We start from the raw sequence: 60,948 nt of genomic DNA on the forward strand, positions 1-60,948 counted from the left end.
TACTTTTTAAACATGATAATGGAAAATGATGCATCAACACTCTGCTCTATTTTGTATGGAGAAGGTTAGATACAAAGATAATGGCCCAAGAAAAGTTATCATGTTCCTCTCTGTATCCATCTGTTGTTGGTCATGAATAAAGATGCGAGTCTTCAGAAACTGAGGAAAGGAAGAAGAAAATGTTAGTTTTGAGAAAAAACAAAACAATAGTTCCATGCACCCCTTATAGTACCATATCTAGACATGGATTCATGGCGAATTTTTGCATTACACCTTTGGCAGAATTTAGAGCGAAACAGGAGAAAAATCTTTTGGACACGCAAAATTATTTTGATGTGCATAATTTTTTTTTGTCATGCAACAAATTTTTGCATCCATTTCACAAAAAAATCCGCCAATGTTAAAATGCACAAGGATTTTGCTCATCACTAGAGCAGTCTAATGATTAGAAAATGTAAGAATTTTTTTTTTATAATAAGAATAATGTATTTAAAGTGGCATGAAAACACAGGGCATTGGGCCATATTAAGGTTCTTTTTTTAGGTATTTATATTTTTATTTATATAGTGCTACTTTATGTCGGCAGTGCCGTACAGCAGAACAATAACTTAATAGAACAAACACGGGGGTCAATACAATAAGTACAAATATATCTATAAAGTGCAGTTACAGACCCCCAAGTAGTTCAATATTGTATTAAGCATCCAAAAGGAAAAGTCCCTGTGGGGATATCATATATTTATGGTTATATCCATCATGCTTCCGGTTTAAGCAAGGCAAGGTCCCTGTGCCTCCTCTTCAGAGGGGAGGCGGGATGTCTGCTGCCATGCAGTGAAATGCAGGCAAGCCACAACCCATTTGTTCCACTCTAGTAGAGGAGAGGCTGGAAGCCTATTTCCATTCAGAGGGTCATGGCCTGCCCACATATCACTGTATGCAATGGACTTACAGCCCCCCTCTCCTCACACACATTTTATTCATGGTTTTCTTTACTGAAGAAAGACTTTCATCTAATCTTAAATTAAAGAGATGCTATCATCCAATCAAAATAGATGTATATTTACACTAGAATAAAATTAAATCAAACTAGTTACTCAAAATATTGTATAAAGTATACTTATGTGAATAAGGAAACGATCCAATTTTTCCCAAGCGTTGACCATCTACCAACCACCACCTCTTGTCTCTTGCTGTTTAATTCACTTGATTAGAACTCAACAAAAAAGACTTAATAAATATGATTTAACAAAAACACATTCTATTTATAGTGTTATTTACAGTTTGAACTTACAAAGGGATGCTATTGTCTAATAAAAAAATCAAAGAAAATATATCCAACCAGTTAATCGAATTATTGAGGAAACAATTTATTATATAAAATAATATATATATATATATTCTAGTTTAATATGATAAATTAAAATCAGTCAGTTCTCTGATGGCAATCATTTTTTGTTCCATTTTAACAGGAACTTCAGTGTCAAGCTCTCTGGGATGTCACAGTAAGGTGGTAAGCATAACGTTGACAACCACCTCTTCACTTTTTGTTTGCAAATGGAATTATTATTTTTTTTGTCGTGCAACAAATTTTTGCACCCATTTTGCAAAAAATTCTGCCAATGGCGATATGCGTAAGAATTTTGCTCATCATTAGAGCAGTCTAATGATCAGAAAATTTAAGAATTTTATTTTTATAATAAGAATAATGTATTCAAAGTGGCATGAAAACACAGGGCATTGGGCCGTATTGAGGTTCTTTTTTTAGGTATTTATATTTTTATTATATAGTGCTAATTTATGTCGGCAGCACCATACAGCAGAACAATAACTTAATAGAACAAACAGGGGGTCAATACAATAATAACTACAAATATATATATAAAGTGCAGTTACAAACTAAAAGCTACGTGTCAAAGAGACAAAAGGGGACTCCAGCCCTGTAGAGCTTACAGTTTAAATGCTTTTTATTTTAATGTGTTTGTTTCCTCTTATCTGAACACTCCCTGAAATATTAAAGAATTAAATGCTTTTTGTGCTATATACACTACCATAAGCTACTTAAAATGCAGTCATCTATGTTAAAAAAAGCATTGTCGGTTCTATATAATACAACAATTCTGTTCTGTAAAATATGCTTTACCTGGCATTGTAGTACAGGTATGGGATACCTTATCCGGAAACCCATTATCCAGAAAGTTCCAAATTATGGGAAGGCCATCTCCCATAGACTCCATTATAAGCAAATAATTCTAATTCTTAAAAATTATTCCCTTTTTCTCTGTAATAATGAAACAGTACCTTGTACTTGATTCCAACTACTGACCGCAAAAAGTCTGGCCACCCCTGCTCTAAAATGTACAAATTATCTTCTGAATGCTTCTTAACTGAAATATTTAAATGTGCATGCTAAAATCAGTATTTTAAAAAGTTACACAAAAATATATAAAATACATTGGGGCCGATTCACTAAAGGTCGATAAAGTCATTTCGCATGCGTTAATCCGCATATCACATGCGCAAAAAAAACGCATCATCGCAAAACTTTATTTCTAACGCATTGCGTTAATTAGTGAATACAAATAGTACTAACGCATGATTCACAAACACATATGAAGCGTTTAACGCGCTAAATATCACATTAGTCTGTGCGAATATTAATACCTACTTGGGGCAGGCGGTACATAAAGAAAATTGTGGTTCGTGAGCGTTTGGCAACACAACATGGACTGTGCAGTCGTATTTTTTCAAGTATGTGTTGGCCCTAGAGTGATGCATCCTCCAGTTTTCAGGGAAAATGGTAGTTTTCAGAACAGTAGTTTTCAGAAAGTAATGGTTCTGTGTGTAATATTGTGCGCTAATATGGCACGCGGCGAAATATATCGTACGCTGCAGAAAATAATGCACGCGGTGGGAAATAACGCAAGAAAATTGCTCATCACGAGTTACATAACGCAAAGAACATCACTTCTTAATTATGATATGTGTCCTTTTAGTGAATCACGCGTTAAGTCCGGAAACCCATTATCCAGAAAGTTCCAAATTACGGGAAAGCCATCTCCCATAGACTCCATTATAAGCAAATAATTCTAATTTTTAAAAATGATTCCCTTTTTCTCTTTAATAATAAAACAGTACCTGTACTTGATCCCAACTAAGATATAATTAAAACGTATTGGGGGCAGAACAATCCTATTGGGTTTATTCAATATTTAAATGATTTTTAAGGGTTAAGTTTAGGTAGGCAAACTATATATTGTTTTTTTCAGGAGAACCTGAGCTTTCCAAATCTGCCTGAGTTTTTGTGTATTTCCACTTCTGGAACAAGATTTAGAGCTTGAAATACAAAAAAAAAAGAAAAAATGCTATTTTTCATGATATAGGGATTTATACCAGAAACATATTTTATTTTATGGACAAAAATTCAACTGGATTTGGAAAGCCTCATGTCTCTCGAACGTGCCAATACCTAATATGTATAGTTTTATGGAGATTTCTGACTTCTATAGATCAAAAACTCCCAGCAGTAAATTATTAAAGGATTACAGCTGAATACGGCATACTTTAGATTCCAAGGCCAAAAATCCTGGAACATTAGGTTTACCCCAGGAAACCATATATTTTTGAAACGTACACATTCTGCCGAATCCGAAATGGGTAACTATGTCTTCCAACTCCTAAGTACCAAACGGCAATGCTTTATTGAATTTAGCAGTTTCTATAAAAAATTATGAAAATTCTAAAAAATCGCCTCAAATATTCCACTTTCAAGCATCATATCTCCCACATAACATTAGGTACATTAAGTATGAAAGCCAAGGGTCCACTGAACAGTTTGATGCCCATTGTGCATAGGATCACTAAAGTATCTGAAATTTAGAGACACCAAAAGGAAGTTAGTACATACCAATTACCCCGGAGATCTCTTTAGCTACTGAAAATTCAACACGTTTACTGTGCTATACTCTGCCTGCCCTATGCTGTCTGTGTGTGCCATACTCTGCCTGCCCTATGCTGCCTGTGTGTGCTATACTCTGCCTGCCCTATGCTGTCTGTGTGTGCCATACTCTGCCTGCCCTATGCTGCCTGTGTGTGCTATACTCTGCCTGCCCTATGCTGTCTGTGTGTGCCATACTCTGCCTGCCCTATGCTGCCTGTGTGTGCCATACTCTGCCTGCCCTACCCTGCCTGTGTGTGCTATACTCTGCCTGCCCTATGCTGCCTGTGTGTGCCATACTCTGCCTACCCTATGCTGCCTGTGGGAGGTGAACCTGGTAGGGGTTTGTTCTGGGACTTTGTTAGCAGTTGGAAATACCATTAAATGGTGTGTAATTATGTGCTAGGGGTTGCTGTGCTACCCCCCAGGGGAGGAGGCATATGGATTTAAGGGTGTGTCTTAATATGACATAATATAATTCTTTCACATATGAATGTTGGTTGCTTGGGACCAAGCATTTGGGTTTTTGCTGCGCTACCACCATTGTGATAACATGGGTGTGGTTTGAAGAGGGTGCAGTTTAAAAAAGGGGAGTGGTCAAGACTAGCTTCCATTAGCGGCCCTCAACTATGTCTGCTAGAGAAATTCTGGCCCTCGGCACCACAGAAGTTGGACAGCACTGTATTAGAGCATATAGAAATAGAAAGGGAAATTTGAGAACAAACTTCATGTTGGGTTGAAAAACATGACGTCACTGAATGGGCTCTGCCCACTTTCTCTAACCTTGGGCCACAGTTCTATAGTAAAAACCACTGTGCAAAGTTGGGGACCCTGGTTTTAATAGTGTCTGAATGGCAGCAACTTAAATTTCCCCACTGAAAGTCAACAAGTGACATCTGATTGGCGGTTGGTGGCTCCACCCCCTTTTTCTAACCTGGAATTGCAGTTACCCAGTGACTAACTCTGCAAAGTTTAGGGACCCTAGGATTAATAGTTAATGAACGGCAGCAGTTTAAATTTAAACCAATAAAATTCAATGGATGAAATCTGATTGGCTGTTAGTGGCCCAACCCACTTTTCCTATTTTTGAACTGCAGTCCCCCAGTGACCAAGTTTGCAAATTTTGGGGACTCAGGCATTTTACAGCATTTTACACTTCACCATTGAAAGTAAATAGATGAAATGTTATTGGCTGTTGGTGGCTCCGCCCACTTTTTTTTTTTTTTTAATTTTGAACGGCAATTACCCAGTGACTAACTCTGGAAACTTTAACAACCCTGGAATTAATATTTAAATAATGGAATCAGTTTAAATATAAACCAATGAAATCTAATGGGTGGAAATGGATTGGCTGTTGGTGGCTCCTCCCACTTGTTCTAGCTCTGAATATGTAGTCATCCAGTGACTGACTTTGCAAAGTTTGGGAACTTTGACATAAAAAGTGTGAGAAAGGCAGCATTTTAAATTTAAAAAAAAATAAATCAATAGGTGAAGTCTGATTGGCTGTTGGTGGCTCCACCCACTTTTTAAAACCTAAAAAATGCAGTCCCCTAGTCACCCTGGTGTTACTACTGTAAGAATGGCAGCAGGTTGAATTTCCCCATTTAAAATCAATAGTTAAAATCTAATTGGCTGTTGGTGGCTCCACCCACTTTTTCCTAACTCTGAACCGCAGTTACCAGGTGACTAGCTCTGCAAAGTTTGGAGACCTTAGTATTAATATACAGTCCCCTAGTGACCAACTGTGAAAAGTTTGGGGACCCTGGTGTTAATTCTTTGAGAATGGCAGCAGGTTGGATTTCCCCATTGAAAGTCAATAGGTAAACTCTGATTGGCTGTTGGTGGCTCCACCCACTTTTTTTTACCTTGAACCACAGTTACCTGGTGCCTAACCATGCAAAGTTTGGGGACCCTGATGTTATTACTGTAAGATTTCCACAAGTCCATAGGTAAAATCGGATTGGTTGTTCACAGCTCCGCCCACTTTTGGGCATTCAACAATCATCATATTTTCATTCAGGCTGAGCCCATGACTGTGTGATTCAAGTTTGGGGAGTGTAGCTTCAAAGCTGTAAGATTGGCAGCAGTTTCAATTTTCCCATAAAAGTCAATGGGTAAAATTTGATTGGCTGTTGTTGGCCCCACCCACTGTGCGGTTTTTTAAAAATACTTGAATGCGTAGTCACCCAGTGACTGACTGACTGCAAAGTTTGGGAACTCTGGCATCAAACCAATAAAAATCAATAGGTAAAATTTGATTGGCTGTTGGTGGCTCCGCCCACTTTTCAAATCTAAAACTGCAGTCCCCTAGTGACCAAGTGTAAAAAGTTTGGGGACCCCGGTGTTATTACTGTGAGAATGGCAGCAGGTTGAATTTCTGCCAAATCAATAGGTAAAATCTGATTGGCTGTTCACAGCTCCGCCCACTTTTGGGCATCCAACAATCATCATATTTTCATTCAGGCTGAGCCCATGACTATGTGATTCAAGTTTGGGGAATGTAGCCTCAAAGCTGTAAGATTCCCCATTAAAGTCAATGGGTGAAATTTGATTGGCTGTTGCTGGCCCCTCCCACTTTGGGGTCATCCAATAAATGTTGCTGTTTCATTCGGGGTGACTCCATGATTATGTTATTCAAGTTTGGGGGCTGTAACTTCAAAGCTGTAAGTGTGGCAGCAGTTTGAAAATCTTCCCTGTGAAAGTCAATGGGAAAATTGGGGGGGTTCGGAGCGGCGCCACAAAAAGACAGGGGGCGGGATCGCTTAGAAAAGCACAAGCAACCTGCTCCGATATTGGGCGAAGAAGTGTGGGGAGTTTGGGTGTTGTACCCCTAAAACTGTAGGAGGAGTAGCGTTTAGAAAATGGGGGGCGCTAAGAATAAGACGAAGCGGAAGAATAAGCCAAAGTCGAAGAACAGTATGTTGGGGTTTTCAACTCAACATAAAAATACCAAAAAGTCACCACTGCTTATAAGTGGCCAGACAATAATATAGGAACATCTATTCATAAATTGTTTATGAAGAAAAATATAACGTCTTCAAGTAGCTGAATATTGTATTAAGCATCAAAAAGGCAAAGTCCCTGTGGGGATACCATATATTTATGGTTATATCCAACATGCTTCCGGTTTAAGCAAGGCAAGGTCTATCACCATGCAGTGAAATGCAGGCAAGACACAACCCATTTGTTCCATTCTAGTAGAGGAGAGGCTGGAAGCCTATTTCCATTCAGAGGGTCATGGCCTGCCCACATATCACTGTATGCAATGGACTTACAGCCCCCCTCTCCTCACACACATTTTATTCATGGTTTTCTTTACTGAAGAAAGACTTTCATCTAATCTTAAATTAAAGAGATGTTATCATCCGATCAAAATATATGTATATTTACACTAGAAATCAAACTAGTTACTGAAAACATTGTATATAGTATGCTTATATGAATAAGGAAAAGATCCATTGTTTCCCATGTGTTGACCATCTACCAACCACCACATCTTTGTCTCTTGCTGTTTAATCCACTTGATTAGAACTCAACAAAAAAGACTAAATAAATATGATTTAACAAAAACACATCCTATTTATAGTGTTATTTACTTTAAAAAAAACTTTGAACTTACAAAGGGATGCTATTCTCTAATAAAAATACAAAGAAAATATATCCAAGCAGTTAATCAAATTATTCACGAAACAATTTATTATATAAAATAATATATATATTCTAGTTTAATATGATAAATTAAATTCAGTCAGTTTTCAATGGTTGTGGTGACACAACAGGCTTCCAAATATCTAGTATAAATAAATCTTAACAACTGAACTTGTTAAGTAATCATTGAAGACGTTTCACTACTCATCTGAGCAGCTTCTTCAGTTCAACTGACTGGTATGGGAGTCCTCAGCATATATACTTTTCTTTTAATAGACAGATGATTGTGACCATCAGCCATAATTCAGTATCTTTTGCCCCATGCTGTATTATTTTCATGGTGTCAGATTCTTTGTAGCACTGTTGTATTTATTACTCTTTCATTGACCCAGTTATATCTCTGCTTGTTCCCTCAGGTCATGCTTTATCTTTGCTGCTGTTTTCTTTTTGTTTTTTCCCTTTGCTTTCATTGATTTTTTCTTGACCTTTTTTAATTTGTCCTCATTTTCTGATTCTTTGCTGTTAATTTCTCTCTTCTTCCTATATTTCTTCTTTCCAGAACTTTTCTTTTTTTGTTCACATTCTTCCTCTTCTACTTGATTTTCTGTTTCAATACATAACATTGCAATATTGTAATGAATTCTTACACGAACATATACCTTGTAACACTTCTAATTATCCATTCATGCAAATTATCTTATTTTCATTACAAATTCTACAGTTAGCATGAAGGCGTTTCTGCTGTGTAAACTCCCCCCCCCCCCCCCCCCCCCCCCCATGATGAGTACTTTTCTAAAAATTGCCTTGTTTTGGAAACTATTTCAAACATTTTTAACCTGTCTGATGAAGGAGAGCTTTAAGAAGCCAGTTCTCTGTACTATGCATACCAACTGTCTAGAAGTTGGAATGAAGCACTAAAAGAGGATATTCCCAAGATATTGGGTCCTGGTGATAGCTTATGTTATGTTATATACTTAACATAAATATAGGCTAAGGGTTTGGTTTCCTACTTTCTCTAGTCATGACTATTCTACCATAATCTGAAATCTGCTTCTTCTAAATAGTCTCCAACAGTCTCCAACTGTATTTTCCCCAAACCCAAATTGTCCATATTGAATGCATCATTTCCTAACCCCCAACAGCAACATGCTGCAACCCTTTATTCTACACTAGTTCCCCAAACAGTTTTAATACTTTTACCTTTTATGACCTGGACACTCTGTAGCTGATTCACAGATGTTTGTAGATTGTTATCATCCTTATCACTGCAGAATAAATTGAAATAGTTTTAAAAATGATTAGGTTCACAAAACCCATTAAAATCAATTTAATGTAGGATCTCTAAGTGCAATGAAGACAAATACATAAATAATATTGTGAAGAAGCTTGTATATTATCCAAACCTAGCTGCACATAGGAAGACACTGAAGGACACTTTTTTTGTTTACCTCCAAATCAATCGTAGTTAATCAAAGAGCCCGCCAATATGACTGACTGATCTCTAGTTTAACAGATACCAAAAGCAATAATGTTTTTTCCCAATTATGTACAGTGTTCTGAGCTACTGGTATTGAAGTATCTCCTACAACACCAAATCATGTGTCTAAAGCACTTAAAGTGTACCTGATATATGTTCAAAGAACTTACCACAATTTAATGAGGATTACAAGGAATGCCAATATAATTACACCTCCAAAGCCAACAAACACCCGAATAATTATTTTGTAAAGGATATCTGCAGAACAAGAAAACATAGTGCTAATTATAATATAAACATACATACATACATTTGTACAGTGTATATATATATATATATATATATATATATATGAACAAACTGATATAACATGATACCACAACTGCTACTTATTTGAAATACAAAATATCAATAATGTGGCTGTATTCTGTTTTCAAAGACAGCAGGAAGGTTTATTGCAAAAATCTTATGCCTTAATTCTAAAATTTTAACATTTAGCATAAGGCATTAACAGTGTTTCTTAATCTTTTTTTTCTCATGGGACTCAAATAAAGCCAGAGAAATGAAGCAATGAATTTTGTGATGCAAAAAATATTTTTTAACTAATTATGCAGGTAATTTCATATTATTACTTTTTAAACATGATAATGGAAAATGAAAATGATGCATCAACACTCTGCTCTATTTTGTATGGAGAAGGTTAGATACAAAGATAAAGGCCACAGAAAAGTTACCATGTTCCTCTATGTATCCATCTGTTGTTGGTCTTGGATAAAGATGCAAGTCTTCAGAAAGGAAGAAGAAAATGTTAGTTTTGAGAAAAAACAAAACAATGGTTCCATGCACCCCTTATAGTACCATATCTAGACATGGATTCACGGCAAATTTCTGCATTACACCTTTGGCAGAATTTAGCGCAAAACAGGCGAAAAAAATCTTTTGGACACGCGCCCATTTCGCAAAAAATTCCGCCAATGGCAAAATGCAGAAGGATTTTGCTCATCACTAGAGCAGTCTACTGATCAGAAAATTTAAGAATTTTTTTTTTATAATAAGAATAATGTATTTAAAGTGGCATGAAAATACAGGGCATCGGGCCATATTAAGGTTCTTTTTTAGGTATTTATATATATATATATTTATTTATATAGTGCTAATTTATATCGGCAGTGCCGTACAGCAAAATAATAACTTAATAGAACAAACAGGGGGTCAATACAATAATAACTACAAATATATATATAAAGTGCAGTTACAGACTAAAAGGTAAGTGTCAAAGAGACAAAAGGGGACTCCAGCCCTGTAGAGCTTACAGTCTAAATGCTTTTTATTTTAATGTGTTTGTTTCCTCTTATCTAAACACTCCCTGAAATATTAAAGAATTAAATGCTTTTTGTGCTATATACACTACCATAAGCTATTTAAAATGCAGCCATCTATGTTAAAACAAGCATTGTCAGTTCTATATAATACAACAATTCTGTTCTGTAAAATATGCTTTACCCTTGCGATAATGGAACTTCTCTGTAAAGAAGAATTAGAAAACTAATGATCAGACAATATACAATAATAGTGTGTTTGTTAAGAAATAATGTATTTAGGTTAGCAAGTAAAAAGGGGGTATTGTGCATTATTAAGCATTTTTTATTTCAGTGTGTTTGTCTCTCTATAATAAACTCTCTAAAATGTACAAATTATCAACTTCTGAATGCTTCCTTACTGAAATATTTAAATGTGCATGCTAGTATAAATATTTTAAAAAGTTACAGATAAATACATAAAATACATTATGTATTGCACAGTGGTCAGTATTAGGAAATACATTTGTATTGCTTAGGGACCTATAAAACTTTAAGGGCAAGTTTAAAGCATCAATCATTTCTAAACATGTAGATGCAAAGTAATTGCACTCTTACTTTGATTTAAAAAGTGTGCTGAAATAGGAGCCAACAAGGGGGGCCTACCTAGCCAACCAAGCATTAAAGGAATGTTAGGCTAGACTGAAAATAAAAGCTGAGACAGTAAGAACTGACAGAACTTATGGTAAATAAACCAAGCTGATAATATTTGAAGTAGGCAAAAATATGAAATTATAATTATAACATGGGAAGGCTTATCAAAGTTCAAATTTGTGAATATTAGCATTTTTTTTTCAATCTGAATATACTCAAAACGTTACCAAACTTGAATGTTAGCCTATTTATAAGAAAACTATAATCTAAGAAACTCGATCCAATAAAACTGTGAAAAAAACTTGAATGGATCAAATTTGTATTCTACTCATCATTTCAATGGGTCTAAAAATGCTAACAAAAAATAGAAATAAAAAATAATTACATTTTGTATTGGGCCAATCCCATCTGAATGAATTTGCAAGCTTTTAGATGCCAAAGTTTTACATTCAAGTTTTGTTCATTTTTTTTTGTGTTTAATGAATATCAAAAATTTGAGTTTTGAAAACCCTCATTTTAATTACTAATTTGTCAAAAATTCAAATTTGAACATTGATGAATCAGATTCTTAGACTATAGCAGAACTGTTTAATGTATAAACACTTCTGCTGTACAGAGCTGTGGAATATTTTGGCACTGTAAATACATGGTAATAATAAAGGATACATTACCATTCAGCCTTTTAATTGGAAAACATACAGTAGATGTAATAAAAAGAATGATGAATAGAAATTTAAGATTGTTGCTGACTAGCCAACAAGTCATGTCTGACAAGTTTGCTCTCCAGCTTCAAATGACCAGTGTCCTGTTACTTCTCAGCAGATAAGAGAGTGTCACAGCACTGGCCATTGTGATGTCATAAACTCTCCAGTTTCAAATAACTCATATGTTGTTGCTGCTCAGCAGATATGCTAATGTGATATTACTGGGCATTATATGTCATCACTAATACTGTGTAACTGTTGTTTAGTGCTTTGTACAGTGCTATAGTATTAATATTCTTTTTAAAAAGTTATACATACAATATAGTATGTGCTATATAGTGGTCAGTATTAGGAAATAAATATATATTCCTTAGGGTTCTAAAAAACCTATGGTAAGGGCAAGTTCAGAGTATCAATTGTTTGTAAATCAAAAATAGACACATTCATTAAACCACAATTTTTTTGTGGTTAAAATTACGATTGGAAAAATTTAGGAGTAACCACAATAATTTCTGATGTGCGAAAATGTCACGAAAATTCTTTTATCGGTCGTACGAAAATATTGTGGTTGCGTTCCAAAAGTAAAAAATGTTTCCGATCCAAACGTTCATAAACGGCGCGAAAACGCACGGGGGGGGGGGGCGTAGAATAGTGGCGGCCTCGGGGATAAGGATATTTTTACGGGTGGCATGTAAATACATGTTATTAATAATAGTAAAGGATATATTACCATCCAGTCTTTTAATCGGAAAACATATAGTGGATCTAATTAAAAGAATTACATCCACAAGCCGTCTGACAAGTTTGCTCTCCAGCTTCAAACTACCAGTTTCCTGTTACTTCTCAGCAGATAAGAGAGTGTCACAGCACTGGGCGTTGTTATGTCATCAGTATGATCAGTGCTGCATATTATTGGCAAATACTATTCCATGTCAGGCTTAGGGGCACATTTACTAATCCACGAACGTCCGAAAAGCGTCCGAATGCGTTTTTTGTAATGATCGGTATTTTGCGACTTTTTTGTCGCCGTCACGACTTTTCCCGCGAATTGTTGTGAATTTTTCAAGCGCTCAATACGAAAACGTTGCGACAATTCGCAAAAGTCGTAATGGCTATAAAAAGTCGTGACAATTCACGAGTCGTAATGGCTATGAAAAAATCGCAACAATTCACGAAAGTCGGAATGGCTATGAAAAATTCGCGACAATTTACGAAAGTCGTAATGGCTACGAAAAAGTCGCGACAGTTCACGAAAAAGTCGCGATGGTGACGAAAAAATCGCAAAAAATACGAAAAAGTCACAAAATGTTAATTTCCTATCTGATTTTTACCCATTCGGGATTCGGATTCGTGGATTAATAAATCAGCCCCTTAGGGTATGTAATATGTATGGGTATGTGTACTGTATAAAAAATGTGCGCTATGTACATAACACATACATCGTTCACTGATGACCCATAGGTTTATAATATATTAATATACATAACATTTCACATCATAATCATTCATGTATGTACAGTAAGTCAGAAAATTAAAATGATGAAAAGACACCCTCATGCTAAATAACTGCTCTGTTCTGTTAGTTTTTCTTTCCAGTTGGAATGTTAAAGACACAGAAATCATGTAATTTTCCTCTCCTTTCATTTTAGTTGCTGATGGGTGTCAGATACCAGACTTTCATGCTTTCCTCACAATACCATCTATACCAGCCCTGGTGGGACACTGATTGCACTGCTGCAAATAGTCATTTGCTCTATGTGGCAGTGTCGTAGTATGTCATACAAACTACTCAGAGAACATACAAGAAGAATGTGGATATCTGGATAGAAATTATTTGGGTCAGCATGAAAAGGCAGGGCATTGGGCCATATTATGGTTCTATTCATTTCAGTGTTTGTTTTCCTATAATAAACTCTCTGAAATCTTATAATTCTCTCATCTTCAAAGCGTTCCCTTATTGAAATATTAAAGAATCTAATGTTATTTTGTGCTATATATGTACCATAAGCACCCAGGATGCTGGAATCACTAATGGTGATTTTTTCACTTTTCGTTGTCCTTTAAAGGTAAACTATACCCAGAGAATGAATACTTAACCAACAGATAGTTAATATTATGTTAAGTGACCTACTGAAGAATCTCGCAAAACTGCAATATATATATATATCAGTAAATATTGTCCTTTTACATCTTTTCCCTTGGTCCACCATTTTTTGATGGGCTGTGTGCTCCCTCAGAGATCACATGACCAGAAATAATGCAGCTCTAACTGTAACAGGAAGTAGTGTGGGAGTAAAAGGCAGAACTCTGGCCATTAATTGGCTGATGGGGCCTAGCATGTATGTGTGCCTTGGCTTGTTTGTGTGCACTGTGAATCCAATGATCCCAGGAGGTGGCCCTATTTAGGATTACCCAGTAGCACATACTACTAAAAAAGTATATTTTTATGAAAATGGTTTATTTAGATGAAGCAGAGTTTTACAAATGAGCTTGTTTATACAATATATTTTTTACCTACATTGTTTGGGGGTATAGTATTTCTTTAAGGTTTTTTAGATTGTAATATGTTTGTTTCACTATAATAAATTCTCTGAAATCTAATAATCATCTCAATAATCATCTCATGTAGAATTTTTCTAAAGTCTAAAGAATGTAACTGATTCTATTTATATATTGTCCATAAATATAACAACTACAGCAAATGCTTTAAACTGCATTACCATCTAAGACAGAAAAATGTGGCTTAAATGGCTGTACCATAGTATGTGATGCTATGACAGTTCCTTTGTGCTCTTATAAAGAATCAAAAATATACTGTATCAGTACACAGTACAGAATGTACAAATGTGATAAAAACAGTAAGTAATAAAGATTTAACATTTTTGCTGCTGAGACAGCAAGCCATTTCTGACTAGCTCTCACTCCAGCTGACTTATATGGTATTGCTGCTCAGCAGATATGGTAGTGTGACATCACTGGGCACTGTGACCTCATCTCTATCATCTCTAATACATAGGGGCACATTTACTAAAATTCGTTTTTTTCTGGCCTTGAAAGTCGAAAAAACTCCAAATGGTATAAATTGGAATTAAACTCAATTATTGCTGTATTTATAAAATGTCAGGATGATGCTTGAATCGTTCATACGAAATTTTTGAGTTTACATTAAAAAATCCCGAATTTTAAAGTACTGTTAAAACTCAAAAAATTTAAGTTTAAACGGACGTTTGTTTTCATGAATCCTCTTTATTATCCAGCAGCCATTTTAGGAGCATTGGCAAAACAATAATGTGTTTAAGTTTCACTTGAAACTGGGTGAAACTGAAAACAATGATGAGATTAACTTCCACTTGGAAACATGTGAAATAGAAAACTATAAAGGGATTAAATTCCCCTTGAAGCTAACTGAAAACAGTGAGGGGATTAAATTCCCCTTGAAGATGGGTGAAACTGAAAACAATTAGGGGATTAACTTCTCATTCAAGGACAGGATGTCACTGACTATAATATTCCTCTACTATTCTAAGCCTCCATAGGAGGTACTCAACAATCAAACCTCCCATTTTTTTCTTTACAAAACTAAAAACTAAACATTAACAAATTACGAATTATGGGAGTTATTTTTAGTTATTTTCAGGGAACAATAACAACAAAAATTAAGTTCTGGCAAAAACCCATTAGTAGATCTCAAAATTATCTAGAAGTAAGAAACACTCCGACTTAATCTCAAAATTGTTTAGTAAATGTGCCCCTTAGAGGCCCATTTATCAATATTCAAATTTTTTTTCTACCACAACTAAACTCACTTTTTAAAAAAGCAGGGATGTTTTTTCATATACAGGTATGGGATCCCTTATCCGGTAACCTGTTATCCAGAAAGTTCCGAATTACAGAAAGGCCTTCTCCTATAGACTCCATTATAAGCAAATAATTCTGATTTTTAAAATTTATTTTCTTTTTCTCTGTAGTAATAAAACAGTACCTTGTACTTGATCCTAATTAAGATATAATTAATCCTTATTTGAGGCAAAACAATACTATGGGGTTTATTCAATATTTAAATGATTTTTAGCAGACTTAAGCTATGGAGATCCAAATTACGGAAAGATCCCTTATCCGGAAAACCCCAGGTCCCGAGCATTCTGGATAACAGGTACCTGTATTAAAAACCACTACAAAAAAAATGCAAATGCAGAAATGCATAAAAAAAGTGAAAACCTTGAATCGTGAATTTTACAGGACCTAAATAGCACAAATAGCTCCCCCCAAAATATACAAAAACTTGAATACCAAAAGGACCACAAAAATATTGCCTTGGACAGCTCCATTGACTTCAACATGGTTTTGACAGCTTTTTGATGGTGTATTTTTACTATGACGCATAGTAGATGGCAAAAAATACACATTTTCAATGAAAAAATTGTTTTAGCACATAAAAAGACAAATTATGGAAAAGAAAAATATTAATGTTAATTGGCCCCCTTAGTGCTGTATGGTGTCCAGTAATAGTACTGGACTAGTAAAATAATTTGTTTTTTTATAAATATCTGTAATTTGATAATAAAACACAGACCAATGCTGCACTCTTGTTTTGATTAAAAATGTGTTTATAAAGGAGATGATAAGCAAGTGACTAGGCAGCATAGGATTAATGGCATTTGAGGCATGGCTGGAAATAGAAGCTGTGACAGTAGGACTTTACAAAAGCTATGAAAAATAAACCAGGCTGCTAATACTTGTATTAGGCAAACATATGAAAGTATAAAGGGCTTGTCAATATTGTCCATACAACTGAGAATCCCAAGTTAAAGGACTGTTTGATGGATACACACTTATGTTGTATAACACTATGAACCATAAGGAAACTTTATAAATATATCTAGAAAAAATAATAAAGTGTATATGTTTGGAAATATACAGTGGATGCAGTGATCACAATTGCTAAATGCTAACAAACATTTGACAATCTTCTGGAAGAACTAACAGGCCATTAATGACTAGCTTTCTCTCCAGCTCAAAATGGCTATTGGATTGATGCTGCTCAGCAAATACGGTGGTGTGACCCCTTGGGCAACATTTTGACATTTGTAATACACTCAGTGCTCCATAGCGGCCAAGGAAATGATATTGTTGCTTTAGGGTTAGATAATTCAAGGGCAAAAACAGAGTATCATTGTCTTTGGATTCAAAGTGTTTTTTTTTAAGATAGAGTTGACCGCGGGCAACAACATTTGTTCCCAACCACTTTAATATATTTCACTAACTTAAGAGCAAGCGCTGCCATCCTAAATATGGCGGGTAAATGTTGAAGGTAGAGGTCACATGACAGTCGGCGCTCTCTGATTGGCTCCCTGGTACAACTGCATTACCCAGTGGCTGGCGGGCTCACACAACTCTCGCGAGATTGGAATCTCTCCCCGCTTCCTTCTTGGGAAAAGATGTCTGCCGGCGGAGAGCTGGTTGAGCGGATGGTGGTTTCGTCGGGGACAGGCGGCAGTACCGCCCCTACTATCTCCTCACCCGTCTCCTCCGCAGTCACAGCCCCTGTCAGCGCCTCGACCGGGGCAGCGGGAGGAGGAGGGGGAGGAGGCGGTGGTGACGAGGAAGAGGAATGGCTGTACGGGGGTATGGGACTTTCACTTGTCTTCTATATGCCGAGTTCTGTAGGCCCACGTGGGGTGCTTACAGGGAAAGCAGAGCCTTTCGAGCTGTCGCTTCAGGGGCGGACATTTTGCCATTTGGCTGTGTTACAGGGGCCCCTGTGTCACTCTGTATAGCCAGGGTTCGCTATTTCTCAGCTGTTGGTCAAGTTCCCGGGATTCCGAGATGTGTAGTTGGGCTCCCAATCCCTCTGCATTGCCCTCTGTACTTACAGATGCAGTGTGTGGCCCAGATACCGGCACTTACTGCTGACATTTGGCTGTGCTGGGGTGCAGGGGGGCTGACACTTGTTCTCCAGGCACAGTCCTATGTTATATAACCCACTAGTGAAAGCATTGAGGTTCCACCGTGTTAAAGGAACAGTAACACCAAAAAATGAAAGTGTATAAAAGTAATTACAATATAATGTACTGTTGCCCTGCATTGCTACAACTGGTGTGTTTGCCCCAGAAAAACTACTATAGTTTATATAAGTAAGCTGCTGTGTAGCCATGGGGGCAGCCATTCAAAGGAGAAAAGGCACAGGTTACTTAGCAGATAACAGACAAACCCCCATTATATGGGGCTTATCTCCTAGTTATCTACTATGTAACCTGGGCCTTTTCTCCTTTTTTTCCCAGCTTGAATGGCTGCCCCCATGGCTGCACAGCAGCTTATTTATATAGTAGCTTTTCTGTAGCAAAAACACCAGTTTTTTGCAGAGCAACAGCACATTATATTATAATTACTTTAAAACACTTTAATTTTTTGATGTTACTGTTCCTTTAATGAGTAGACACGGTTAGCAAAGGCTTTTGCAGCTCTATGTTTACGATCACCAACAAGTTTTGTGGCACTTAAGCGAATGGCCCTATGAGAATTAGGTATAGGCAGTTTTTTAACATGGCTCATTACACAGATCTCTGCTGGTGAAGTGGCTGATCCAGTGGGGGGGGGGGGGGTCTAGCCTGTCAGTATTAATGGTAACTGGTCAGAAAAGCACAAAACAGCTGGAAGAACTACAGACCGGCTCCTTGTCAGAATGTGGGCTCTGATATACGCCAGTGCAGGGTACTCGCCTTTTGCTGGGATATGAAATGATCACCTTTCAGTAAAGGTGTAATGCTGATGACATTAAATATTTTATCACTGTTGGGGAATTATTCAGCATATTTATTTCTGTTTTTAAAAATTGACATTGTGTGGTTGTGGGGGGAGAGGGAGGGAGGAATTGCTTTTGTCCTAAAATTGACATTGCAACTGATAATTAAGTGTAACTTTTTAATAACTTTTGTCATAATTTTCCCACTTATCTCCCAAAATTGAGATAATGTACCTTTTAATGATGCCCTTGTCAATAGCAATATGTTTTAATAAAATGAATGATAAATATTTTTAAATGCTACATGACCTTTCAGGGTAAACCAGTGGTTTAGCGAGGTAGCAGACAGTGCGGGATTGAAGGAGGGCACAGGAGTGTAGAGGGCCCAAAAAGGTCCAAAATAATGACAAATTTCAATACATCCTGGTAGAATGGGTCAACATACCAATGTTGGGGGGGCTCCAAATTGAATTGGCTGTAAGGCAATGGAAGGATTGTGGTTTCTCCTTGCTTGGCTTATCTCCAGTCCTAGACTGACTACCTGCTCAGGGCAGGCATTAACTGTAACAGTAACTCCAAAAAAATTAGTGTCTTATATGCATTTTAAAATAGTGAATTTTTGCCTTGCACTGGTAAGAATGTTACTCTTTCAGAAACACTACTGTAGCTGCTGTGTAGCCATGGGATCTCCCATACATTTAAATAGGACAGAAGCCTCAGGTTAGATAACAAAAGCTCTGTAGAATACACATTTTATTTATAGATCTCTACAGCACTGTAAAATGAAATCCTATATAATAGGATGCTTGTTACTATGAAATACTTTGTAGATGCTCGATCAACAGATACAAACAAACTTCATATGTAAAATAACATTTTTACTTTTTGGATGCTACTGCTAAAGTGGTTCCTTGTGCCCCAGCACTCTTGAACTATTCAAAGTACAACATAAACAAGGATGCCAAGCATATATTTGCAGGAAGGCAGGTAGGAGTCACCACTATGGAGTTTTATGTATGTGTCTGTAAATTGAAAACAGACTCTACTCAGACTGGCTGTTCACAAACTAAATAATTCCTAGAGTCAGTCAGCAGTGGTATTTACTGGTCACATGTTTGAAGGTAAAGATCTATTAAGTACAGGTATGGGACCCATTATCCAAAATGCTCGGGACCTGGGGTTTTCTGGATAAGGGGTCTTTCCCTAATTCAGATCTCCTACCTTAAGTCTACTAAGGAAATTATTTAAACCCAATGGTATTGTTTTGGCCCTGATAAGGATTAATTATATCGTAGCAGTACAGTTCCATTATTACAGAGATAACGGTAACCATTTTTAATTATTTGATTAAAATTGTGTCTATGGGAGATAGGCTTTCTGTAATTCGGAACTTTCTGGATAATGGGTTTCCGAGTAAGGGGTCCAATACCTGTACTGTGGTTTCCTAGACCAGGTAGCCCATTTAATGGAAATGTCATTTTTTAAGTTATGAAACCAGTAAGGGACACTGCCTGTTTCTTAACCTTCGGTCTCCTGATGTTGCTAGACTACAATTCGTAGCATCCTCCAATTTATAATTCATGTTTAAAGCTTAACTGCAGTAAAAAACTCCACATGTACCTCCTCTACAACCCCATGCCCTTAACGGCCCTGCTCCTTCCCTGCACCACCTGTTCCTCTGACAAGTGTTACTATCTTTTTATTTGTTTTCAAAATTCAGAGTTGTGCAGTGGTGTTAACAGGCACCTACCTGGACCTGGTTTCAACTGCGCATGCTCTGTCAGCAGTTGCACAAGTGGTGTGAGATGGTGCCTGTTAGACCTGCTGCACAGCTTGTCATGGGAACAGGTAGTGTGGGGAAGGGGGCCTTGAGACCTTTGTTTTAGCACTACATGACATGAGCATAAAAAGAAAGAATAAACTCTTCAAAGCAAGGAAACCAATTGCCAGAGTTTTGACCTTTAAGTGGTTGTAAAGTAAAAAAATAGAAGTCTTGTTTGCAGGTTCCATTAAAAAAATAAAACTATACTTTGTAAACATTCATTAATAAAAATTTGTACCGTTATAGAAAAAAAAAAAAAAGTTCTACCTACAGCCCCTCCCCACAATATCCTTTGCTCCACTTGTCTACCCAATGCATAAATGTTTAGATGGCAACTGGCTGCACATCTCTGAAAACCATCAGATGTTTTGTATTCTGGATGTCAGGAAAGTAGTGCAGGGTTGTTTTATGTGTTTGCTTCTCACTCACACTGCTTTCCTGTCATCAAAAACAATCCTGCACACTGCTTTCCTGCCATCCTGAACATGGAGTAGTTTTATAGCATTCCAGCAGCTCTTTAAAGATTTATAGGTTGAGTAATCAGAGGTAGTGAGAGCTTTATTTGTTAAAGAGGAAACTGTAAACAGACTATTCATTTTTGTCTTACAACCCTTTTAATTGTATCCCTTTATGCTGTAAAAAATAAGGCATTTGTAAGTATAACTACCAGTGTTTACCCCCTTTAATTGATGGCTGTATTTTGAAGGGATACTGTCATGGTTTTTATGGTATACCTTTTTATTTCTATCAAATAATTTACTGTACCATTTTCAAATTTCTTGAATTTCTTGAACCAACAAATGTATTTTTTTAGTTGAAATATTGATGTGTAGGTACCATCTCAGTGCATTGTGCCTGAGACTGAGCTTTCAGAAGGAGCCAGCGCTACACATTAGAACTGCTTTCAGGTAACCTATTGTTTCTCCTACTCCCATGTAACTGGAGGAGTCCCAAGCTGGACTTGGATTTCTTAGTATTGAGTGAATGAAGTTTATAAAAGCCCAGGTCACATGCCTGTGGCACCCTGGGAAATGAAAAATATGGCTAGCCCCATGTGAAATTTCAAAATAAAATGTAAAAAAAAAATCTGTATTTTTGAAAAACTGATTTCAATGCAGGATTCTGCTGGAGAATCTTTCCCGTGACAGTATTCCTTTAATTCACACAGAAATTCCACAGTAAGTGGAGGGCACACTAGTAAACAGCACAAAAATATAGAAATTTCTTGATGTTTTCTGTAAAGAGATTTCCTTTTGGCAATAACTCAGATTGGAGATCTTTTTGAGTGCAGACCCATTTCATGAAAATTGTATTTTGGTTCACTGCCTGGTGTTCCCCTGTGCAATCACTTGCTTAGCTGAATATTGCTGTTTTGGTTGAAAACTTAAAGGGGATATTAACGCTAGCAACTAGGCAGTGGGGTTACTAGGTATGCTGAACAATAAGAGAAGAAAACAATGCTAATGAACAACAAATTGCACATTCTAGGGATGGGTGTCTTAGGTGATATACCTTGAGCATTCTTACATGAGCAAATACCAAAGGCTTTGTGTTTCTTTTTGTGCAGAAGAAAATGAAGCTGCTGCACCAGATGATGATGAAGAAGACATAACAAGGTTTGTAGAGTTTGTATTGCTTCTGTGGAGAGGTTTTTAGATATCTAGGTTTCAGGTGTCCCTCTTTGTACTGCAAGAATATAGATATGCACAGCTACCATCATAAGTTAGCCTGCTTTAGTTTAGTGTTAAGGATGGGATAAAACATTTAATTTAAAAGTTTGCCCTATTCATTTACTTGAAGTTTAAGTATTTTATTTAATCCACAGCTCTCACCCTGTACCTGGAATCGAAGCAGAGGCTACTGAGAATGGTGTTGTGAAAACGGTAACATTCCAGTTATTGTTACTATAGAGAAGGGATATTGAACTTGTGTGAAGTATGTCTCCCAGGATTCTTGAATTGTACTTTTTTTACAGCTGTTCTACAATAGAGAATATGACATTAAAATGATGTATTAAAATGCACATTTAACTTTGTTTGTTTTACATGGTACAATAAAAACATTTATTTAATGGGTTAAAATTTTGTGCATAATTTGTTGAATTTCTGTTTTTGTAAATGGTTCTTTGTTTAGTAGCTGGTGGGTTTACTGGAGCTTTGTTATCCTTTTGTAATATTGTCATATAACCTAATAGCAGACTATCTCTTGTTAACTTTCATGGGAATTGCCTTATGCCTTTTTATGCCAGGCTTCAGGGGGCTCTCCAACTGAAAGGTGCTGCTATGACTATCAGTCTTAAATTAGCAAGTTGTTGGCACTTGGAGTAACTGACATACAAGGGTTTTAAACCCCCAAAATTTAATTGATGTACAGTTACTCAGGGTAATGCAATTTGCATTGATTTTCTATTTTGAGATTTTAATTTTAAGACTTCTAATACCAGGCTTTTGTCTTAACAGAGGCTCCACAGCCCCAAGGGTTAACGGAATATAGAAAGTGCATAGACAGGGTTGCTTACACTCAGGGCTTCAAAATATATATATAACCGGTAAAATCTTAAAACCTCTAAAAATAGAAAATTAATATAAATCGCAGAAGTGCTCAGAGGGCTACTTTTAGTATGTTCACAAATATTCATTTTTAGTTTAGTTCCCATTTCACAGCTTCCAAACCACACGGGCATCAGAAGCATTTGCTCTCCTATGTATGTGTATATAATGCAATCTAATCCCAAAAGTAGTTTGCAGATTTGCCTGCTTTCTTTGCTCACTATTCCAGCAACTGTTTTGTCTGTCTTCCCCATTCTAAGAGCACCCCCGGAGGAAATATCATTCACACTTGTGCTGGCTGAGGTAACCCCCATTGAGCCCCAGTTTAATAACTTATTAATAAAGATGAAACTGCCCTGACCCAGACTGTAGCTACCATATGCCAGCACAAAACAGCATGTACTTGTCGGACTCCAGGACAGTGGATAAAATTTTTTATTTAAGATAAAAACCTTTAGCTACCATATGGTTATAAATTTGCATAATGTTCAGTAACTTCTAGCAACCAATTGGCAGGTAGCAGTTTAAAAAAAAAACAAAAAAACATCTAATTGCTTTCTATTATTACTATACTCCCAAACAGGCTCCCCCCACCTACATGACCTCATTCTAATTTAAATGTATCACATGGTATAACTGAAACAGTGATAGTGGAAGAGCCCTGGAAATGAGAAGTGTTGCATATGACAAATATTTTTGTCTTTTTCACTTTTCCCCTTCTAGGGTAAGAGCTGGTACATTTTCTGTGCTTGACCTATCATTCTTGCATTACTTATAGTAGGAATATCAAAATACAAAGTATTTAAATTTGTCTGAAAACTATGTATGATGTTGTGTAAAGTACTGTAGCTTTGTAAAAAATATTTTTCTTGGTAGCATAGAGGCATCACCTATTATCCATGTAACTTAATTTTGTTTAATTTCTGGCAAAATAGAAAATGCCTTACCTTGTGATTTTCTTTTTGACAACATTTCTGAATATTATGTTAGTATTAGATCCAGGAAAAATCAAGAAAAAATATTGTTCACTCTGATATTCATTACATTTTTTGTCTTGCACAAACACTAAGGGGCATATTTATTAAGCTGTGTAAAAAACGGCGAGAAAATTCGCCACACATCGCCAGGCTTCGCTGTCTAAAAATGGCGTAAAATCGGCATAATTTTTTTACGCGTTTTTTCTTCCACCGGAACTTATGGAAAATAACGGCGTTCAGACGGCGATCTTTTCCATTTATTTTACACAGCTTTTTACTCCGTTTTTTTGGCGAATTAGTTTAACACAGCATAATAAATACGCCCCTAAGAGTTTCTATGTGAAAATCCATGTCACCTCCATGTGTGTTTTAGGCCAGTGCATTTTTCAGTTATCTATGGAAAGCGGTGACAGAAGGATTGCAGTGTTTTGACTGCTGCTGTTTTCAGCCTGAGTAGAGTGGCAGTAGTCAGTCCCATGTGTTTGTTAGCCCAAGACTGAAAAAGATAAGAAGGGTTAACTGAGACAAATTACATTATATGTTTTGAATTTAAAAATAATATTGATGTTTGAAATCTGGAAATAATAGAATATCCTTGGTAAAGCCGTAATACCGGGGGTATGTATGTGATGACAGTGTCACTTACTTACAATCTTATATAGGTGACTGAGACAGAAGATGACAGTGAAAGTGACAGTGATGATGACGACGATGATGTCCATGTTACCATTGGAGATATTAAAACTGGAGCGCCTCAGTATGTGTACGTTTTCATAACCTCTGTTCTACACGGTAAAATTTTAGGACAGGGGTCGGGAACCTTTTTGGCTGAGAGAGCCATAAAGACCACATATTTTAAAATGTAATTCCGTGAGAGCCATACAATATGTTTGGTCGCGGATGCTGCGGGGCAAGGTAGGGTGGGTCCCAAGGATGCCAGATGCGGATGCGATGCAGAGGAGGGGGTGGCCTGCGCTCGGCAGATAGAAGACGTGTTCTAAGACTTAGAACACGTCTTCTATCCGCCGAGCACAGGCCACGCTCCCTGTTATTTTTTTGTTTCTATTAAAGATTTGCCAGAAAGCCAGATGCAGCCATCAGAAGAGCCACATCTGGCTCGCAAGCCATAGGTTCCCTACCCCTGCCTTAGGAGGTCCATACAGCAACATACAATACAATACATACAACAGGCAATCCTAGGTTCTATAGCTGTTGTGAAACTACAAAACTCTATATCTGTAGTTCTTACAGGAGATATGGAGGCTTGAGTGCCTGGGGAATGCTTATACCAAGATATAGTGTCCGGTAATGTTCACCAAAGACTAATATGCTTTTTTTTTTTTTTTTTTTTTTTTTAGGCCATATGGAACAACCCCTGTTAATCTAAATATTAAAACTGGGGGAAGAATATATGGACCAACAGGTAAATTGCATGTTAAGATTGTATCGGCTTTTATTGCTCTTTAAATGCTTTTAAAAGTATTGTTTTCTGGGACGTTTGTCCTCAGGAGTTATCTTCATGTTTTTTTGAATTTAGTCCATTTTACTGGTATTTCTATTAAACTCTTTGTTATTACCTAATAATGTGACCTTGATGAGCTGCTTGGGCCCTGACCTATTGTTGGACATCTAATGGGTTTTGATCTGAAAAAATCCAAATCCCACTGCCCAATAGTTAAGTAAAGGTGCAGTCATAATAAAGGTCCAGATAAGTCTGCATTATAAATATAATCTTCAGTGGCTTTGGCCATGAATCATTAATTCTTATAGGAATTGATGCAGTTAGCTTCGATTAACAGCAGTAGGAAAAGCCACGAGTACCTTTTGACCCAAAATAGAACTATTAAGGGCAAGAATTGCAAACTGAGGAGTGTACCACTCTTTTTTTGGCTGTTAATGAAAATATTTTGATTATTTTTTTAAAAAAATATGCTATAAAACAGAGCATAACATAAGTTATACTATATAAAAAGTTTGAATGCATATTGTTTGTTTTTTCTTGGTCAGGAGGAAAAGGTAAAGGGGTAGATTTGGATGCCCCAGGAAGTATTAATGGCGTGCCTCTGCTGGAAGTAGACTTGGACTCTTTTGAGGACAAACCTTGGAGAAAACCAGGTAAAAAATGCATGCCTGACCTATTGTGGTTAGTGTATCTGACATACTTATTGTACAGCGCTGCGGAATATGTTGGCGCTTTATAAATAAATGTTAATAATAATAATAATACTGGCATAAAGGCAATGGTGTAAAGTAAAAATAATAGACCATTGCGCACACAATATGATCGATTTTCATTTTGGAGATTTAGCTCTACTGTATTAAATTCAAGAGTGAACAAAATGTTACAGGGAGCTTTGGTTATTTTGTAATGCCCAGTATATACAGTGTACTGTTATCCTGCAAAAGTAAATATCATGGAATACAGGTACATGTAATCTCTGTGTTATTGTATATTGAGCAGTTGCAAAATTCATATAAAAAAAGGTAACAAAAGTTAGGCAACCCTTAATGAATATATAATCACTTACCTTAGAGCTCAGGCACTGTAGCACTTCTACAGTAGTTTTCAGTAAACAGGATTACTGACCCAGGTCTCGGTTAATCAATTATAATCACTGGGGGTGCTTAACATTTTGGCTTCCCCCACCCTCCCAGTTATTAAACCTTTAATTCTCCTTCAACTATTTTACCTACCTCTTATTTGCTCTAAAATTGAAGAATGTAAAATCCATTATTACCAACATTTGTCATGTATTTGAAGGTTTAATTTCTAACTTTACTTTTTGTTTTGCTTTTTCAGGTGCTGATCTGTCAGACTATTTTAATTATGGTTTTAATGAAGATACATGGAAAGCTTACTGTGAAAAACAAAAGAGGCTAAGGATGGGCTTGGATGCCCTTCCAGTTTCTTCTACAACAAATAAAATTACGGTATGGTATATTTCACCTCTTGGTAAATACAACTGCTGTCTTTCTACAAGTGATAATTGTAATATAGTTTAGAGGGTTCCCTGGCTTAAAGTCAGTGCACACCACTTACAGCAGGTAAGACTGAACATGTTAAAGCTGGTCTCAAACAAACCTACATTTCTACATAAATTATCAGTTATTCTTTTATTAAAGAAAACTAATTAATTATTTTTAGTATGTAATTGTTTAAGCATTTTAAAGATTTTTTTTCTAAAAATAGGGAATTTCTTTCAAATTTATTATTTGAGAAAGACCACTGTGATCTGGCTGAAATCTAACTTCTTCCATGGTGAAACATAATTTTCTGTCAGATCATTAACAGCAAGCAGAGTACTTCTCTACAAAAACTTAAGTAGTGGGCCCCTGCTTTTCGTTAAGCAATAAATCAAACCGCATTTAAGAACCTACGGATGAGGCTGCTGGTGACTTTGGGTGGAAGTTAACCTTTGATAAGGGCTCAGAATTTTTAACAGAATGAGAAAAGAAATCTTAAAAATGCCAATATAGCAACATAGTAAAAATAATTTTTTATTGCGGTTTGCTGGCAGCGTATGCTGAGAGAAAGGAAAAAGGAAATGTGCTTAGACTAAGCCAAAGGTTTAGAAAGGGAAGACATGTTTTGGTTGCTCGCCACATTCCCTGCTGCTGAATAATAAAGTTGCTGGTTGTGCCCTTGCTTAGAGCTGCTGAAGTTATTCTTTTCTAGCTGACACAGAGTTCATCATTGGGTGATGGAAAGACCACTCTGGGAAAGTTTTGAACTGAAAGCTGTAAAAGAAGCATATATTTTTTTTTAAACTAGCTAAAATCCAAAACATGACTGCTGATTTCATCTTTTTCCAGTAAGACTGAGAAAATATATTTTCATTTAAAAAAAGTGCCATAGTTAACAACGATTTTCCTGCTCCACCCTGTCTAGTCTGTGGAGGGGATAGTCTTATAAGATTCAAGATAACTGTCCATATCTTGCATCCGCTGCTATGACAAACAAAAGTCTGAAGTGAGTTGTTCTGTTTTCATGTGTGTATACAGAATGTCAGGCTGCAGTAAGAAATAGCATGGTGTGAATTAATTATTGGTTATGTAAAGATTCTTTAAGTTTGGAAAATCACATTATTAATAGAAAATATTTATAAATAGAAACCCTAGTGATTTTATCAGTAACAGTAGTAGAACTTTAAAAATTTTTGACCACTAATCAGTGTTTTAGGAGGAATGGTTTAGCCTAGGCATCCAACAGAGTAGCATCTACTAGTATGCATAAATAAATAACATTTCCTTACAAGTTACAAATTAATTCTTCTGATTAATTCTGTCAGACAGAGATCAAAGCTGCATTGTTTGCATTGGTCTAGTCACCCATTGCAGCCAGTAGCAAACTTTGCACATTTTATTACATTACTACATGGGTTGTAGAAAAGGATTGTATTGGCACTCCTTAATAACGGTGTGGAACAGAAATCTGCCTAAATTCCGACTCAACTGCCACTTTTCCGTTTTTGGTGAAAGAAAGACAGCATAGAGACATTTTTGTGAATTTGTCTTTAAAACGTCATTGGGGGCTCATTAGCACAGCGTTTTTCAACCACTGTTCCGCGGCACACTAGTGTGCCGCGAGATGTTGCCTGGTGTGCCGTAGGCAGGGCACCAATGTACTAGGGGGGCACTGCTCTTGGCACCAATGTACTAGGGGGGCTCTGCTGCTGGGCACCAATGTACTAGGGGGGCACTGCTCTTGGCACCAATGTACTAGGGGGGCACTGCTGCTGGGCACCAATGTACTAGGGGGGCACTGCTGCTGGGCACAGAGTTAAATTTTTTAACATTTTCTAATGGTGGTGTGCCTCGTGATTTTTTTCATGAAACAAGTGTGCCTTTGCCCAAAAAAGGTTGAAAAACACTGCATTAGTATATTAATGGGGATAGCAAGGGTCAAGTTTCTGTCTAACCCTAAAACAAAAGGTGCAAAAAAGCTTTATTAACTTTTTATAAACAAGTAAAACATTGATTAAACAAAAAATTGTAATGTATACAATCTTGTATATAAAAAAAGTTTTTACCTTGCCATAACATATCTGTGCATCTATACAGAACTATCAAGATGCTTGACGGCATTGCCCCCCCACCTTTAGCTGTGTCATTTCAGTTTTCAGCAGCCATCTTGGTAATCAGCAAGAACCACATGTGCACTGGAACCCAAACTTGGATATTGGGGTTCTGTAAATTCAAGGTTTACTGGCCCAACAGGGCACTGGGGAAAAACTGTTGGGCCCCTTTTCATCTGACATGTTGGTGGGTGGGCCAGATTTTTGTTGACCAGTAATCAGTGTGTGGGGGGGCAGGGGGAGTAGAGAAGTAGTGCAGGGGGTGGGCCCTTGATTCACTTCTTCCCATGAAGAAGATATTTAGCCCCTTAAATCTTGTAACAAATGGAGTTACACAAACATTTCAAAACAAACACACAGCCCAGCTTGTCCTGAAAAACTTTAAGGAAATGCCTCTCGACTGAAATGTCTGGCAAATGAAATGCAAAATGTAGATGTGGGACTGGGTTTGATAGCACTGACGGATTTATTAAGAGTTAAAGACAAATTCATAATAAATATCACTAAAATATCATCTAAAAAACAAAATCTGAAAACTATCTGTTTAAAAGATAAATTCACAAAGGTAGAGATAGAGGTTTGTGAATAAGGCTGAAAACAAATCAATCTCCACTTTTATTTTGCGTCAATATCACCGCTTTTGTGAACTACCCCCTTTTTGTTTAACAGTTACTGATAAATTATGTTGGGTTCTTCTTGAAAATGCATAATAGGGAAAAGTTGGATTTTGTTAAAGTGCACAGATTAAGCAGAATTGGGAGCACAAATCTAGGGTGAGTTTGCAACTGCTTAGGCCTTGATTTATTCACAGGTACAGCAGGGAAGAACGGGCAATGCAGAAAAGGATACAGTCTTGCAGAGTGTGAAACCAGAGTTTACTTCTCCCACTTCATTATTCAAACCTGGTGTTCCTCCTCCAAGGTGAATATGATTCATTTATAGAGTGCAAATGCATTGTAGCAAAACTTGAAGATTGTGCGGATGAGAACTTTATAGATTTTGTGTGGAAATTATTTATTGACTAAAGGCTCTCTAACTAGCTAATAATCATAACATAGTGGTTTTAATTTTTGATTAGTAAGGGCTTGTTACAAAACTTCAGTTTTATTTTGATAAATTCTAATAGTCATTGGGCAAAAACTAGGAGGACTTGGCCCATAGTCATAAATGCCAACATTGCAAATTTTATGATGTTTTTTTCTGCCCACAGACCAAATGCCCAGATTTATTCAAATGGACTTTTTTCATCAATTGATTAAATTAACACATTGCAACTTTTATGGCCTTGAGTAGCTTGTAGATGACTCTCCCTTAGTGTGGTTGGATTAATTAATGAGAGATACTGTTAAGCAATGACAATTTATCACATCTGACTTCTGGATGTCCTTTATTAATTGTTTTACAGTCGAAAAACCTCAAGCGCAATTGATGTGATTGGTCAGACAACCACTATCACTCGTGTAGAGGGACGGCGGCGAGGTGCAAATGAAAGCAATATCCAGGTACAGTAAATTCCTAATTAACCAGTGACAGACCTGTTTTGTCTTTTCAAAACTGCCTTCATTGGGGGGAAAAGTACTTGCTAACAACTTGATACATATAAAGTATTAATATAAATAAAGACTACTTAGCCTGCGACAAATCTCCCTGTTAGCGGGCGACTAATCTCCCTGAAATGCCATCCCACCGCCGCGCATGCCATCCCACCGATGATTTACATTTTCGCTGGTGGGATGGCATTTTGGGGAGATTTGTCGCGGGCGACTAATCTCCCCGTGTGCCAAAACCCTTAAATGCTACAAATTTTCTGTTGCTGGAGACTGTAGACCATTGATCACGTGATGGTAGTAATAGTTTTCCCAACCAAAAAGGAAAGCGTTAACTTTATTCATGGGCTGGAGGAACCTCCATTATGGTGAAGGTCTGTGGGAGTAGAATAGAAATGATTCGTCATAAAATGCTATGATACATTCTGCTTTGAGTAAGCAGCCCAGCAGTATTTGCAGATTTTGATAAGAGTTGAACTGAAGAAGCTGCTCGGATGAGTAGTGAAACGTCTTCAATGATTACCAAACAAGTCCAGTTGCTTTAAATTTATTTGTACTAGATATACCATGACCTGGATGAATGAAAATCTTCATAAACATAAGAGTACCCAGTTAGTGACCTGATTGGAAGAAGGGTTGAATAGTTGGGGGGACATGGAAACAGAATATGCATCCATATATTGCATATATATGTTTGTAGAAGATGGTATAATGACTATAACTCTTCCATAAGTCTATGACTGAAATAGGTCTTATGTGTTTTTAGGACATCTAAAGGTTCAGTTTGGTTGATATGAGGGTCAGAAAACAGAGATATGGGAGGCTTGACTGTGGGTGCTACATAATTGCTTACTTGATACCCTGGAACTGTGCTCCTGCTAGTTGAAAACACTGGCCTGAGGTACCTTTTGGGCAATGGGTGCAGCTTCAAACTTCTTTGCATGGGGTTTGCATGTGTAGTAGAGTGAAAAGCTTGAAGTATTTGCAAAAATCCAGCTTTTTCACTTACTGCACATGCGCAGACCCAGGTCCACTGCGGAAAGTAGGAAATAGAATATTTGCAATATGGTGCACAAATAAAAGTACCACAGGTCAGTGCAGTTTTCAGCAAACAGGAGCACCAGTACAGGGTAAGTGGTTATATTCACAGTGACTTTAGCTTCTCTTTTGCTTTGATAAACATAAGATAGTACATTTTAAGTTTGCTGGATGTCTCAAATATCCTCAAGTTATTTCTGCCTTTTATGGTTTCAGGTAGTTTCAGAACAGTCTCCTTCTGAAGTGGATAATAATTTTATCAAGCCACCCCCACCATTTTTCCCTCCTGGAGCACCCCCCACACACCTACCACCACCTCCACTTTTTCCTCCACCACCAAATGTCAGTACTGCTCCACCTCTCATCCCACCTCCTGGTAAGTATCAGCAAAATTCTTGTTTCACCTTCAGTTTTCAATGCTTTTTATTTTATGTTGGAACAAATTGCCAGAATCAAGGAGTTTAACGTGCACTTTCTAGAATATCTGGTGCTTAGTGTGTTTCAAGTAAGAGTGCAGTGTGTTTTACCTTTTATGCAGGAAGCACTAGGTACTGAATATACTGGCCCAAATTGAGTGGGACAGTATGCACCCAGAGAAAAGAATTGCTAGAACAAGAGGTCATACCCTAAACTTTACACTTGGGAAACTGAGGAGTAGTGTAAAATAGTATGGAGCTATAAAAAAAAGTGCAGCAGTTTCCTGTGCCAAACCTGCATTACACGTACTCACAGCTGAACAAGTTGTAAAACTGAACAAGCATTACAGGAACAGAAAAAACATGAAACTAAAGTGTATATGTTTGCATTAAAAAATAATGTGCTGTTACCCCTGCACTGGTTAACAAAATACTTCATTGCTTCAGAAACTCTACTACAGTTTATATTAATAAGATGCTTTGTAACCATGGGGCAGGCATTCAAGCTGAACAGGGCAAAAAGGGTCATGTTTAAATAGCAGGTGACATAAGCTGTATAGAATAAAATGGGTTTAGTTCATACACAGGAAGATAACCTCTTTTAAGTAGCATTCATGACTGTAGACTGAAAACCATTCCATAAAATAGAGTATTTGTTGCCAAGAAATAATTCATATATATGCTGGATATAATATATATGCTGAAAGAAGAGTTAAAAACCTTAAATACAGAGAAGCTTTAAGATGCAGATACAGTAAACAGTGGCTATCTTGTCAAAACAGAAGTCATTAGTCTCACTCTGTTCTATGTTTTATCTGTAATATTTCTTCCTGTACTTATCATACAGCAATGTAAAACTGCTGTTTATTGTATTGATACAACCAGACACACAGCTAATCCCTAGCCAAGGAAAATATACACACATCTGGACCCTTTCTTCCCCCTCCCTTTTTTGTTTCTTGTTCCATTCATATCTTTCCTTCAGCACGTGTTTAGGATTTATACACTTGCATGTTCTTTGGCCAGTACCAAACTACGTTTTAGGGCAATGGCGGTAAAATAATATCCCAAAAATGCCTTGCCATTGCATAACATTAGGATTGCCACAAGTAAAACAAATCACTCATGTCACAATCCAGCTTAATTGCTGGAAAATGTGTCAGAAGTCAATTTCCCTTGAGTAAGCTGGACCACTGTGAGTAATATGTTTTACTTGCATAGATTTTAATATTATGCAATGGCAAGGCATTTTTTAGATTTGTTGCCCTTAGTAGCGCAGATTTGCTGCATTGGTTTGAATGAGACAATAAAACATGACTAGGCTCGGGTCTGAATACAAAGGTAATGAATAAAAAGTATCAATAAAATGTTTGTCTCACAGAGCAATAATTGTATGGCTGCTTTGGTCAGTGACCCCCCTTTGAATTATTTTCCTCCCATTGCCTGCTGCTTTCCATTTTATAACATCAGCTAAATAAAAATTCTGACAATAGGGCCTTTTTAGCAGGTTGTGTCAGGTTGGCCCATACAACACTCAGGTGGGTTTAATCTGGCGCAACATGTTTCTATAGGCATTGCTATACCCATAGCCCACCCAAAGCCCTATCTCTTGCTGCAACCTTTCCTCCTACATCCTCCTGTTGGCATTCTTTTATACACTCATGCTCTTTCTGGCCCACCCCCTTCAGCGACATCTGAGATGGGCTGGTCAGACGCTGGTATATAATTGATGATGCAGGTCGTACAAGTTAGGTCTGGGGGGGTTAGGGTGTGCTACACATCACTACCGCTTGCTAAGCTCGGAGGCTTTGCGAGGGGATTAGGAAATGAACAGTGCTGAACCTGACAGTTTCCTTTAAATCTTGTAAGTCCCTATTGTCACAGTACTTATTTTGCAATAGGGACTTGTTGATGACAACATCCACTTTAAGGCAGTACTGTGTGCCTAGCATGAGGCATGTGAATACCTTCTGTTTTCAAAAAGCTGTTATGACAATGTCCAGTGACTGGTGTTAGTTTTTAAACCCAGATGTAGTTCTTTGTGGGTATTGCACTGGGAGTGATATGCATCCTTAGGCTTGTTTGAAACACCAACTGTATTTGATGATGACCAGGGAATGTGAATAATTCACCTTCATTTAAAGATAAATATATCTCAACAGATATCAAAATTGCCTGGATGTTGGAAGAAAATTGTTTTTAATATGCCTTATATTTTGTGTAATTAAGCAGATAAACTGCTTATGCTGCCTCTGTGCATTAACTCTTAATTTATGTCCTAATGGGGATGATATCTGTGATTTAGCTGGAAATGATAAAGCAGTAGTTCTCCTGACTTTTTCTTTGTAAGTTTGGAACTAATGACACAAATATGAAGGATGGAGACCAGTACATTATCTAGAAAGAACTTTGCACCCCTTCTTGTTAGGCTAGCAGGTTTCTGGCGATCTTTCTCCCCATAAATCAGTGCTCGCTGTACATCTGCAGCAAACCATGCAAGGCTGTGGCTTTGGCTCCCAATGGTCCTTGTTTTATTTGCACTCTAGCCAACTCTTTATCTTCAAAGCTGCTACAAAAATAGCATTGTGCCATACCTCCTCATTTAACATAGGGGAGAAAAGGCCCAGTTGTTACCTCACATTAACTAGGAGACATGGCCAAAAATCCAGAATTGCAAATATAAAACATCCTGTGGAAGTTCTTTTGAAAACAGAAGATGCTTTGAAGTTGCCTTTTTAGGCTTCAGTCTTCCTTGTGAAGCTCATTTGCAAGAAAAAACTGAACTTGCATTATATCAGGAAAGTGCCCTGTAGAGTCCGGTTAACACCTTGGCTGCTGAATGGGGAGTGCAACAGAAAGCTGCTCTGTGATTGGCTATCCAATAACTTTGTTTTTATGGAGTTCTGTGTCATTTCAAGAATTCATTTTCGTTTTTGTACAGAGCAATATGTTCAGTTTATTTTCATTGTTTCAAATGGATTAGAGGTAACATATTTTAGATACAGGCCTACAAAGGCCTGTTGAACGAGAACAGCATCTACGTGCCGACTCAGTTCTTGTTCAATGGGATTTCAAGTCAAATCATGCTGATATGATATAGCCAGATATTGGTTGGACGTGCCCATCAGACAGCTATATACAATGGCCAATAAGCAGTTGACTTGCTCCAGAGAAACAGAGTCAGGCCATGTATGGCCACCATAAGTGGTCATACATAAATGATCTATAAATGTAATTTGCTTATGTGACATCATAGGAGTCCACCTTTTCTCATGGAGCCTCTACAACGTAGGGTAATGCAACTCATATTTTCTACATGATTTTTATGGCATATAACCATGTTAAAACACGTGGCATCTATATGGTATTGCTACCACTAAAATTACCTTTTTAATGTTAAGTTACTATGCTTTACTTTCATAGTAGAAAGACAGTTTGCGGCATAGTCAAGAGATTGTCCTTACATAATAGAAACTTAAACTCTTTTCCTACCACTGGTACACACTCACTCTAGAGGCAATTTACTGGAAGCCTGTGAACCACTCTCCCTGTTTTTAGAACATGGCAAAAAATCGGAGGGAAGAGGGAGGACCAGGTGAACACCGAATATACTCCCTACAGTGTGTGGTGGAAACAGAAATAGTTATGGTGGCAATGCTAAATACTTTCACCCAGTGCCTCCCCATTTTTCAGTTTCCATTTATTTGTCTAGTACAGTGATCCCCAAACAGTGACTCTTGAGCAACATGCTGCTCACCTCCCCGTTTGATATGGCCCCCAGTCCCCTCAAAGTAGGTGCCCATTTTTAATTTTCTGGCTTGGAGGCAAGTTTTGGACAAAGTTTTACTCCTAGCAGAGCCTCCTTCAGGCTAGCAGTCCACATTGGGCTACCAAATAGCCAATCACAGCCCTTATTTAGCACCCCCAAAGAACTTTTTTCAGGCTTAGGTGGCTCACCAACACTTTTTAAATATGTGTGGCTCGCAAGTAAAAAAATGTTTTTGGGATTTCTGGTCTAGTAGGATGCTTATGCTCTTCTTGCATTGATTTTCCTGGTTTTGCTAAAGGTGCTTCTGACTGCTGTTAGCCATTGATAAGATTCCATATCTTACCAGCTGGTTGCAAGCAACCTTCTTTATTTCCTTCCATAACCTTCCTTTAGTGTTACATTTTCAAAAGCGACCAGCTGATAAAATATGAGAATATCTTATGTTCTGGCATAACAGCAGCAGAGACAACACCCACGGTTTCAGAATAGGTATCGCAAAACTTTATTTTTTTTTAAAATTTCTATCCATGTAGGAAATTGATGGTAGTCACGGAGCTCTTATGGGGTTATGCAATAAAAGGCACTAAATATGCCCAGGAGCAGTAACCTTTAACAACCTATCAGCAGGTAGTATTTACTGGTCACATGTTTAAAAGCAAATATCTTATTGGTTGCTATGGGCTACTGCTACTGGGCAAATATAGTGCCTTTTATTACATATGGGGGTTAGCTACTAAATTAGTTGTTGGTGCTGTAATTGCTAGCAAGTACCTGTATATTTAAGTTACACTTTAGTTTAAATGAAAGCACATTAAGAAATTTCAGATACCACTGTGTACATTCATTTACACTCATTTACACAAGTAGAACATTCAGATTTTATTGCATTGAAGTGAAGATCAAACTTCATGGAATCTTATATACAAAAAAGCCAATAGTGACCTATACAAATTATAAACCCATGATGCTAGTCACTGTAACCCCATTTGAAACTGAAAATCTGTGTGTGCTTTCCTTTTTCTCCTAGGATCAATATCGTTCTCGATGCAAAAACCATCTCGATACGGTAAATGTTTATTGCACATTTTGTGTGTTTTCAGTATATTTTAAAATAAAATGGACACATGCACAAATATATGGGTAACTTTATTTTTAGTAAGGATACTACATGCTTTGGGCTCTCTGTCTTGTGTAAGTGTAGTTAAACCTATGTATCTAACTGTATCTATCAAATGGGCTGATTTTGGTGGGTTCATAGAACACATTGTCATAGGATAATCAAGATTGTGTGTCTTTTTGCCTTCTGTTAAGCACTATAACAACTTGTATCAATTACAGAGTAATACAGTTATTCGAAAAAAAAAAGTCTTATAATTGTGTGTTTCCACTTTTATTTCCTTAATCTTTGGTGCAGGGAACCATATCATAAGGAAAGCATAATTAAAACTTTTTTTGTATACACAACAAGAGCAGGGCTGTAGTATCGAGGGCCAAATAAGCTTATAAGGAAGCAGCTTCTGTAAAGCGTTGAAACCAGAATGAGCTTGACAAACTGGAAATAGAGGAACGATAAACTTATAACTGCATTTGATTGTGCTTTATATCCGGTATTTAAGTTACAGATCCCTATATTGTAGTAGTCTTTTTAATTATAAACCCTACCCACCAGCAAAGTGTTCACCTTATGGGTTGCTGTGTGTGTTGTACAGTGGCATGGTATAATTCTTCTGTTGTTAGAGGCTCGATACCCATTAAGCCTTGGCAGTTAGAACTCCTGTATCTGGGATTAATTATTCATCAGGAAATGTTAGTTTGAAAAGAAGTATTAGTCCTCCAGAGATCCTATGTAGGCAGCGTTGGATCAAGTAAAGTCAAAGAAAAAGAAAATAGTTTCTCTAATAATTTGACTCCTGGAGCAAAACTTCCTTCCTGACTTTTAAACAACAATGGGTAATCCCTGGATCACAGGCTCCTGAAGTATGTTGTCTGTGCAAAAACTTTTAATAAAGACGGTTAAAATATATGAACAGCCTTTTCTGGCAATAGATTCCATGCCCAATACTGCCCTTATACTGAATAAAGCTTTCTTTAAATACACTACTCTGCAGGGGTGACCTCTTGTTCTCTGCACATTCCTATGAATTAAAAGTTCCCTAGACTTACTATTCGTGTGACATTTTCCATTTTTTGGCTGCATGTTTCTTGCTTATATGGGAAGCAGGCTTTATATAGTAGGGTTTATCAATACAAGTACAGGTATGGGACCCTTATCCAGAAAGTTCCGAATTACGGAAAGGCCATCTCCCATAGACTCCATTATAAGAAAATAATTCTAATTTTTAAAAATGATTTCTCTTTTCTCTGTAATAATAAAACAGTACCTTGTACTTGATCCTTACTAAGATATAATGACTCCTTATTGGAGGCAAAACAGTTCTATTTTATTTTTTTTTTAATTATTTTTTTAGTAGGCATGGAGATCCAAATTATGGAAAGACCCCTTATCCCGAAAGCCCCGGGCCCCAAGCATTCTGGATAACAGGTCCTATACCTGTATAGGGTTCTTTGCTTCTGTATGAGTTCTCTGCAAGTTTCATGTTTATAGCAGTTTCACAGTGCATCCTCCGCTTCATATATCCCTGCTTACCAGTGTTACTGTCTACCTATTCTTTTGTGTGCCAATTAAGAATATATATTAGCCTATCTACATTTCATAACTATCAATCCACATCGCTGGTGGAAAGCGTTTGCATCACTTTGTTTTTCGGAAGTTCCCTGCTGGAGAAAACAAAGCAACGCCTCGCATTTCCACCTGCGATTCACTTTATTGCTGCTGGAAAGGCTTTTCAGGGAGTTTAGTCGCCTGTGGTAGCAGAGGTTTATTGTGGGCGACTAATCTTCCCATGGGGCATTAGCCTTAGGCTTCTTTGAGTTCAAATGAAGGCTCACCTCTCATCTTTTCTATACATCCTGTCCATCAAATCAGCATACACCGAACTACCTTATTATCCTATGGAATCTCATTAATGCTTAATGTGGTGAACTAGTAATGCAGTAAAATCCAAAGCAGTGTTATCCTGACAAGATTATTATTATTCAATGTGCCATACTGCAATGTTTTATTTTCTGTTGCATTTAGTTTTTTCCTCTAGAATAAGTGAATGATTAATTTAATTAGATACAACTCTCTTAATCAAATGAGACTATAAGCTCAGTTTGCCCTGATGTGGATGTTACACAGCCAGAGGACATATAGAAATGAGGTGTCTTGACCTGCCCAAGACTACAGTGCTACAGAGTTATTGTGCACAAGTTTAGATGAGTGAAATCCTTCTGGAGCCTACTGGAATTCATTTATTATTTGGCCACCCTAAAAACCTAACTGGCTTCCCTCATTTACTTTGTGTGACACAGAATGGTTGAAAGCAAAGCACACCTAAATGTAAAGAGCACCCGTGCCATCCAGGCCACCTAAAGAACCATGGTTTTTTAAAAATTGAATTGCAAATTCCTTTTTCCGTTTTTTTTAATGTTGTTTTATTTGGTGATGTGATATAAATTTGCTTGCACTTTACTAAACGTGTGCAGTGAAGTGCAATAGAATTTCCGTAACTGACAGCTTTGTTTTTTTTTTTTTTTAGGAATTCCTATCACTGTGCCACCTCCAGGTAAGTATATTTAATAGATGTGTCTATTCTATTTCATATATAACATTGGTATATTCCCTGGCTTTACTTTCACTAAAGTGTGTGTAGTTTAACAGCCATAGTTGCTGCTGTATTAAGGTAAATAGTTTCTTCACTCACAGAATGCCATGAACCAGCGTCCAAAGTGGCTACACTGGCATTGTAGCATGTGTACTTTTATACACTAAGCATCTTCTTAAAAGAGAACTTTTTAGGCATATTTTGCTCAGCAAGATAAACCATAAGGAGCTTGACATGCTTACAGAATCTCTAACTGCTCACTATAATGTAGAGGCAATGCTCTTGTTATCTAGAATGCTTGGGACCTGGGGTTTCCAGAATGCAGAGTTAAATTATTCTGGTATTTGTACACAGGTTCAACTCTTTAGTGGTTCTCTAATTTTTACATTTTTTATTTATATTACTATGTAGTATATTAAGTATCTACATTAAAAGTTAGGGTTTGCTACCTTATTAAAGACATAATAAGTATGTATTTATGTAAAAAAAAAAAAAAAAATCACATGAAATAACATTAAGGACTTTTCATTGTCCTCCAGAAAGCTTGCTTTGTAATATAGGTATTGGACCTGTTATCCAGAATGCTTGGAACCTGGGGTTTTCCAGATAAGGGGTCTTCCCATGATTTGGATTACCATAATAATAAAACAGTGCCTTGTACTTGATCACAACTAAGACATAATTAATCGTTATTGGAGGCAAACAATTCTGTTGGGTTTATTTAATGTTTAAATTATTATTCTTTATTAAACAACGTATGCACATTCAAATTACGGAAAGACTCCTTGTCTAGAAAAGCCCAGGTCCTGACTTTTCAGGATAACAAGTTCCACACCTGTACAGTGATTAATATGGAACTGAAAGTGTTTCTTCCTAAGCTACATGTGAGGCAGGGGTAATATAATGCAAATATTGGTCTACACAATGCTTTGATCCCAGTGCTGCTTAAAGGAAAACTATACCCCCAGAATGAATACTTAACCAACAGATAGTTTATATTATGTTAAGTGACCTATTAATAATCTTGCCAAACTGGTGTATATATATCAGTAAATATTGCCCTTTTACATCTTTTCCCTTGAGCCACCATTTAGTGATGGGCTGTGTGCTCCCTCAGAGATCACATGACAGGAAATAATGCAGCTCTGACTGTAACAGGAAGTAGTGTGGGAGTAAAAGGCAGAACTCTGTCCATTAATTGGCTGATGGGGCCTAGCATGTATGTGTGCCTTGGCTTGTTTGTGTGCACTGTGAATCCAATGATCCCAGGAGGCGGCCCTTAATTCTTAAAATGGCAATTTTCTATTTAGGATTACCCAATGGCACATACTAAAAAAGTATATTTTCATGAAAATGGTTTATTTAGATGAAGCAGGGACTTACATATGAGCTTGTTTATGCAATATATATTTTTATAGAGACCTACATTATTCAGGGGTATAGTTTTTTTTAAGGGTATATTTAAAAAAAAAAAAGTAAAATAAGCTTGTCATAGTTTGCCAATGAGAAATTTCACCAATCTGAACTCGAATGGGATTTTTATCAAAGGGTGATCCCTTACTTTCCGCCCTTCAAATAATATATATACAAACACAGTATTTAATAGCATTTTACGATAAGAATAGCATTCTTGCCTTTCACTGAAATCCAAGAAAGCTGATATTTTGCCGTGGTTACCTTGTCATAACCTTTTATATGTACAGTGTTTGTAGTGACAGAACATGCTAGAATTTCAGAATTTTTATTAAATAAACACTTGTTGGATGGCACCTAAGCGATTTTGTTAGACTGCCCTTGCATTTTGGAAAAAACAATTTTCTATTAGCCTGCAGCTCTGATAGGGGAAACAATTTTTGGGTGATACGTGCCCTCCCTTTAAAAAGGATTTCCTTACCTTAGCTAGTAGCACCGATCTGGTGGTGCTCTCACTTGCAACTTAAAGAAAAAAATATTCTCCTAGCAAACCAGGTCATGTATGTTAGTGCAGGTATGAAAATAATTCTTTTTTTCCCGCTTGTGTTAATGTGCATTCAGCAAGCAAACTCTGTAATTCTTAAAGGTGCTGTTTACCTTAATGTTTGTTTATTATAGAATAGCCCAGTGCTATCCAACTGGTGACCCACGGGCTACATCCCGCCCACGGCCCCCACCTGTTTGGCTGCTGTGACTGCTTACCTTTATGTAAGCTTTAAATGGTATCAGTACCTAGATTATCTGGCCCCCTGCATTGTTCACACCTTGGATTCCAGCTGTAAACCCCAGTATTGTTTACACCTGTAAGCCCCTGTATTGTTCACCCCCTGCATTGTTCACAGCTCCCACATAGTTTACCTGTTTACACCTCACACTATCTGCCCTATGCTGGCTGTGTGTGCCATATTCTACCTGCCCTATGCTGCCTGTGTGTGCCATACTCTGCCTGCCCTGAGCTGCCTGTGTGTGCCATAATCTCTCTGCTCTATGCTGCCTGTGTGTGCCATACTCTGCCTGCCCTGCGCTGCCTGTGTGTGCCATAATCTCTCTGCTGCCTGTTTGTGCCATACTCTGCTAGTGTGCCATATTTTGGCCTGTCTGTGTGTGCTATACTCTGCATGCCCTATGCTGCCTGTGTGCCATACTCTGCCTGAAAAATTTTGGCCCTTGGTACCACAGAAGTTGGACAGCATTGGAATAGCCTATTCTCTGCAATTTTTCAATAGGTTAATTATTATTATTATTATTTAATACTGCTTCTAAATTATTTGTCAGCTTCTTCTGGGTCTGTCCAGTGACTTTACCATTCATTCTCCAGCGTTTCGTACAAACCATTTCCTGGTTGCTAGGATAAATTGAACCCTATCGACCAGAGCAGAAGTATAAATAATTCAAAATGCAGTGTCTGCGTAAGACACACAAATGCAATCTGTTGCTACCTGGCCATGCATGCATTTCACATCTTAGCTATGGCAAATTCATTGGAATTCCATCTGGGGATTAAGGCACCATGTTGCATAGCATTGCAAACACAAACTAAAGGCACCTAGTACCCTATTACATATGTCTGGAAAATAGCAAGGACAGACACTGAAAGCAACTGTGGATGGAAATGTACAAACCTGTTTACATGTTTTAAAACTAGAATTATTAACATATCCATTAGTTTAAGTGCTTTAACTGTTTCCAGGTAGACTCTCTTCTCCTTCTGTCATCTGAAGAACACAATTCTTGGTTCCTTGTTCAAATGAACTAGCAGTTCTATTAAATAGCAGAGATTTAAAGTTACAGTAGCACAGGGCTGCCACTGACAGGGTTTTTCCTTAAAGCTTGACCTCTTAAGAAAATGAACTGGATTTCATATCATCTATATAATCAGCTCCCACTTATTACCTGCAATCAAGTTTCAAAATTCCAGGCAAATTAATATAGCAGGATAAAATCCATAAGAGTGGCAGCCCTGCCTTAGCAATGTTAGCCAGTGATTTCTTTTTAAGAAGCTATTTAATTGGTTTTCAGAGAAGACAGGAAAGAAAGTGAGTGTGAGAAAAATGAGCCCGGAACACAGTAAGTTAGATTTAAACTTTTCCTTATATTTACTCGATATAGTTTTTGCAGTAGATATGTTCTGATCTCTGGCATGGTAATGTATAATCAAAGTAAAAGTCATACTTTCAGTAAGGGTGGGGCTTTGTCTGCCTTTTCCCAAAAGCTACAAAATGAGAAAAAGGATATGGAATAGTCTACATTAGGGATACGCAACCTTATAACTTCTAGCAGTCATACCTTAGTGAGCTAAGAAAGTGATGCTTAGAATTTTGGTTAGACAGCTACTAAGCCCCCTGTACTTTTGTCTCTGAACTTGATACAGCCGCTGCTGCCATATTTGTGACAGAAGGATGACTGACAAATCTGTCTCAATCCAAGGCCAAAAGTGCTGCTTCAGAGTATGGTTGACATGGGTCAGCCTTTGTAGCAAGGCAGTTAACTGAAAACTTGGCAATAAAGGTGGCCAAGGTGGCCATACATATTTGGTGAGAGCACCAAATGAGTGGATCTTTCCTTGATTTGCCTACCTTGAGGGTCATAATTGCCCATATGTAGGCCATCTGATCAAGGGCATCATCAGTACGCAAATCTCTTCCTCAGCCCAATGGGAAAATCAGACCTGCCCGATCGACATCTGACTGAATTTCCACCAGATATCGGGCAGACTGTCTTGTCGTAGGGTCCCATACAGGGCCGATAGGCTGCTAGCTTAGTCCATTTGCAGCTTTATTGACCTGTGTATGGCAACATTATCCAGTTTCTTCACTCTCCCGTTACAACACAACTGCTTTGATGCAGAACAGAGATGTGAGGGCATGGTTGCCTATTCTTTGTATCTTGCCCTCTATGGAGATTGTTTGAATGAATGGGATTTACCTATTTTAAATAGTGAGTGAAAAAACTGTATTGTCTATTAAAAACAATTTAATTACCTTAAATTTTTTAAGGCAATGTTTATGATAGGTCTCACCTGTAACTACTGTAGAAAGCCATTTCTGCCTGTTTATTATGCTTTTGCTTTTCCAAAGTCTAATGAGCAGTATGCAAGGGACAGTACTTGGAATTTCTGTTTGTGTTTCTGATTGTGCTTAGACTGTAGTACAGCTAGTGTCTGTTGCAGTTCAATATCCATCCTTTTAAACTAGTTATTTGCCTTTTGTAATCACAAGGAACTAAATTTTCAGTATAATTGCTTGTGTAAACCAGGCCTAAAGGGGTGGGTCACTTTTAAATTAACTTTTTTTTTTTTTTTCCTAAGGTGTTTATGCATTTATAACAAATAACATAAAACATTGACATTGGTTCTACAAGCGTGTTTTATTCAGGATATATACGGTACATTGGTTTAGGTAGTCAGTGGTATCCTACTCGAGGTAATGTTCAACTTCTGTTGAAAAGGGGAGGGTTTGGGATTACCGGTGAAGGTTCAAGTTCCCTGGGAAGATCATGTGGCATTATTCCATGGCTTCAACCCATGTTCCCCATACCTTGTCATATTTTTGGGGGCATCCCCTTGCTATATAGGTGAGTTGTATTAGTGGCAGAAGGGCTTTAATTAGATTGAGCCAGCTAGCAATTGTCGGAGAGAGAGATTGTGCCATCCATTGAAGAAGGATACTTTTCCTAGCATAAAACAGTAATGTTCTATAGAGGATGCGAGATGCTGATTTGGGAATAATATCATCCACAATGGCAAACCTTGGGATTGAGTATTTTAGGTAGGGATGTTGTGTTTGGATGTGGTCTAGGATCTGATTCCAAAAGGGATGTATTTGTGGGCATGACCTAGAGCTGGGCGGTATGACCAAAAATTTATATCACGGTATTTTCAAAATTATATCGGTATCACGGTATTTGACGGTATATAAATAAAAAAATAAATAATAAATATTGGTGGCCCCCCCCAACACCAACCCCAGCCCCCCCAACCCCAGCCCCCCCCGCCCCCCCAACCACAACCCCCCCCGCCCCCCCAACCACAACCCCCCCAACCACAACCCCCCCAACCGCAGCCACAACCCCCCCAACCACAACCCCCCCAGCCCCCCCAACCACAACCCCCCAGCCGCCACAACCCCCCAGCGGAACTTACCCAACTTGTAGTTCCTCCAGCTCCAGCGATGCGTCCTAGCGTGCGCGCTGACGTCACATGCGCGCTGACGTCACATGCGCGCCGACGTCACGTACGCACGGGCGCAACCCGGAAGTAACAGGAGAAAAAAAGCAGGAGGCGCGCATACCGGTATAGCGGTATGTTTAAAACTTATACCGTTTTTTTTTTTAAAACCGGTATACCGGTTAAACCGGTATACCGCCCAGCACTAGCATGACCACATTAAATGAAAGTAGTTGGCCTCGAGGGCACCACATTTAGGGCAATGGGATGAGTTGCGGATTCCCATACGATATAGACGTAGAGTGGTTAAATGGAGCCTGTGTATGATTTTGAACTGGATTAACCTGTCTCTTGTAGAGATCAGATAGTCATAAGCCCTGTCTGTCGCTTTCTCCCAATCTTCCCTGTCCAGCTCCGGTATGTCTTGGTGCCAAGCTTTTTGAGCTGTGAGAAAGGGAGACTGGAGGGTAGATAGGAGCAGGGAGTATAGTGTAGTGATCAGTTTTTTAGAGGAGGGGTTTCGGAGGGTGGTTTCAAGCTTTGTGAGCACAAAGGGGACTATGGTTCTCTGGAACTGGTGTTGGAAGGCTTGTTGGAGTTGTAGGTATGAGAACCAGGGTAGCAGCTCTCCTGTGTCTGTATGTCTGATCTGGTTTCTAGGTAACAGGGCCCCAGCATTGGTCACATCTCCGAGTGTACGTATGCCCCAGTGAGGCCACACTCGGTATGGGGCAATTTGTTAAAAATTGGGTAAGTAGGAGTTTCCCCACAATGGCAGGCCCGGGGACAGGATTGGGGGCTTCAGTTTGTATAGGTGTAGTATCTTTTGCCATGCTTTGTAGGGTGTCACGATGACTGGGTGATTGGTTTGGATATCTGATAGTTTACGGAATGGGATATATTTCAGTGACTCCATTGAGCTAGCTAGGGTTGCCTGTAGTGGAACATTGGGATTGGTAAGATCAGGAGAGAACCACCACTGGACATAGTAAGCCTGTGCGGCTAGGGAGTAAAATTGCCAGTGTGGAAGACCTAGGCCGCCCTCTGTAGTTGGTGCTCTAAGCTTGGCTCTGGAGAATCTGGGAGGTTTGTTGGCCCATAAGAAGGCAGTCTGTGTCTTATCTAGAGAGGTGAAAAATTTAGGCGAAATGAAAATAGGTGAGTTATGGAAAATGTAGAGAAATTTAGGGAGGAATATCATCTTTAGCAGGTTGACTCTGCCCCAGATAGATAGGGGAGATTGGCCCATATCAGCAGTTTCTCCTTTTTGGTTTTAAGAATAGGTTCTAAATTATTTGGAATAAAATCGTTCAGCTCTCTTCGTACTTGAATGCCAAGGTATTTAAATGCATCAACCCATTGCAGAGGGGTAGGAGGGAACATGCTGGGATTCATATTTGGGTCTATGGGGAATACGCTAGATTTGTCCCAATTGGTTTTCAAACCGGAGAAGTACCTAAAGTGTTTCACTTTGCGTAAGACTGTCTGTAGTGAGGCCCCCAATTTGAGACCTGTTATGGCTGGAGAGTGTCGGATCAGAATGGCAAGGGGCTCTATTGCTAGAGCAAATAGGAGAGGTGACAATGGGCAACCTTGTCGTGTACCTCTGGGGATAGACATCTATTTACATTGACTCTTGCTGTTGATGCTTCATACAGCATTAAATTAACTTTTAATATGTTATAGATTGCACTGTTCCTAGCAATGTTGCAATTGGTCTTCAGTTGTAGTTAGGTTGAATTTCTTTGGGGTTTTAGGCAAATGTGTATGCTTGTATTGTCTTATCTACATTAGAACAGTGAGGTTTAGATGTCCTGTTTTTGTTGGCAAATTACATATTGAGGCATATATTTAAAGGAGAAGAAAGGTAAAATCCCTGGGGGGTGCCCAGTTACAATCACTGGGGGGGGGGGGGTTCCTAACTTTTGATAATCGGCTCTGAACAGATTTTTTTTCAGTCTGTTCATATCTGAAGATGTATGTATTTGCCAACTGAGTGGCTCCTTTAAAAGAGCAGAGCATATCTTATTGGTTTTTAATTGAACTCAAGGCTGTTCATTTTCAGGTACCATTCACTGTGTGAATTTGCCATTGGAATGACGCTGTCAGGTTTTAAAAAAAGAAATGAATAATGAAAAAAAATACAACAGTCTTAAAATTTGGAAAGAAACTGAAATGTCAACCTTTCATTCTCATTTTAGGTTTCCCTCCTCCTCCTGGAGGCCCGCCACCATCTCTTATCCCAACAATAGAAAGGTATGTAATTCCAGAATTATTCATACTGTACTTATCTATAGTTCAGTTCCTAAATTGCACTTGCACAAATGCACACTAAACCATAGATTCCATGGTGTGACAAGGCTTCTAATAGGTTCCCCTATGACTTGTACCCTGCAGTGGTAAATGTACAATATGGTACTAGGCCACCAGTGATCGGTCTGCATTGCCAAAACCCATAGAGGACACACCGGCTTTGTTACATCCAGCAGATTTAGAACAGCATGAGAAGTGACTTACTATAAATATGAGGAGAACCAACATCAACATTGCCACCATGCATAGCAATTTAATGTATGCCCAGGGTGCATACAAGTTTTTTGACAAGGTGGCTATAAGCAAACAAGGTTGTGACCATATTCTCTTAGAGACATTTTTATGAACAGAATGTAGGTTTTTATTTTAGTTGTTTTGAGTTGGTACAATGCAATTTTTTTTTTATTTACTTGGAGACGGAGGTCCCAAAAAATTGCAGATTTAAGTCTTGTTTCATACTCGTCCTGTCCACTAACTGAAATCATTTCTTTTTCCCTGTCTGAAATATGTGAAGACTAACCGAAACATTCAGTCATATTTTGCTGTTCTCTGTTCAGTACAGCACATAATTCATTTTGTGGTAATGATTTTGGACTATTTGCTGGATACTGTCCATACTAAAAGCCCACATTGTGTGCCAGCTCAGCAGGATAAAAACAGATGTCAGTGTGCATTGATGGAGTTAGAGGCCTTTGAAATTCAACCAGTGGACTTTTATTATATAGTAACAGCGGAGACTGTACCAGCCAAAGTTAATGTTAGAGGCAGATTTTATTCTTATTAGGCTGAAAGAAAGGTCTCAAGCCAGTGTAAGCACAGAAGCCATGGCATACTGTCTAAATGAAACAATTTAATAACGTTTGAGCTAAGATACATTGTTTTAAGGAGTAGGAAATTTTGTGCTCCACTGGTGGCTTTTATAACCTTTCCAGAATACCCACCTGGTGTGTGAGTGCACCACCAATATATAATGCTTTATTCATTTCCCTGACTTTACATTTTCCTGGATTTTTATTTTTATATGAAAGATTGGAGACCCCTGTTGTGGATCCTGGCAATGCCATTGCCTTTTGTTGTCCATGCAGTGATCAGACCTTGCCAGACCTGGCTTCTGAGATGCAACCTAAAGAGCTGTTAGGTCTTATGGTCTATTTGCAAAAGCTAGAAACCTTGCTTACTTTTGAGTAATTCACATTATTCCCCATAATTTTTATATTCTGAACTCTTTCTAGTGGTCACTCCTCTGGCTACGATGGGCGGTCAGCTCCTGCATTTCCTTATGGCAGTGGTAAGTGTATAATTTGTGCTTCAATCTCACTAGCTCAGCTTAAACCTTCATTTGCAGTGTAAAATGGTCTCCACTTTCAGTGGCATATCCTGTAATATTTTCCTGACTTTCATGTCATAACAAGAATTTCATTCTGATCCCTTCATGAGATGTAAAGCTGGCAATCCACAGGCCAATCAGTCAGTACATAGTGATACACAGACTGGGATGGGCACCTCAAGTTATCCAAAAATAAGTCATGGTTACTAATCTGTGTGACTGACACTAATCTGTGTGACTGAGACTGATATTGTAGATCAGTGATCCCCAACCAGTGGCTCGGGGGCAACATGTTGCTCACCAACCCCTTGGATGTTGCTCTCAGTGTCCCCAAACCAGTTTTGGTTGAATAAAAACAAGATTTACTACCAAATAAAGCCCCCTGTAAGCTGATAGTATGCATAGAGGCTCCCTAATAGCCAATCTTAGCCCTTATTTGGCACCTCTGTGAACTTTTATGATGCAGAAGGCAGATTTTGCTCAAGTGTCTTCTATGGCGCCCATTCAAAATCTTTTAACCCGCCCGATCAGAGAGTCGATCGATATCAGCAGCCTCCTGGATATCGGTCACCTCGCCGAGTTGCCATACACGCACCGAATATCGTACAAAATGAGGTTTCGTACGATATTATCGGTGCATGAATGGCCAGCTTAAGAAATTTTGGGGACCCCTGTTGTAGACATTTATACCATCATATGGAAAGCTTATCAGTGCTATTGTATGGTCCATTTTTACTTTATTTTCATGCATGTGCATAATTGATTAGTATAAAAATGAAAGACTCCTTTACTACTCAGAAATCAGTAAAAAAAAATTTTTATATTTATTGTAATCAATTAAAAGCATTAACAACCCCATATGGATAGCCTAAAACATTTCATGCTTACCAGCACTTAATTGTAGGCACCACTAAATGTGAAAACATTTAGATTTTAGCAGGAGTACAGTTATAAAGAGTATCTGCTTCCATTCCCTGCGAGACTGTAAATGAGCATTCTCTCACAGCGCTCACAGATTTCCTCTAAAACCCACTGTTTATATCTCTGCAGGATTTAGACAGTCCTAACAGAATTTATTAGCTTGACTGACTGAGATCTGAACACTTAAAGGTGGCACAAATATATAAACACCTATATAAATACCTATTTATATGTATATCACAAAGCTTGTCCAGGTGCAGTAGTCCATTGCAATCAATCAGATGTTTGCTACTTGCTGATTGGCTGCTATAGGTGATAACAACTTTAGCAAACGTTTCTCTCATATTACATAACTCTTTTTTGTTTAATAGCTGAAAATCTTACAGGAATACATCTTCATGTAAATTAAGGGATGATGGTGTCGGAGGTAACTAAGCTGGCAGCAGTAAAAACTGTCAACTTTCTGTAACTTTCCTCTCCCGGCATTGGTGCAACGGTGTCTCTTTTTGGTTACATAGAATTTTGAGGCATAAAAAAGGCTGTGGGGATTTCCTTCTGCCTAGGTACCTACAATTCTAGTTTTAACTTTGGTATTTTCCCTGGCGCACACCCCAGCTTTGTGTATTTTTGGACACTGACTAGCGAAAGATGCAGGGTTCATTTGGTGTTCAGCCATTATATACTGTGAAGGCCACACGGAAAGAATAAACGGAGCCACACAGCGGAGCTGCTGCTGCATTGACTAAAATGGTTAAAGCATCTCTTTACAGGAAGGGCTGGGGACTTGAATGCCACAAGATGAAAGCTGATGCTTACATTGAAACAAATCTATTAGCTTGCATATTACAGTCAAATCCCCAGAAGACACCGCACATCTTGTTGACATCATGACAAGTCAAGGAAATTAGGGGTCCAGTGAGCCCAGCTGCTGCTTGCTGTTTCTGGCAGCTTGCCCTGAATAGGGAATTTTAGTTTTGGCAGCTACATACACTAGATATTAAACATCATTTTAACTCTCTCTTCATTCCCTGGGAAAACCGTGTCTTTGTCCAGAACATGCCATGCACTGCATACCCAGAAACCTTTGGGATTCTCCTCAGCTGCATGGCTGCTCAGACATTTATTCTGCACCAAATGTATGTATTCTGCACCAAATGTATGTATTCTGCACTATTACAGTTTTGGTGGCACTGTAGCTTTTAAATGGATAATCACTGCAGTTATTTGTACATCCTGACAGTGTAATGCAGTGATCCCCAACCAGTGGCTCGGGAGCACATGTTGCTCTCCAACGCCTTGGATGTTGCTCCCAGTGGTCTCAAAGTAGGTGCTCGTTTTTTAACTGACTTGGAGGCAAGTATTGGAGGCAAAAAGATTGTGTACTGCCAAACAGAGCCTCCTTTAGCCTGCTAGTCCACTTTGGGCTATCAAATAACCAATCACAAGCCCTTACTGCCCCCCCTCCCCCCCCAGGAGCTTTTTTCATGCTTATGTTGATCCCCAATTTTTTTTTTTTTAAATGTTGCCCAAGGTTGGGGACCCCTGGTGTAATGTAGTAAGTGTTAAGTTTGTCCACATTTTGTAACCTTGTTGCACCCAATCAAATAATTATTTTCAAACTTAACTCTATCTCTTATTACATTACCCCCTAAGTGTTTTAATGAACAATTTGGGAGCTAAATAGAGCAAAAGTACAATTATGTTATGTGCAAGAAAAATCCAGACAAACTGCAACAACAGCAATCATCACTCAGATTGTAAGCTCTACAGGGCAGGGACCTCCTTCCTACTGTGTCTCTTACCACATGGCAGTTATACATACATACATACATACATACATACATCCTTGATCTATTATTCATGGTCACCCAAAGGTTGTGCATAGTATGTAGGAAATTTCTTTACCTTTAAATTAACTTTTAGTATAGATATAGACATTATTTTGATACAATTTGCAAATGGTATTCATTTTTAATTTTTCTTAATTATTTAGCTTTTTTCAGCAGCTCTTGCAATTATCTGGTTACAGTGGGTCAATGATCCCAATTGAAACACTGGAAAGAGGCAGAAGAGTAAAGCAAATAATTCAAAAACTATAACAATAATAAAAACCAATTGTAAACTTGCTAGGAACAGGGCATTCTGTAACATACTAAAGTTTAAACTTAAGGTGAACCACCCCTTCAACTCACCTTTTCCCAAAGAGAACAAGAAAATGGTGCTGTTATATATATTTGTCCCTGTGTATTATACAGTAAAGGCAGGCTTGTGTAAGTGTACTGCCATTACTAAGGGGTATTGAGCAGTTCTCTAAATAGGAAACAACATTGCCCAACCACCCCCCAAACACAGCACAGTAAGAAAATAATAACTTGCAAGATAGTCATGGGGCACAATGTTCAAATTATTATCGTGTAACATTTATATGCTCGGTAGGTTTCGGCTGAATTGTTCTTTTTAATATACTTCAAGAGTCTGGATCTAGTTCCCAGCCATTGCATAGATGCAGACTGTTATGTTGCATTTTGCTTGGATAAATTGATTTCAGATGCAACCAGCACTGCTTTAATGACCCCGACCTGGAACAACATAACCGCGCCATGTGATGGCTGCACATTAAAAATCTGCACCAGGGAATAAACCCATCATTTTCCTATAATTCTTAAAAAAAAAAACAAAAAAAAAAAAACTGTTATTTGAGCCTTAGAATCTTTTGTGACTGTTACATTTTTTTATTTGGTGTTAGCATAATGAATCAGAGTACTGGGAATAGAAGCTCATATACATGGAGGCAAGTGAATGATTTCTCAGGGAATCCTTCCCCTTTACTCTCACTGTGTGCTGGGTGCCATTTCACTGATATAAATTCATAATCCTATAGGAAATGTTTCTGTATTTGCTCTTTTGCACAGAAACAATTCTTTTTCAGTTATTAAATGCTAAACTGTAGTATAATCTTTTTGTAGTGCGAAAAAACTATAATGTGCAAGTGTGGAATCATAAACAAAAACAAACAAAATTTGTGTGGCATCTTATATATATATATATTTGGCCAAACCACTTTTAATTTGAATGTGATTTCGGTCAGTATTTGGCTGAATTTCTTGTGGAGGAATCTGTAATCAGCCAAATACAAAAATAAAGGGTTTGGTCACTAATTTGGATTTAGTTCGGCCAACGAATAAGCCTGCATGGTCTGTGTTGCATATGTCACAGATAATGATTTGCCACAAATGAAGACACACAACATAATAAAACATAGTTATATAGGGTTGAAAAAAGACCAGAGTCCATCAAGTTCAACCCTTCCAAGTAAAGCCAGCACACACAAACCTATACTGACCTATCTATCCACTCACGTACAGACCCATACTGGCCTATCTATCCACTCACATACAGACCCATACTGACCTATTTATCCACTCACGTACAGACCCATACTGACCTATTTATCCACTCACGTACAGACCCATACTGACCTATCTATCCACTCACATATAGACCCATACTGACCTATCTATCCACTCACATACAGACCCACACTGACCTATCTATCCACTCACATACAGACCCATACTGACCTATCTATACACTCACATACAGACCCATTCTGACCTATCTATCCATTCACATACAGACCCATACCGATCTATCTATCCACTCACATACAGACCCATACTGACCTATCTATACACTCACATACATAAACTATATATATACAAACATCAATACTAACTGTAGTTATTAGTATCACAATAGCCATGGATACTATGCTTGTTTAAGAACTCATTCAGGCCCCTCTTATAGGCATTAACATAATCTGCCATTACAACACCACTAGGAAGGGCATTCCCCAACCTCACTGCCCTCACTGTGAAACCCCTCTGGTGCGCTGATCGTTTTTATGGGAGAAAAACACCCCTATCTGCCTATAATCCTGCCTAATTTACTTGTACAGAGTAATCATGTCCCCTCACAAGCGCCTCTTTTCCAGAGAAAACAACCCCAACCCTGACAGTCTAAACTCTTAGCTTAAATCTTCCATCCCCTTTACCAGTTCAGTTGCAGTCTCTGCACTCTCTCCCACTCATTAATATCCTTCTTAAGGACTGGACCCAAAACTGCACTGCATACTCAAGGTGAGGCCTTACCAGGGACGCTATTACAGCTTCCAGATTGGCATTCTGTTATATGTCCTCTGGCACAGAGTAGCCTGAACCCACTAAATGCCTAATGATGAAATTAAATTAGAGCAAAATCCAAAAAAAAATTTTGTTGCTTTTATCTCTCCAGTCCTTTAGTCATGACTCAGACTACTAAGGAGTCAACTGAATACAGATCCTAGATTCTGTGCATAGTTTCTATAGGCTGCTGTGCTTTTCTGGCATAATTCTTTGTGTGTGGAGAGATTGCTTTTGTGCGAAAAAGTACAGTTATATTAAAAAATGTTATAAGTCTGTGATTTAAATGATGCTAGTAAATCGTAGGTATGTACTGTAACCTGCCGTTCCATATGGTGTGTTATGTCTTTTTGCAGTGTCTTTTCCTCACATGCCTGGTTCTGCTGGTCCGTGGTCCAGTCTGGTAGATACCGCCAAACCATGGGACTACTATCCAAGAAGAGAGAAGGATAGAGACCGCGAAAGGGAGCGAGACCGTGACAGAGACCGAGACAGAGACCGAGACCGTGAGCGAGTCCGTGAGAGGGAACGGGACAGAGAACGAGAGCGAGATCACAGTCCAAGCGCAGGCGCATATAATAGGCGAGTAGTTTTGAAGAAACTTTTGCATTGACTTTGTGTTTTTTCTACAGCAGCACGATATTTGTCCGCCTTCCTGCTATAACCGTACAGCTAAACAGGGATTTCCATGGCCAGTTATTCTTTGGATTAGAAAAGAGAGGAGCTTGTCAAGTTTGCTGCTTCTGTTTTAGATCACAAAAATCCCCAAATCCACCTTATTCGGGGGGAATTATTTTTACTGTTATTGCCGTTATCCTTTTATATGGCCACGGTATTTGTTGCATTAAATTGTCATTCCCTATCCCAGTTTTTCTGGCTTTTATGAAGGTTTTACTGTGTCAGCTTATAGTTTGTCTTGTTTAAGTCTAAATTATTTCCTGACTATCTGGTATTGACGTATCACCCTTCCAGCAGCCTTTGTCTTCTGTCATTGGTGGTGTGTTCTGCTTAAACAGCCTAAAATGGATCTATATATGCATAGTTCCAGCAGAACAGACCTTTACATTTTGCATGTCCATATGAAACAATGTACTTGGTACACACAGTTCAGAATAGAATTTGTTGGATGCTGCCTCATGTATTGGCAGATCTTTTCCCTGAGTGCATATGCATACATTTCTAGGTAGGGGAACCTTGCTTGGCCAGTACAGGCCTCCAGCAATATTAAGCCTACATAGTTGTGACAGTGTGGGTCATGAAGTCATTTATGGAGTAAAATCTGTGATGTCACGGCAATGTCTGTTTTGTGTTCGCAGTTCACATGTATGATGGCAGTGTTTCTGCTTTTGGTTAAAGCTTTCCTAAATGGCGACCTGTCATGGATAAATGTGTAGACTTTATTATTTAGTGCTCGGTGTGCATGTGGTTTAAGTTGTGACTGCAGAGAGTTAATATTCAGTGCTGCCAAGCAGAGTTTCCCTTTCTTCCCTCTCTTGTTCTCCAGTGTTTAGTGATTGGCTATATCCCTGTCCCCTCCTGTAGCACTTGGAAGGTGTTCATATGGTAGTCATTATATAGAATATATATATATTTGTATAGCTGCTTAGCGCTAGGAGTCACTGTTGCCCTTACGGTAAGATGCGTGTTTGTTGGCTCTTTTGTTAGCAAAAGGTTTCTTTCCTATAGTTTGTGGCGGGGGATAAATGCAGAGCATCGACATGCAGATTAGATACTAGTAACCAGTATATTTTTGTTTCCCTCTCTGAAGTCGCTGTGTTCTGGTTCTGTAAATGGCGTGTGCTTCATGTTACAAATTATACAGCCAGTGTTTTGGAGTTGAGAAAGCATTTCCACATCTGTTGAACAGACAGCTTGATTGAAAGCCAAAAACAGGCAAGATGGCTGCTTAACCCATTAATGACAGTGTCCATATAGGGCTTTGGGTTGCTGTGAATGGGTTAAGTAAGGGCCGATGCACTGGAGGCTTCGCTGGGGCTTAATAGTTACCAGACCAATCCAATTCTCTGTGCTATTGCCAGCTATGAAAACACAGAGGCATTTAAGGGGAGGTTTTGGCTCTTGCGCAACTCCCGCCCCTTTCTTTTTCTTTAAATGAGCCCCTCTCCTTGCCATATGCCTTTTTCTGACTAGTGATTAAAGACAGCCATGGGGTTATGGGCAGCAGGAGCAGCAGTTTAGCATTACTCACTCTCTGGCTCTGTGCTGGTTTTTAGGAGACTCTTCCATACATTTTCCACTTCAGTGGATTTATTTTCAGACGGGGCTGCACTTTTCCAAAACACCATTTAATGAGAACAAACGATTTGGGTACAATTTTCTTCTGAAACGTAGTTGGTGCGAAGGATAATTTTAAAGAACATTTTGCCAGCCAGAGTAAATTGATATTTCCAGCTTGAATAGAGACAAGTTTCTATATTTAATGCAATAAACCGGTTTCAGTTTGTACCACAACTTATCCATCCAATGTACTTAAAGGGCCAGCTACAGGAAAAGAAAGGAAATTGGCACAGAAACATTTATCGATTATGCTCACTTAGGCTGCAGCTTCAAAACCATTGTGCTTATGTATAAAGCTGCTTATGGGGTTAAATGTCAGTATGAGTAGAAAAATACAATAAGCACACCCATTAGTGTACCAAGTTTCCCTACATTTTTTTTTATGGTGCTTTCATACCCAACATTGTCTGGAGTTGCTGTGAAAACATTTCAGGAAACAAAAATACAAAAGAACATGGGGCAACACAGATGAGGAAGGTACAAGGCTTATTTATATTTCAGAAAAAAGAAAGTGCACTTTTACTGATATAAATGTGGCTTTAGATATTACACCTTCCTCGTCCGTGTTGCCCCCTGTTCTTTTATATGTCTAGCCTGCTTAATGGCAGTATGGCCATTCAGAACCTTCTTGGGAATTGGCCAAATGATCAGGTCAGCCTAATATTGTCAACCAAATCGGGCAGAGATCCTTTTATTTGGCAACCACCAAACCAGCTGTATGGGCAGGCTCCCACTGAACAAAACCGGTAGAGCTAAGTGTACTTGCTTTTGTGTATTGCCAGTGTATGTTTGTCCTGCCATGGGAATCTGAAGTTGCCAGATTGGGTTATAACAGATGTGCAGTGTGCTTATAGCATTCCTACTTCCAGTCCAATCATTTCATGTCAAAGTTCAGTCTCTCCAACTTCCAAAAAAAAGCTAACAGGTCCCCCCCCCCCATATAGTCCTAGGCCTCCAAGCAGCCTGAGTTTTAAAGGAGGTGTAACTCAGAAATAAAACATTATGTTCTAACCATCTTTCCTATATACTTTCCAGTGGTTTTAATGTAACAAATGTTGTTTAGGAAAGAAATGGAAAGTTGCTTAGGACTACAGTTTGACTACAGCCAGAATTCTTTTTTTGGCTTTATATCCCCTTTAATATAACTAATACCATTTAACTTGATACAAGAGGCACTAAATTGTCATTTAAAAAGTTGTTTTTCCCCAAACAAAGGAGTCTTAAATAGTGGGCAGCCTCTTTATTATATAGGTTTGGCATCCGCTAAGTGTCCGATTCAGTGCCAGCAGCCCTCACCTTCACAATATCTGATTTTAGCATGTTACAATTGTGTTTTTCTTTCCCCCCTACGCTTCTTGGGGTAAAGCTTCCTTCCCCTTCCCACCACTCAGCTGCTTTTACTTAGCGCTTGTATTTACATTTGATCACAGATGTTGTGCTAAAACAAAGGATATAATTAATGCCTTGTTCTTCTCCGTGGACCCTGGGTGAAAGCGTTTACTCTCGTGCAACCTGCGTTACCTTAGCTTGGGGGGTTCTAGACCACTGAGGAACTCCACGTGGGTGTTAATAACTGGATCGCGCAGCAGATATTAGATAGGTTGGGGGGTACTTTGCAATTGGAGAGCGTTTGCACATCAAGGTAGTTTTGTTTTATTACCTTGTGAATAGTGATGAGCACAGACCCAATAAAGCCTTTCATACCCATTAGAGTTCATTTACATGCTGTGAACACTTGCATTGTTTTATAGGAAATACAAATGGTTTTGTTAATATCCTGCGTAAGATGTGCCATTCCCCTGGGCTTGAGTATTGGGCAAGCGTCATAGTAGGAAGCCTGGCTTTAATCTGAACAAGCATCTGGATGTCTTTCTGCTCTTCCTTCTTCTACTTGCAAACAGTACAGAGCCCACCAAGCATAAATGCCCTAAGGTTCCTACTTACGGAAAATATACCCCTTGGGCGCTCGGATATATTTGGCCTTGTACAAAGAACCATTTTTAGAAAATCAAAGAAATTGTTTTTTGTTTTTTTTTTTTGTAAAAATGTGAACAAAATTTTCCTTTTCAGTTGACCCTGTTTAGAGACCCCTCAAATACCTTATAATTCACTTCCCGCAACCTTTGCCTTAACTACAAGAAAGACCTTATAAATCAGCATGTAAAGTCACTGGCAAATCCCACTCTTTCTGTGCCGCAGGCAAGGTGCTTGTGCAGCAAACTGCCGCAGGTATATAGGTGCATTATGGGAATAGGGAGATGCTAATGGATAAGTACTGGGAATTCTGAACTAGTGTGTGTGGGTAAGGGTGTAGGTTTTACCCTAATTGGGTAAATTCAAAGTTGTTAATCTGAATAAAATGCCCATTAATACCTGCAGTGAGCATCATGCCATGTTGCTAGTTGGTGATTTCTTTTTGAGCTCGCCCTTATGCTGTTCTTTCCCCACAGTGAGGAAGAGCGATACAGATACAAGGAGTATAGTGAGCGTACGGAGAGGAGCTATGAGCGTCACAGAGAGAGAATCAGCAGGGAAAAAGAGGAAAGGCACAGGGAAAGGAGGCATCGAGAAAAAGAGGAGTCGTCTCGTCACAAATCTTCCCGAAGGTTAATTTTCTCTGTTAGGCTAATACCACACTGGGCTGATTCTCAGTCAGGCCGCTGTGCTGGCGTCTGCCTTCCCCTTTGCCCACACCCGAAGCCATTGTGTTTGCCCAAATGCAGGTACACGGAGCGGATTTCAGTGTGAAATGCGTTCCTGATCTTTTCAGCGCCTAAATCTGCTCTGTGTGCCAATGTAATTGCTGTGGGTCAGGCAAAGGAAAGGCTGCTGCTAGCGTAAGGACAGATTCTCAGTCTGTACCTATCCGCAGGCCGAGAGTCAGCACCACATGGCATCAGCCTTACTGTTAATACTCTGTTTATGGAATGAATGTGCATGTTTTTAGAGCAGGCAGATATGCAAGTTGGCATGAATGTACTGTGTTACTGAATATACTGTGTAGATTCCATTCTGATGGTGCATCCCTTTCCTTAGCAGCAGCAGGCGCCGCCATGATAGCGAAGAGGGCGATAGTCACAGAAGGCACAAACACAAAAAGTCCAAAAGAAGCAAAGAAGGGAAGGATGCTGGGGCCGAACCTGTCCAAGAATCAGAAAGTGTTGAATCCACCAATGCCGATTAGGCACGCATGACCCAAGTTTTGTGCAAAAACTTCCGTTTTTAACAAACTTGCACTGAGGTCCGGAAGCCATTACATGAGTGTTGAAAGTATAAATATTTTTCCCCAGTTAAAGAAAAATACTTGTAGTGGTTCAATAGTTTGACTTTTTTCACTTTGCAAATTTTTTGTTTGTTTCTCTAAAAAATACACTTTGTTTTCTCTGTTAAGAGAACTGTCTCCTCTTCCGTCTCGCAGTCTTTTGTTTTGATGTGCATCTGTTTAGTAAAAAATTGGATTCTAACTTTTTTCTGTCATTTATGAAGGTTTCTAAGCTTTTCTGTGACACTGAGCAACTATCCCAGTGCCGCTAGGATAAATCTGCCTTGGGCTCTTAGTTAGATATGAAAGCACCAGTCTCCTCCAGACGTATTCAGCCATATAGGAATCATGATCATGTATTTGGGAATTCATTGCTTTGCGTATATAGCGCTAATGTGATGGTAAGAAACCATATGAATTGTATGGGGGTAAGACTGGATATAAGCATTAACACTTTGTAACCCAGCAGTGATTATGTGAACATTTGGCACTAAGACAACTTGATTTTGATATCTAGCATTCAAAAATCAAAATAAAGCAGGGACATGAGCAGTGGCACATAGTGACAAATACTCACTGGCAGCATTTTATTGCCTCACACTAAATGCCCTAAACCTCATCTTCTGCCAAAGTAAATGCTTCAGTCAAGGGATTTCTGGGTAATGAAGTCAGTTGTCCATCGTGATGGACTTTGGAAGTAAGAAAGGTACAGTATTTATTGAAAGTGTTTTTTTCCATTTAAAGATTGATTAGAATTTCTTTAAAGGTAAGGTCAGCTCAATTGTATGTAGTTAATCACACCACTGCACAGTGGATTTTTCATACAGGGAATAGTAAGCAGACTGTGGAGATATGCAAGACCTTTCCCCTACCAAAAATAATACAAAACCCACAAGCAGTATGGGTAGCCCTAAGTTTCAATGTGTATTGCATATGCACTGATATAGTTACATAGTTACATAGGGTTGAAAAAAGACCAGAGTCTATCAAGTTCAACCCATCCAAGTAAACCCAGCACCCACAACCCACACCTACCAATCTATACACTCGCATACATAAACTATATATACAACCACTAATACTAACTAGATATTAGTATCACAATAGCCTTGGATACTATACTTGTTCAAGAACTCATCCAAGTCACACTTAAAGGCATTAACAGAATCTGCCATTACCACATCACTAGGAAGGGCATTCCCCAACCTCACTGCCCTCACCGTGAGGAACCCCCTACCCTGCTTCAAATGGAAGCTCCGTTCCTCTAATCTGAAGGGGGGGCCTCTGGTGCGTTGATTGTCTTTATGGGAAAAAAGAACATCCCCCAACTGCCTATAATCCCCTCTAATGTACTTGTACAGAGTAATCATGTCCCCTCGCAAGCGCCTCTTTTCAGAGAATATTGTGTGCAATTACATTCTATGTGTTCACCTGTCAGACTTCTCATTCCGTGACCATGGTCTAGGTTGATCCACTCCTTGCTGCTAAAACAGCCTTTACTCATCTGGGAAGGTCTATTCATCTGTCCAATTACAGTGAATAAAAGGGGTGTCCACATACACATGGCCATATAGTGGATCTATATGTCCAGATAAAAAAGGACAGGTGACCTTCCCGTCGTGACTGCCACCTTTCCTATACTGTATTATGT

The 60,948-nt window shown here is 38.4% G+C and overlaps 1 protein-coding gene across 8 annotated transcripts; it reads left to right on the forward strand.

The window, feature by feature from the left end:
- Window positions 1-17,093: 17,093 nt before the first annotated feature.
- Window positions 17,094-59,499, forward strand: fip1l1 (factor interacting with PAPOLA and CPSF1). 8 transcript variants are annotated; one of them, XM_031901028.1, is made up of 18 exons: window positions 17,094-17,340; window positions 21,847-21,895; window positions 22,105-22,162; window positions 24,468-24,568; window positions 25,164-25,228; window positions 25,813-25,920; window positions 26,606-26,736; window positions 29,692-29,801; window positions 30,286-30,382; window positions 31,682-31,841; window positions 36,678-36,716; window positions 39,292-39,318; window positions 42,850-42,897; window positions 47,197-47,251; window positions 48,541-48,596; window positions 54,094-54,319; window positions 58,486-58,641; window positions 59,072-59,499. In XM_031901028.1, the coding sequence occupies exons 1-18, from the start codon at window positions 17,154-17,156 to the stop codon at window positions 59,217-59,219; spliced, it is 1,821 nt and encodes a 606-aa protein (XP_031756888.1). In that variant the 5' UTR covers window positions 17,094-17,153; the 3' UTR covers window positions 59,220-59,499.
- Window positions 59,500-60,948: the final 1,449 nt, after the last annotated feature.

This window comes from Xenopus tropicalis, chromosome 1 (assembly GCF_000004195.4).
Source record: "Xenopus tropicalis strain Nigerian chromosome 1, UCB_Xtro_10.0, whole genome shotgun sequence".
Taxonomy (NCBI): domain Eukaryota; kingdom Metazoa; phylum Chordata; class Amphibia; order Anura; family Pipidae; genus Xenopus; species Xenopus tropicalis.

Bases quoted from the DNA above. Each gene is read 5' to 3' on its own strand.
- fip1l1 (XM_031901028.1), top strand. From the start codon at position 17,154: ATGTCTGCCGGCGGAGAGCTGGTTGAGCGGATGGTGGTTTCGTCGGGG. The intron at 25,921-26,605 runs GTAAAAAATGCA...TTGCTTTTTCAG, and splicing joins CAAACCTTGGAGAAAACCAG to GTGCTGATCTGTCAGACTAT. The intron at 36,717-39,291 runs GTAAATGTTTAT...TTTTTTTTTTAG, and splicing joins GCAAAAACCATCTCGATACG to GAATTCCTATCACTGTGCCA.